At 39.0% G+C, this 72,089-nt stretch overlaps 3 non-coding genes across 3 annotated transcripts; all 3 read left to right on the top strand.

Moving 5' to 3' along the window:
* The first annotated feature begins 4,150 nt into the window (after window positions 1–4,150).
* Window positions 4,151–4,258, top strand: LOC148577259 (small nucleolar RNA R71). The gene has a single exon (XR_015904291.1). It is a non-coding gene; the product is annotated as a small nucleolar RNA R71 (small nucleolar RNA).
* An 18,371-nt stretch (window positions 4,259–22,629) lies between these two features.
* On the top strand, window positions 22,630–22,737 carry LOC148577258 (small nucleolar RNA R71). Its single transcript, XR_015903052.1, has one exon. It is a non-coding gene; the product is annotated as a small nucleolar RNA R71 (small nucleolar RNA).
* Window positions 22,738–57,520: 34,783 nt separating this feature from the next.
* LOC148577257 (small nucleolar RNA R71) lies at window positions 57,521–57,627 on the top strand. Its single transcript, XR_015902865.1, has one exon. It is a non-coding gene; the product is annotated as a small nucleolar RNA R71 (small nucleolar RNA).
* The last annotated feature ends 14,462 nt before the right edge of the window (window positions 57,628–72,089 follow it).

Raw genomic sequence — 72,089 nt, 5'->3', positions numbered from 1 at the left:
GAGCCAACATTTTTAACATTCTTAAACAACAACTTCAAAAGACATATGCACTGTTCAAGCATTCATTCAGAAAACAAAAAGTATTGTCTCCACATCAATATAATTAAACTAAGTTCAAGGATAAATTCGAAACTCATGTACTTCTTGTTCTTTTGAATTAAAAACATTTTTCATTTAAGAGAGGTGATGGATTCATATTCACTACTTTAAAGCATAGACACTTAGACACTAATGATCATGTAATAAAGACACAAACATAGATAAGCACTTAACATAAAGAAAACGAAAAACAAAGAATGTAAGAACAAGGAATGAATCCACCTTAGTAATGGTGGCGTTTCCTCCTTGAGGAACCAATGATGTCCTTGAGCTCTTCTATGTCTCTTACTTGTCTTTATTGCTCCTCCCTCATTGCTTTTTGATCTTCTCTAATTTCATTAAGGATGATGGAGTGCTCTTGATGTTCCACCCTTAATTGTCCCATGTTGGAACTTAATTCTCCTAGGGAGGTGTTGATTTGCTCCCAATAGCTTTGTGGAGGAAAATGCATTTGAGGCATCTCCGAGATCTCATGGTGATGAGCTTCATGCGTCTCTTGAGCTCCATGAATGGGCTCTCTTGTTTGCTCCATCCTTTTCTTAGTGATGGGCTTCTCTTCCTCAATGGGAATGTCTCCTTCTATGTCAATCCCAGCCGAATTGCATAGATGGCAAATGAGGTGAGGAAAGGCTAACCTTGCCATAGTGGAGGACTTGTCAGCCACCTTGTAGAGTTCTTGAGGTATAATCTCATGAACCTCCACCTCTTCTCCAATCATGATGCTATGGATCATGATGGCCCGGTCTATAGTAACTTCAGACCGGTTGCTAGTGGGAATGATTGAGCATTGAATGAACTCTAACCATCCTCTAGCTACAGGCATAAGGTCCAGTCTTCTCAGTTGAACCGGTTTGCCTTTTGAGTCAATCTTCCATTGAGCTCCTTCCACACATATGTCCATGAGGACTTGGTCCAACCTTTGATCAAAGTTGACTCTCTTTGTGTAGGGGCGTGCGTTCTCTTCCATCATTGGCAAGTTGAATGCCAACATTACATTTTCCGAACTAAAATCTAAGTAATTCCCCCGAACCATGGTGAGATAATTCTTTGGGTTCGGGTTCTTACTTTGATCATGGTTCCTTGTGATCCATGCATTAGCATAGAACTCTTGAACCATTAGAATTCCAACTTGTTGGATGGGGTTTGTTAGAACTTCCCAACCTCTTCTATGGATCTCATGTCGGATCTCCGGATACTCATTTCTCTTGAGTTTGAAAGGGACCTCGGGGATCACCTTCTTCTTGGCCACAACATCATAGAAGTGGTCTTGATGAGCTTTAGAGATGAATCTTTCCATCTTCCATGACTCGGAGGTGGAATCTTTTGTCTTACCTTTCCTTTTTCTAGAGGATTCTCCGGTCTTAGGTGCCATCAATGGTAATGGAAAAACAAAAAGCTTATGCTTTTACCACACCAAACTTAGAATTTTGCTCGCCCTCTAGCAAGAGAAGAAAGAATAGATGAAGAAGAAGAAGAAAATATGGAGGAGAGGAGGGAGAGGTGTATTCGGCCAAGAAGAGAAGAGAGGGTTGTGTGGTGTGAAAATGAGGAAGAATGGAGGGCTATATATAGGGAAGGGAGGGGGTAAGGTTCGGCCATAAGGGTGGGTTTTGGGTGGGAAATTGATTTTGAATTTTGAAGGTAGGTGGAGTTTATGAGGTAGGTTTATGGGGAAGAGTGGATGATGTGAGTGGTGAAGTGGTGATAGGGAAGAGAGATTGAGGTGATTGGTGAAGAGTTTTGGGGAAGAGTGTTTATTGGGAAGAGAGGATGAACATTGAGAAGAGGGAAGAGAGTGAGTGGAGGTAGGTGGGGATCCTGTGGGGTCCACAGATGCTGAGATGATCCTGTGGGGTCCACAGATGCTGAGGTGTCAAGGAATTGCATCCCTGCACCAATTAGGCATGTAAAATGCCTTTGTATGCAGTTCTGGCGTTTAAACACCGAATTGATGCTTGTTCTGGGCGTTCAACGCCCAGATGCAGCATATTTCTGGCGTTGAACGCCAGCCAGATGCTTGTTTCTGCCGTTCAGCGCCAGCTCTTCTTCACTGTGCATTTCTGGCGTCTGAACGCCAGGATGCTGCTTATTTCTGGCGTTCAACGCAAGAAACATGCTCTGTTCTAGCGTTGAACGCCAGACAGATGCTCCTTACGCTAGTAAGATCCTCCTCTAGGGTGTGATTTTTCTTCTGCTGTTTTTGATTCCGTTTTCAATATTTATTTTGAGACTCCACATGATCATGAACCTAATAAAACATGAAATAACAATAAAAATAAATTAAAATTAGATAAATAAAAATTGGGTTGCCTCCCAACAAGCGTTTCTTTAATGTCAATAGCTTGACAGTGGGCTCTCATGGAGCATCACAGATGTTCAGAGCATTGTTGAAACTCCCCAAGACCAAACTTAGAGTTTAGATATGGGAGTTCAAACTTAGAGTTTGGTTGTGGCCTCCCAACACCAAACTTAGAGTTTGACTGTGGGGGCTCTGGTTGACTTTGTTTTGAGAGAAGCTTATTGTGCCTCTTTTCCATGTTTACAGAAGGATGTCCTTGAGTTTTAAACTCAAGGGAGTCCTCATTCAATTGAAGGACTAATTCGCCTCTGTCAACATCAATCACAACTCTTGCTGTAGCTAGGAAGGGTCTTCCAAGGATGATGGATTCATCCTCATCCTTCCCAGTATCTAGGACTATGAAGTCAGTAGGGATGTAAAGGCTTTCAACCTTTACTAACACGTCCTCTACTTGTCCATAAGCCTGTTTTCTTGAATTGTCTGCCATCTCTAATTAGATTTTAGCAGCTTGCACCCCAAAGATTCCTAGTTTCTCTATTACAAAGAGGGGCATGAGGTTTATCCCTGACCAAGGTCACACAAAGCCTTTTCAAAGATCATGGTGCCTATGGTACAAGGTATTAGGAACTTTCCAGGATCCTGTTTCTTCTGAGGCAATGTCAGTTGATCCAGATCACTTAGTTCATTGGTGAACATGGGAGGTTCATCTTCCCAAGTCTCAATACCAAATAATTTGGCATTCAGCTTCATGATTGCACCAAGGTACTTGGTAACTTGCTCCTTAGTAACATCCTCATTCTCTTCAGAAGAGGAATAATCATCAGAGCTCATGAATGGCATAAGGAGGTTCAATGGAATCTCTATGGTCTCTAGATGAGTCTCAGATTCCTTTGGTTCCTCAGAGGGAAGCTCCTTATTGATCACTGGACGTCCCAGGAGGTCTTCCTCCTTGGGATTCACGTCCTCCCCTTCCTCTCTAGGTTCGGCCGTGTTGACTATGTCAATGGCCTTGCACTCTCCTTTTGGATTTTCTTCTGTATTGCTTGGGAGAGTACTAGGAGGGATTTCAGTGATCATTTTACTCAGCTGGCCCACTTGTGCCTCTAAATTTCTAATTGAGGACCTTGTTTCATTCATGAAACTTATAGTGGCCTTAGATAGATCAGAGACTAAGTTTGCTAAATTAGATGTATTTTGTTCAGAGTTCTCTGTCTGTTGCTGAGTGGATGATAGAAAAGGTTTACTATTGTTAAACCTATTTCTTCCACCATTATTAAAGCCTTGTTGAGGCTTTTGTTGATCCTTCCATGAGAGATTTGGGTGATTTCTCCATGAGGGATTATAGGTGTTTTCATATGGTTCACCCATGTAATTCACCTCTGCTATTGCAGGGTTTTCAGGATCATAGGCCTCTTCTTCAGAAGGCGCCTCTTGAGTACTATTGGATGCAGCTTGCATTCCATTCAGACTCTGAGAAATCATATTGACTTGCTGAGTCAATATTTTGTTCTGAGCCAATATGGCATTCAGAGTATCAATTTCAAGAACTCCCTTCTTCTGAGGCGTCCCATTACTCACAGGATTCCTCTCAGAAGTGTACATGAACTGGTTATTAGCAACCATGTCAATGAGTTCTGGAGCTTCTGCAGGCGTTTTCTTTAGGTGAATGGATCCACCTGTAGAAGTATCCAATAACATCTTTGATAGCTCAGATAAACCATTATAGAATATATCCTGGATGGTCCATTCTAAAAGCATGTCAGAAGGACACTTTTTGGTCAGTTGCTTGTATCTCTCCCAAGCTTCATAGAGGGATTTACCTTCTTTCTGTCTGAAGGTTTGAACATCCACTCTAAGCTTACTAAGCTTTTGAGGAGGAAAGAACTTGGCTAAGAAAGCTGTGACCAGCTTATCCCAAGAGTTCAGGCTATCTTTGGGTTGAGAGTCCAACCACACTCTAGCTCTGTCTCTTACAGCAAAAGGAAAAAGCATGAGCCTGTAGACTTCAGGATCCACTCCATTAGTCTTAACAGTATCATAGATCTACAAAAATTCAGTTAAGAACTGAAAAGGATCTTCAGATGGAAGTCCATGAAACTTGCAGTTCTGCTGCATCAGAGAAACTAATTGAGATTTCAGCTCAAAGTTGTTTGCTCCAATGGTGGGGATGGAGATGCTTCTTCCATGTAAATTGGAATTAGGTGCAGTAAAGTCACCAAGCATCCTCCTTGCATTATTATTATTTTCGACTGCCATCTCCTCTTCTTGTTCGAAAATTTCTGAAAGGTGCTTGCTGGATTGTTATCATTTAGCTTCTCTTAGTTTCTTCTTCAGAGTCCTTTCAGGTTCTGGATCTGCTTCAACAAGAATGTTCTTGTCCTTGCTCCTGCTCATATGAAAAAAAGGGAACAGAAAAATAATAATAATAGGGATCCTTTTTACCACAGTATAGAGGTCCCTGTGTGAGTAGAAGAAAATAAGAAGAGAAAATCTGAACTCAGAGAGAGAGAGGGGGTTCGGATTTTTGGTGAGTGAGGAAGAGATGTTAGTAAATAAATAAATAAATAGAAGAGGATGAGAGAGGGGAGGTTTTCGAAAATAATTTTTGAAAAAGAGTTAGTGATTTTCGAAAATTAAAAGAAGAAATTAATTAAAATTGAATTTTGAAACAATTAGTTAATTAAAAATAATTTTTGAAAAATAGGGAGATATTTTCGAAAATTAGAGAGAGAGGGTTAGTTAGGTAGTTTTGAAAAAGATAAGAAACAAACAAAAAGTTAGTTGAAACAAATTTGAAAATCAATTTTGAAAAGATAAGAAGATAAGAAGTTAGAAAAGATATTTTAAAATCAAATTTTTGAAAAAGATATGTTTAAAAAGATATGATTTTGAAAAAGATAAGATAAAAAGATATTTTTGAAAAGATATGATTGAAATTAGTTTTGAAAAAGATTTGATTTTTAAAATCACAATTAATGACTTGATTCATAAGAAATCACAAGATATGATTCTAGAACTTAAAGTTTGAATCTTTCTTAACAAGCAAGTAACAAACTTGAAATTTTTGAATCAAAACATTAATTATTGATTTTATTTTCGAAAATTGTGATAGAAAATTAAGAAAAAATTTTTTTTTGAAAAATATTTTAAGATTTTCGAAAATAAATAAGAAAAATGAAAAAGATTTGATTTTTGAAAAAGATTTTGAAAAAGATAAGATTTTTAAATTGAAAATTTGATTTGACTCATAAAAACAACTAGATTTTAAAATTTTTTGAAAAAGTCAATCCAAATTTTCGAAATTTATGAGAGAAAAAAGGAAAGATATTTTTTTTATTTTTGAATTTTTTTATGATGAGAGAGAAAAACATGAAAAATGATGCAATGCATGAAAATTTTGGATCAAAGCATGTGATGAATGCAAGAACACTATGAATGTCAAGATGAACACCAAGAACACTTTGAAGATCATGATGAACATCAAGAACTTATTTTTGAAAATTTTATATGCAAAGAAAACATGCAAGACACCAAACTTAGAAATCTTTAATGCTTAGACACTAAGAATTCAAGAATGCATATGAAAAACACCATACAACACAAAACAATATAATATGAAGATCAATCAAGAAGGTACATCAAGAACAACTTGAATATCATGAAGAACACTATGAATGCATGATTTTTTTCGAAAAATGCAAGATGAACATGTAATTGACACCAAACTTAAAATCTGACTCAAGACTCAAATAAGAAACACAAAATATTTTTGATATTTTTATGATTTTCTAAATTTTTTTTTTGGATTTTTCGAAAATTATATGAAAAAGAAAAATAAGGATTCCAAAATTTTTAATATGAATTCCAGGAATCTTGCACTCTTATTCTAAAGCTCCAATCTGAGGGTTAGACATGGCTTAATAGCCAGTCAAGCTTTAGCATGTAAATCTTTTGGATCTGGAACAGCAGTAGGTGGATTAGCAACAACTAGCTTGCTCTTGATATTGTTGGGTTGGAAGCCCCCGTCCAAATGAATTTAGACATGGCTTTACAGCCAGTCAGGCTTCACATGCTTCATGAAACACTAGAATTCATTCTTAAAAATTCTGAAGAAAAATATTTTTTATTTTTTTGAAAAATTTTTGAAAACTTTTTGAAAATAAAATAAGAAGAAAATTACCTAATCTGAGCAACAGGATGAACCGTCAGTTGTCCAAACTCGAACAATCCCCGGCAACAGCGCCAAAAACTTGGTGCATAAAATTGTGATCTCAGGCAATGGCGCCAAAAACTCTGTACGCATGTCTTAATAAATCGTTTTTTCATTCACAACTTCGATACAACTAACCATCAAGTGCACTGGGTCATCCAAGTAATAAAACCTTACGTGAGTAAGGGTCGATCCCACGGAGATTGTTGGTATGAAGCAAGCTTTGGTCATCTTGTAAATCTCAGTCAGGCGGACAATAATTAATTATGGAGTTTTCGAAAATAAATAATAAATAGAAAATAAAGATAGAAATACTTATGTATATCATTGGTGATAATTTCAGATAAATGTATAGAGATGCTTTCGTCCCTCTGAACTTCTGCTTTCCTGCTGTCTTCATCCAATCAGTCCTACTCTTTTCTATGGCTGGCTTTATGTAAGGACATCACCATTGTCAATGGCTACTTTTCATCCTCTCTGGAAAATGGTCCGATGCGCTGTCACTGCATGGCTAATCGTCTGGAGGCATCACCGTGGTCAATGGCTGCATCCTATCCTCTTGTGAAAATGGTCTAAATGCTCTGTCACAGCACGGCTAATCATCTGAGGTTCTCGATCATACTGGAATAGGATTCACCCTCCTTTTGCGTCTGTCACTACGCCCAGCACTCGCGAGTTTGAAGTTCGTCACAGTCATTCAATCCCAGAATCCTACTCGGAATACCACAGACAAGGTTTAGACTTTCTGGATTCTCATGAATGCCGCCATCAATCTAGCTTATACCACGAAGATTCTGATTAAGAGATCCAAGAGATAATCATCCAATCTAAGGTGGAACGGAAGTGGTTGTCAGGCACGCGTTCGTGGGGGAATGATGATGATTGTCACATTCATCACATTCATGTTGGAGTACGAATGAATATCTTAGAAGCGGAATAAGTTGAATTGAATAGAAAAACAGTAGTACTTTGCATTAATTCATGAGGAACAGCAGAGCTCCACACCTTAATCTATGGAGTGTAGAAACTCTACCGTTTGAAAATACATAAGTGAGAGGTCCAGGCATGGCCGAATGGCCAGCCCCCATGATCTAAGAACCAGACGTCCCAAGATGTCTAATACAATAGTAAAAGGTCCTATTTATACTAGACTAGCTACTAGGATTTACAGAAGTAAGTAATTGATGCATAAATCCACTTCCGGGGCCCACTTGGTGTGTGCTTGGGCTGAGCTTGAATGTTACACGTGCAGAGGCTCTTTCTGGAGTTGAACACCAGGTTGTAACGTATTTCTGGCATTCAACTCTGGTTCGTGACGTGTTTCTGGCGTTTAACTCCAGACTACAGCGTATAACTGGCGTTCAACGCCCTTTTACGTCATCTAAACTCAGCCAAAGTATAAACTATTATATATTGCTGGAAAGCCCTGGATGTCTACTTTCCAACGCAATTAGAAGCGCGCCATTTTGAGTTCTGTAGTTCCAGAAAATCCACTTTGAGTGCAGGGAGGTCAGAATCCAACAGCATCAGCAGTCCTTCTTCTACCTCTGAATCTGATTTTTGCTCAAGTCCCACAATTTCAGCCAGAAAATACCTGAAATCACAGAAAAACACACAAACTCATAGTAAAGTCCAGAAATGTGAATTTAACATAAAAACTAATGAAAACATCCCTAAAAGTAACTAGATCCTACTAAAAACATACTAAAAACAATGCCAAAAAGCGTATAAATTATCCGCTCATCACATACACATATGGACTTCAAGTTGTGTACACATGCAAAGTGTATGCGTACGCATCTCCCATGCATATGCATGACTCCAATTCAACGTGGGACGTTGACGAAGGATAAATGTCGGTCTAGAAAAATTCAAAAGGATTTTCAACTCAAGTGTCGCAAATATAGCCTAAACCGACAAGTGATCCCCAATCAAAGTTTAGAAGAGTGTCACAACAATCAAATCAATTATTGGAAGTAAAATTTCGGGTCATTTTTCCTAGGACTTGCAATTGAAAGCACGTCATTGGTTAGGAAATTTGGGGGTTTTGAATTGCTTGCGAAAAAGTAAAGTGACAAGAATCTAAGAGTAATGAACAATTAACAGTTAAATTGAAACAACTAAAATTACCAATCAAGTAATTGACTAATTAACAAGCATGCAATAAAATTATAGTAATAAAAAGGGCATATAACTATTGCATGTGACATTAAGCTGGTGCAGAATTTATAACCACAAACTAACCGGCAAGTGCACCGGGTCGTACCAAGTAGTACCTCAGTTGAATGAGGGTCGATCCCACGAGGATTGATGGACTAAGCAACAATGGTTAAGTGATTTACTTAGTCAGACAAACAAAAAATGGTGTTGAGAGTTCAAAAACATTAAACAGCAAATTCAGTAAATCAGAAGGCAAGCAGTAAACAAGTTGTGAATAATATATGGAGAAACAGTTAAGGCTTCAGAGTTATCAATTTTCCGGATTGACTTTTCTTACTAACTATTTTAATCATGCAAGATTCAATTCATGGCAAACTATATGTGACTAAACTCTAATTCCTTAAACCTTTTTAGTCTCCTTTAATTATCATCAACCGCCAATTCCTTGGACACTTAATTCCAATTAGAGGGTGAAGTTCAATTTTAGTTTATTTGCCATAAAAACCCTCATTACCCAAATATAAGAGGATTATATGTCACATTAATGACATGTCAATTTGTGCAAGTTTTACTATCAATTTTTATCTATTTTTACTTGGTTTTCATGCATTTTTAGGCAATAAGTCAGTGCTTGGATGAGAAATTCATGCTTGTCCTGATTCAAACAAACATTGTTGATTTTATGCATTTTCATGAGATTTTTGCAAGATTTAGTTGATAATATGAATGATGCAAGATTTGATGATTATGCCAAGGCTTTGATGTATCTGTTTGGTTGATGACAGGCAAGAAAGAAGCAAAAAAGCATAAAATAAGCTCAAAAGAAGGATTCTGGACACACTTTGAAGTTTGAGCATGCTTTGCAACCTTAGGCCATTCTTTTAAAAGCGTGGCCCATGATTTAAAAACAATGAGCATTCTTGGCGCGAGAGCGCTACACACGTTTTCAAAGAGCGCTTGCGATAATGGAGCAAGCGAAATTCGCAAGTGATGCGTACGAGAAGGTGACGCGTACGCGTCGAAACTGCAATTCTGAAAGACCACACGTATGCGTAGAGCACGCATACGCATCGGTGGGACATTTTTGAAAAAGCACGCGAATGCGTGAGTGAAGCACAGCGTGGAAGTGAAGTTTTTGAAGACCACGCATACACGTAGGGGACGCGTACGCGTGGGGAGCGCTCTTATTTCGAGCGCTATGCTCTTTTGGAGAGCCCACAAAGGACGTGCAAGCGTGTATCACGCGTACGCATCATAAGGGCAAATGTTGAAGGCCACGCGTACGCGTGCGTGACGCGTACACGTAGATGTGCCAAAACGCAAAAAGACGCGTAAGCGTATGGGATGTGTACGCGTGGGTATAAAAGCGCTCCGTTCTCCAAATGAACGCTATGCTCTCCTGGAAGTGCATTTCTGATAAATTAGCTTTATTCCAAGCCCATTTGAACTACAAGCAAGTAGAGCCCATTGACATCACTCAAAGGCACAAGAAAAAGTTAGAATAGGAATTTTGCATTTAGTTGTAATTTGTTTTCAATTTTATTTCAATTTGTAATTTAGGAATGCCTATAAAAAGGGTTTAGTTTCACAGATAGAAGGGGGAGTTCTGGCACTGGAGTACAGTAGGAGGAGTAGTAGTAGTAGGAGTAAGAGTAGGAGTAGAATAGAAGGCTCTTGTAAACACTTTTATCTTTCTGCACTTTTACATTTCAATATTGAATTCAATTTATCTTATGCAATTTCAATTTCTGTAATTTTCTTCTACAACTTTCGTTTCTGCCAATCTTATATTTCTGTTTTTATTGAGCTTGATTTACTTTCCTGCAATTTACATTTCCTGCAAGTGTGTTTTTTTAGAGCTATGATCCACTGAACCCCAAATCATTAGGGGGAGGAGCTCTATTATGATTCACATGATTTAGTGAACGTCTTCTTCTTCTCAATTCATTTGTGTAGCTATAGGATATCCTCTATTTTGATTGAGATTCATTCACTCTGGAAGGGGGTTTGAATCTGTTGAATGCTTGTGTGAGCCTCGGAAGGGGAATCATGAGCATTAAAACTGAGGCTCTATCCTTTACAACTCTCTTGATCAACAGCATTCGGGAGGAATTGAGATCTTGAGAGATTGTGTGGCTTATGGATGAGAGACATGAACTTAACGTCTTCTCATGACAATTAGATCAAGGAATTAGCAAGATTGATTGTGATTAGAGAGGTTGGATTGTCAAGGAATTGGGATCCAATCAATTTTAATCGGCTATAGATCTACTCACATGATTGAGAAAGGAGTTGAGACCCATTGATTCATTGTGGATTATGATATCTCCAATCCCTAGTGAATTTCTCTTTCTGTTAACTGTCTTTAATTTCACCTTGATGTAATTTACTTTTCTTTCCATTTAAGTTTCTGCCATTTACTTTCAGCACTTTAAATTCCTTACAATTTACATTCTGTGATCCAATTTCACTCAATTCACCACTGTCAGCTTAGCTAGACTAATCATCACACTAAAGTTGCTTGATCCATCAATCCCTGTGGGATCGACCTCACTTTTGTGAGTTTTACTACTTGCTGCGACCCGGTACATTTGCCAGTTAGTTTGTGTCAAAATCAATTTTTCCTCATCAAGTTTTTGGCGCCGTTGCCGGGGATTGATTTAGATCAATATTGATTAAGTGGGTGATAAATCTAGATTAAGAATTTTCTTTGTTTTTGTCCTTTAAGTTCTTTCAATTTTCTGTTTTCTTTTGATACTTAGGTGTTTGTGTTTTTGCCTCACTAAGAAATTCTCATCTGAGACATGAATTTCAATTTTCTTTGGTGATTGTGTTTTACAAAAATTCAAATGGAGTTCACTTCATCTTTTGATCAAACAAATTTCATGGGATATTGCCCACTATCACCAAATAACTACTCTAATGGTGGTTGGGAATATCACCAAGAAATAACAGATTATGAGCAATCTAACCAGTGGGGATATGCTCCAGACCTACAAAATAATCAAACAGATTATATGGGATACTGCCCACCACCAAATGATTCAAGTCATTATCCTCATGGTGGCTGGGAGTATCAACAAGAAATGATGGAATATGAACACCTCCCAGTGCCACAAAATGACCCACATTTTGATGAATCTAACAACTACTCATATTATGGCTGGGAAAGTTAAAACCAAAGAGATTTTAATGCTTCATATTCTAATCATCCAAAGACATCATCACTTGATTATGCTGTCAATACATTCATGCAAGATTGCTCCCCAATGCCACAAAATGATCTATACCCTGATGAATCCAAAATTTACTCAAGTTGTAGGTGGGAGGATCAAAATCAAAGAGCATTTACTAGTTCGTACTCCACTTATCAAGAGCTTTCATCACTTGAGCACACCTTTAATTTATTTATGCAAAATTGTCCAATCTCACCTCCCAGTTTCTCACTTGAAAATTCTTCATCACTTGACTATGTCTCAACACAAAGCTCAGTCCAAGATCCATACAACTCATTTTACTAACCATAAAATTTATTACACTACACAGAAAACTCATTTCAGTATTCACAAAACTCATTTCACTATTTATAAAACTCATTCCATACCCCTCAAAACAATTTCACCACAACACATACATATCCACAAAGTCATTCCCAGCCTTCATCTCTTGAGCTATCATTCTCAAATTATGAATCCATGTTTGAAAAACATTGTGAGGAGATGAAGAGGCTTAGAGAAGAGGAAAAGAAATCCTGGAAAGAACAAGAGATCCTCTTCAAGAAGATGGAAGGACACTTAGAGCAAATAAGGAGAAACTTAGGATTGCCAACCATTGAGGATGAAGACTAATTTGTGGGTGAGGAAGTGGAAGAACAAGAAAAAGAGGTCCCAGTGTCAAGTGAAATTTCTATGAAGAATAAGGTTGTGGAGGTATATAATTCACCCAAAAACTGTCTCTCAACAATTTCCTACCGGCAAGTGCACCGGATTGTCGTCAACTAAAAACTCACTGTAGAGTGAGGTCAAATTCTACAGGGATTAGTTGGATGATCAATGTTAATTGGAGAATTGTTCTAGTTGAGAAAAATCATAATTGAATTGGGAATGCAGAATGTAAATTTGGCGGGAAACTTAAATTGCAAGAATTAAATGACAGAAATTAAAGTGCGAGAAATTAAACGACAAAAGCTTAAATTACAGAAATTAAATGGGAATGGGGATTCTAAATATTTTGTGACAAGGATGCTCTTGATAGTGGACTTTCAGTTGAAAATCTCGGGTTAGTTAACCCAAGTTATCAAGTGATAAAGCACTCCTAAGAACTTACTCATCCAAGTAGATCCTTGCACAGAAACACCACAGACACATTCCTTAAGGTTCAAACTATTGGTGCCTAGCTTTATTTGCTCTTTTCTTTTTTTTTTCATTCTCTTTTTTTTCCTTTTTTTGTTTTTAGATCTTATTAAGTCATTTAAGTCTCATAGAATGCACTTCAAGCTCATAATTCAAGAGATATCTTAGCCCTGTACCTTATTGATGAATCAACTTAGCTAGCAATTACCACCACAACGCTAGGACTTAATTCTGCACATTAGATTTCACTCTTGTCTTTCACAGCAAATTCTCATAGTTTCTTTTATTAAGCTAAAGGACACAGCATACAATTCAAGCAAGGAAGCAGTAGCCTAGGCACTTAGACTAGCACACTTATGACAAAATTAAAGAAAACAAACACAATAAATTCTAATGACTTAAACTAAAGAATAACTATCAACAGGGGCACATTCAGACTTCCAATTTAAACATTGCAAAGTATAAATAGTTAAGCAACAATACAACCTCTTGAAGTCCAGTTGCTTCCTTTCTATCATCACCATCTTTGGCTTTTGTGTCCTTCATTTTCTTCTTAGCTGATGGTGTGTATTCCTTCCAAGAGATTGATTGAATTCCTGCAGAGTTATTAAAAGTTGCTTGTTTCCTAAGCACTTGAAAGATTGTTAGCATGCATGTATGCTTGTGATTTTCTGAACTTGAGTTGGTGTGTGAACACCAAACTTAGTTCCTTGCCTAATGCAGCAAATTGAATACATGCAGAGAACCTCATGTGCATTTATTAAGAAAACAACTATGAACTAGAAAAATAAACTATGAACTAGAAATTAAACTATTGTTAAGTAGTTTCCCTGTTTGGTTAGAGCTAGTGACTAGTCATGCTGAGGGTTACAATGTGTTCTTTAATGAAATCTTTGGTGAAACACCAAAATTAGAATTACACATTCACCCTTGAATTGCTTTGGTGTGGAACACCAAACTTACCTCCTTGCAATACAGAGAATCTACTTAACTTTTTTATTGAATTTAACTAGGGAAAGAGAACTACCTTTGGTTAGGTTGCCTCCCAACAAGCACTCTTTTACTGTCATTAGCTTGACACTTTGTTCATGACTTTCTTCCTCTTCTTCCAATTTGTTAAGAGGAATGACCTTAAGTGGAGGAAGGGACCAGTTAATGCCCCTTGCTTTGAGTGCTTCTTCCCAGCAAGCTTTCTTTTGTGATTGGCTTGAGTGAACTTGCTTGTTGGATCAACAGTTGGATTGTTCTTTGACCTTCTCTTTTTCATGGATATGATCCTTTGTTTCTCGGTCTCAATTCTCCTTTTGGTGCTTGTATTTACTGCTTTCACATCTTTATCTCAAGACTTGGGCATTGTTGGATAGTTGGAGCATTATTTTAATCAAGAACTTCTTAGATTGATGGTTCAATAAACTCACCCTCTGTGCAACTCTCTGTTTCATTGGAGTGTGGACTCCCTTGATTGGCTTCCTCCCTTTCTTCTACATGATGTTGCATTGAGTCTTTTGGGAGTGAGTTTGCATGTTCTTTTGTCACCCCTAGTAGCCTCTGTGGCTATGGAGCCTTAGGCTTATATATTCTCACAACCTCTTCCTTCATAGGAATCTCACTTGGTATGAATGCCTCTTTTTCTTGTTCTTCTGGTTCCTCCCTTGTACTCATCCTTTGGTCCTCATCCTCCTTGCTAGGTATCTCTTCAAAGTATTTTGCTCTATGGTTTAAATTTGCTTCTATGTTTTTGAAGGCGATGTCTTGTTCTAGCCTCCATGCTCTGGACCATTGAATGAACTCCCCTGTTGCTATTTTCTCCTCTTCCTTTATCTTTATCATTTTTTCAAGGAGGAGTTCTATCCTAGCAAGTTGATCTAAAGGGGGTTGTGTAGGTTGTGATGGTTGGTTGGGGTGGGCTTGTGAATAGAATTGGTTGTTTTGTGCTTGTGTATTCTAAGAGTGGTATGACTCTTGTGGGTAATGGAATGGGTTTTGTGGACTGTGAAAAGAATTTTGTGTGTAGTGGAATGAATTTTGTGAATGCTAAAATGAATTGTATGGATCTAGGAAGGAATTTTGTGCTGAAGCATACTCAAGTGATGAAGAACTTGGACATGTAAATCTCGGAGGTGAGGTTGGGTAATTAAGAGGTGATGGCTTTTGATGAATGGGGTATGAATGAGTGAAATTCCTTTGATTTTGATCTTCCTAACCACAACTTGAGTAATGATCAATTTCACCAAAATATGGACCATTTTGTGGCTCTGGGAAGTACCCCATTTCATCTTCTTGATGCTCCCATCCACCATGAGCATAATAACATGAATCATCATCCTGTGGTGGTGGGAAGCTTCCCAGGAAATTCGATTGACCAGAATATGATGAATGCTCCCTTCTTTCTTGCAAAATGTTCTGTCTCAAACAATAATCACCAAAAGATATTAGAATCTCCATTGTCATTAATGAGAAAATCTTAGTTAGGCAGTATTACAAACAGCTAGTGATTAGTGTGCTAAAAAGTAAATGAACAAAGAAAAACAACTCAAAGTGCAGAAAATAGCAGTAACAAACTGAAATAAAAACTATTAACAAAAGAAAAGAAAAATGTTCAATCTAGTTATCCTCCAATTTAATCACTGTCAATACAAAACCAATCCCCGGCAACAGCGCCATAAACTTAATTCACCCGAAAATTGTCTCTCAACAACTTCCTACCGGCAAGTGCACCGGATTGTCGTTAAGTAAAAACTCACTGTAGAGTGAGCTCAAATCCCACAGGGATTGGTTGGTTGATCAATGTTAATTGGAGAATTGTTCTAGTTGAGCGAAATTAGAATTGAATTGGGAATGCAGAATGTAAATTTGGTGGGAAACTTAAATTGCCAGAATTAAATGACAGAAATTAAAGTGCGAGAAATTAAACGACAGAAGCTTAAATTGCAGAAATTAAATGAGAATGGGGATTAAGCATTGGTGTACGAAATTGTGATCGTTTATTCCTTAGTAACGGCGCTAAAAACTTAATACGCACGTTCATAATCTTAGTTCTTTGTCACAACTTCACACAACTAACCAGCAAGTGCACTGGGTCGTCCAAGTAATAAACCTTACGTGAGTAAGGGTCGATCCCACAGAGATTGTCGGCTTGAAGCAAACTATGGTCACCTTGTAAATCTCAATCAGGCGAATTCAAATGGTTATGGTGAATTGATAATTAAAATATAATTAAAATATAAATAGGATAGAGATACTTATTTAATTCATTGGTGAGAATTTCAGATAAGCGTATAGAGATGCTTTTGTTCCTTCTGAATCTCTGCATTCCTGCTGTCTTCATCCAATCATTCCTATTCCTTTCCATGGCAAGCTTTATGTTGGGCATCACCATTGTTAATGGCTATATCCCGTCCTCTCAGTGAAAATGGTCCAAAATGCACTGTCACCACACGGCTAATCATGTGTCGGTTCTCGATCCTGCTGGAATAGGATTCAGTAATCCTTTTGCGTCTGTCACTACGCCCAGCACTCGCGAGTTTGAAACTCGTCATTGCCATCCCTTCCCAGATCTTACACAGAATACCACAGACAAGGTTTAGACTTTCTGGATCTCAAGAATGGCCGCCAATAATTCTAGCCTATACCGCGAAGACTCTGATCTCACGATCAGGAGGCTAAGAGATACACATTCAAGCTTGTTTGCATGTAGAACGGAAGTGGTTGTCAGGCACGCGTTCATAAGTGAGAATGGTGATGAGCGTCACATAATCATCACATTCATCATGTTCTTAAGTGCGAATGAATATCTTAGAGAAGAAATAGGCTTGAGTTGTATAGAAAAACAATAGTAATTTGCATTAATTCATGAGGAATAGCAGAGCTCCACACCTTAATCTATGGTGTGTAGAAACTCTACCGTTGAAAATACATAAGTGATGAAGGTCCAGGTATGGCCGAATGGCCAGCCCCCTTAAAGGTCTAAGATAGCATAAGACTAATCAAATATTGTAAATACAATAGTAAAAAGTTCTATTTATACTAAACTAGTTACTAGGGTTTACAGAAATGAGTAAATGATGCAGAAATCCACTTCTGGGCCCACTTGGTGTGTGCTTGGGCTGAGCATTGAAGCTTTCACGTGTAGAGGTCTTCCTTGGAGTTAAACGCCAGTTTGTAACCTATTTTTGGCGTTTAACTCTGCTTTGCAACCTGTTTCTGGCGTTTAACTCCAGAATAGGGCAGAAAGCTGGAGTTGAACACCAGTTTGCGTCGTCTAAACTCGGGCAAAGTATAGACTATTATATATTTCTGGAAAGACCTGGATGTCTACTTTCCAACGCAATTGAGAGCATGCCATTTGGACTTCATTACCTCCATAAAATCCACTTTGAGTGCAGGGAGGTCAGAATCCAACAGCATCTGTAGTCCTTCTTCAGCCTCTGAATCTGATTTTTGCTCAAGTCCCTCAATTTCAGCCAGAAATTACCTAAAATCCTAGAAAAACACACAAACTCATAGTAAAGTCCAGAAATGTGATTTTTATTTAAAAAATAATAAAAATATATTAAAAACTAACTAAATCATACTAAAAATTATGTAAAAACAATGCCAAAAAGCGTATAAATTATCCGCTCATCACAACACCAAACTTAAATTGTTGCTTGTCCCCAAGCAACAAAAAATCAAATAGGATAAAAAGAAGAGAATATACTATAAATTCCAAAATATCAATGAAACTTAGCTCCAATTAGATGAGCGGGACTAGTAGCTTTTTGCCTCTGAATAGTTTTAGCATCTCACTTTATCCATTGAAGTTCAGAATGATTGGCATCTATAGGAACTCAGAATTTAGATAGTGTTATTGACTCTCCTAGTTCAGTATGTTGATTCTTGAACATAGCTACTTTATGAGTCTTGGTCGTGGCCCTAAGCACTTTGTTTTTCAGTATTACCACCGGATACATAAATGCCACAGACACATAATTGGGTGAAGCTTTTCAGATTATGACTCAGCTTTGCTAGAGTCCCGAATTAGAGGTGTCCAGGGTTCTTAAGCACACTCTTCTTTTTGCTTTGGACCTCGACTTTAACCGCTCAGTCTCAAGTTTTCACTTGACACCTTCACGCCACAAGCACATGGTTAGGGACAGCTTGGTTTAGCCGCTTAGGCCAAGATTTTATTCCTTTAGGCCCTCCTATCCACTGATGCTCAAAGCCTTGGATCCTTTTTACCCTTGCCTTTTGGTTTTAAGGGCTATTGGCTTTTTGCTCTTGGCCTTTGGTTTAAAGAGCTTTTGGCTTTTTTTGCTTGCTTTTTCTTTCTCTTTCTCTTTTTTTTTTCTTTTTTTTTTGCCATTTTTCTTTACTTTTTTTTCGCAAGCTTTTGTATTCACTGCTTTTTCTTACTTCAAGAATCAATTTTATGATTTTTCAGATTATCAATAACATTTCTCCTTTTCATCATTATTTCAAAAGCCAACATATTTAACATTCATAAACAACAATATCAAAAGACATATGCACTGTTCAAGCATTCATTCAGAAAATAAAAAGTATTGTCACCACATCAAAATAATTAAACTAATTTCAAGGATGAATTCAAAATTCATGTACTTCTTGTTCTTTTGTAATTAAAGCATTTTTCATTTGAGAAAGGAGATGGATTCATAGGACATTCATAGCTTTAAGACATAGACACTTAAATACTAATGATCATATAGTAAAGACACAAATATAAATAAAACATAAGGCTCAAAAACCGAAAAACCTGAAAATAAGAACAAGGAGATTAAGGAATGGGTCCACCTTAGTGAGGGTGGCGTCTTCCTCTTCTTGAAGAACCAATGGTGCTCTTGAGTTCCTCTATGTCTCTTCCTTGCCTTTGTTGCTCCTCCCTCATAGCTCTTTGATCTTCTCTAATCTCATGGAGAATGATGGAGTGCTCTTGGTGCTCCATCCTTAGTTGTTCCATGTTGGAGCTTAATTCTCCTAGGGAGGTGTTGATTTGCTCCCAATAGTTTTGTGGGGGAAGTGCATCCCTTGAGGTATCTCCGAGATTTCATGGTAAGGAATTTTCTCATGCTCTTGTTAAGGTCCATGATCTCTTGTTTGCTCCATCCTTTTCTTAGTGATAGGCTTGTCCTCTTCAATGAGGATGTCTCCCTCTATGTCAATTCCAGCCGAATTGCAGAGGTGGCAAATGAGGTGAGGAAAGGCTAACCTTGCCAAAGTGGAGGACTTGTCAGCCACCTTGTAGAGTTCTTGAGGTATAATTTCATGAACTTCTACTTCCTCCCCATTCATGATACTATGGATCATGATGGCCCGGTCTACAGTAACTTCAGACCGGTTGCTAGTAGGAATAATTGAGCGTTGAATAAACTCCAACCATCCTCTAGCTACAGGCTTAAGGTCCGGTCTTCTCAATTAAACCGGTTTGCCTCTTGAGTCAACTTTCTATTGAGCTCCTTCTACACATATGTCCATGAGGACTTGGTCCAACCTTTGATCAAAGTTGACCCTTCTAGTGTAGGGGCGTGCGTTTTCTTGCATCATTGGCAAGTTGAACGCCAACCTTACATTTTCCGGACAGAAATCTAAGTATTTCCCTCGAACCATGGTAAGCCAATTCTTTGAATTCGGGTTCACACTTTGATCATGGTTCCTAGTGATCCATGCGTTTGCATAGAACTCTTGAACCATTAAGATCCCGACTTGTTGAATAGGGTTGGTGAGAACTTCCCAACCTCTTCTTCGGATCTCATGTCGGATCTCCGGATATTCGCTCTTTTTGAGCTTAAAAGGGACCTCAGGGATCACCCTTTTCTTGGCCACAACTTCATAGAAGTGGTCTTGATGGACCTTTGAGAATAATCTCTCCATCTCCCATGACTCAGAGGTGGAAGCAATTGCCTTCCCTTTCCTCTTTCTTGAAGTTTCTCTAGCTTTAGGTTCCATTAATGGTTATGGAAAAACAAAAGCAATGCTTTTACCACACCAAACTTAAAATGTTTTCTCGTCCCCGAGCTAAAGAAGAAAGAAAGAAGGAGAAGAAGAAGAAAAATGGAGGAGAGGAAGAGAGGTGTGTATTCGGCCAAGGAGAAGAAGAAAGGGTTGTGTTGTGTGAAAATGAAGAAGGAATGAGGGGTTTATATAGGAGTGGGGGGAGGTTTAGGGTTCGGCCATTAGGGTTGGGTTTGGGAGGGAAAAGTATTTGAATTTTGGAGGTAGGTGGGTTTTATGGGGAAGAGTGGAGGGATGTGAGTGGTTAAGAGGTGATGGGGAAGAGTGATTGAGTTGATTGGTGAATGGTATTTGGGAAGATTGTTATGAAAAGCTGTGAAGAGGAGAGAAGAAGAGGTGGGGATCCTGTGGGGTCCACAGATCCAGTGGGATCAATGACTTAACATCCCTGCTCCAATTAGGCATGCAAAACGCCCTTTGTATGTAATACTGGCGTTTAACGCCAAACTGCTGTCTGTTTTTGGTGTTAAACGCCCAAATGTAGCCTGTTTCTGGCATTTAACGCCAGGTTGATGTTTGTTTCTGGCATTAAATGCCAGCTTGGTGCTTGTTTCTGGCGTTAAACGCCAGACAGATGCTTGTTTCTGGCGTTTAAACGCCAGAGTGCTCTTCCTCCAGGGTGAGCTGTTTTTAGTGCTGTTTTTCATTCTGTTTTTGATTTTTCAGTAGTTCTTGTGACTTCACATGATCATCAACCTAATAAAACATGAAATAACAATAGAAATAAAATAGATATAATTAAATAACATTGGGTTGCAACAAGCGCTTCTTTAATGTCAATAGCTTGACAGTGAGCTTTCATGGAGCCTCACAGATAATCAGAGCAAGGTTGGGACCTCCCAACACCAAACTTAGAGTTTGACTGTGGGGGTTCAACACCAAACTTAGAGTTTGATTGTGGCCTCCCAACACCAAATTTAGAATTTGACTGTGGGGGCTTTGGTTGACTCTGCAGTGAGAGAAGCTTTTCATGCTTCCTCTCCATGGTTACAGAAGGAGAACCTTGAGTTTTAAACACAAGGTAGTCCTCATTCAGTTGAAGGATTAACTCTCCTCTGTCCATATCAATCACAGCTTTTGCTGTGGCTAGGAAGGGTCTTCCAAGGATGATGGATTCATCCTCATCCTTCCCGGTGTCTAGGATTATGAAATCAGCAGGGATGTAAAGGCCTTCAACCTTTACTAACACGTCCTCTACTTGTCCATAAGCCTATTTTCTCGAGTTGTCTGCCATCTCTAATGAGATTCTAGCAGCTTGCACCTCAAAGATTCCTAGTTTCTCCATTACAGAGAGTGGCATAAGGTTAATGCCTGACCCCAGGTCACACAGAGCCTTCTCAAAGGTCATGGTGCCTATGTTACAGGGAATTAGGAATTTACCAGGATCCTGTTTCTTTTGAGGTAATTTTTGCCTATCCAATGCATTTAGTTCATTGGTGAGCAAGGGAGGTTCATCTTCCCAAGTCTCATTACCAAATAATTTGGCATTCAGCTTCATGATTGCACCAAGGTACTTAGCAACTTGCTCTTCAGTAATGTCTTCATCCTCTTCAGAGGAAGAATACTCATCAGATCATGAAGGGCAGAAGCAAGTTGAATGGAATCTCTATGGTCTCTGTATGAGCCTCAGATTCCTTCAGGTCCTCATTGAGGAACCCCTTAGTGTTCAGAGGACGTCCCATGAGGTCTTCCTCATTGGGATTCACGTCCTCCTCCTCCTCTCTGGGTTCGGCCACACCAAGTAAGGTTATGGCCTTGCACTCTCTTTTTGGATTCTCTTCTGTATTGCTTGGGAGAGTACTAGGAGGAGTTTCAGTGATTCTTTTACTCAGCTGGCCCACTTCTGCCTCCAAATTTTTGATGGAGGACCTTGTCTCATTCATGAAATTTAGAGTGGCCTTAAATAGATTAGAGACTATATTTGCAAAGCTAGATGGATTCTGCTCAGAATTCTCTGTCTGTTGCTGAGTGGATGATGGAAAAGGCTTGCTATTGCTAAACCTATTTCTTCTACCGTTATTAAAGTCTTGTTGAGGCTTTTGTTGATCCTTCCATGAGAAATTTGGATGATTTCTCCATGAGGGATTATAGGTGTTTCTATAGGGTTCACCCATGTAATTCACCTCTGCTATTGCAGGGTTCTCAGGATCATAAGCTTCTTCTTCAGAAGATGCCTCTTTAGTACTGTTGGATGCAGCTTACAATCCATTCAGACTCTGAGAAATCATATTGACTTGCTGAGTTAATATTTTGTTCTGAGCCAATATGGCATTCAGAGCATCAATTTCAAGAACTCTCTTCCTTTAAGGCGTCCCATTACTCACAGGATTCCTTTCAGAAGTGTACATGAACTGGTTATTTGCAACCATGTCAATGAGTTCCTGAGCTTCTGTAGGCGTTTTCTTTAGGTGAATGGATCCACCTGCAGAATGGTCCAGTGACATCTTTGATAATTCAGACAGACCATCACAGAATATATCCAAGATGGTCCATTCTGAAAGCATGTCAGAAGGACACTTTTTGGTCAATTGCTTGTATCTCTCCCAAGCTTCATAGAGGGATTCACCTTCTTTCTGTTTGAAGGTTTGAACATCCACTGTAAGCTTGCTAAGCTTTTGAGGAGGAAAGAACTTGGCTAAGAAAGCCGTGACCAGCTTATCCCAAGAGTTCAGGCTATCTTTAGGTTGAGAGTCCAACCATATTCTAGCTCTGTCTCTTACAGCAAATGAGAAAAGCATAAGCCTGTAGACCTCGGGATCAACCCCATTGGTCTTAATAGTATCACAGATCTGCAAGAATTTAGTTAAGAACTGAAAAGGATCTTCTTATGGAAGTCCATGAAACTTGCAGTTCTGTTGCATCAGAGGAACTAAATGAGGCTTTAGCTCAAAATTGTTTGCTCCAATTTCAGGGATTGAGATGCTTCTTCCATGTAAGTTGGAATTTGGTGCAGTAAAGTCACCAAGCATCTTCCTTGCACCTCCACCATTGTTATTGGTTTCGGCCATCTCAACTTCTTTTTCGAAAATTTCAGGAAAGTCCTCTTCAGGGGATTATGTTTTAGCTTATCTTAGCTTCCTCTTCAGAGTCCTTTCAGGTTCCAGATCAGCTTCAACAAGAATGTTCTTGTCCTTGCTCCTGCTCATATGAAAAAGAAGAGAACAGAAAAGAAAATATGGAATCCTCTATGTCACAGTATAGAGATTCCTTATATAAGTATAAGAAGAGAAGAATGGAAGAAGGAAAATATAAGAATTCGAACACAGAAAGAGGGAGAGGGTTCAAATTTTTAAGAAGAAGAGAAGTGTTAGTAGATAAATAATTAGAAGGAGATGAGAGATGGAAGAATTCGAAAATAAAAAAATAAAATAAAAATATTTTTGTTTTTTTTAATTTAAAATTAGTTAGAATTCGAAAATTTTAAAAAGAAAAATGAAATTAAATTAAATTAAAATTTAAAACAATTAGTTAATTAAAAAGAAATTTTGAAAAAGAGGAAGGTGATTTTCGAAAATTAGAGAGAGAAAATTAGTTAGGTGGTTTTGAAAAAGATAATAATTTTAAAACAAACAAAAAGTCAATTAGTTAGTTGAAAAAGATTTGAACATCAATTTTGAAAGGATAGGAAGTTAGAAAAGAAGTTAGAAAAGATTTTGAAATTGATTTTGAGAAAGATGTGATTGAAATTTATTTTGAAAAAGATTTGAAAAAGAAATTTAAGAAGATTTGATTTTGAAAATTAAAGTTGATTACTTGACTAACAAGAAACAAAAAGATATGATTTTAAAATTTAATGATTGAACCTTTCTTACTAGGCAAGTAACAAACTTAAAATTTTTGAATCAATCACATTAATTGTTAGCATTAATTTCGAAAATATGAAATAGAAATAGAAAAAAGATTTTGAAATTAAAGTTTGAAAATTTCGAAATTATGAAAGAAAAAAATGAAAAAGATTTGATTTTTTGAAAAAGGTTTGAAAAAGATAGAATTTTTAAATTGAAAATTTGATTTGACTCATAAGAAACAATTAAATTTAAAAACTTTTTGATTAAATCAAACCAAATTTTCGAAAATTTATGAGAGAATAAGGGAAAGATATTTTTTTTATTTTTGAATTTTTAATGAAGAAAGAGAAAAACATAAAAAAGACACAAGACATAAAGATTATGGATCAAAACAAGAAAAATATGCAAGAACACTTTGAATGTCAAGATGAACACCAAGAACATGTTTTTGAAAACTTTTAAGAAAAGAAACACATGCAAGACACCAAACATAGAAATTTTTAATTTTTAGACACTATGAATACAGGAATGCATATGAAAAACAAGATGCAACACACAACAAGAAAATATGAAGACCAAACAAGAGGATTCATCAAGAACAACTTGAAGATCATGAAGAATGCAATGCATGAATTTTTGAAAAATGCAAGAAAGAGATAAACATGCAATTGACACCAAACTTATAAATTGACAATAGACTCAAACAAGAAACACAAAATTATTTTTGGTTTTATGATTTTATTAAAAATTTTTTTGTACTTTTCGAAAATTATTTGGAAAGAGAAAAATAAGGATTTCAAGATTTTTAATAAGAATTCCAAGAATCATGCAATGTTAGTCTAAAACACTAGACATGGCCTATGGCCAGCCAAGCTTTAGCATACATAGTTCAAGCATGTGAAGAGGAAGCCTCAGTCCAAAAGAATTTAGACATGGCTTTACAGCCAGCCAGGCTTCAACCTATCTCATGAGATTCTAGAATTCCTTCTTATAAATTCTGAAGAATATAGAATAATTTATTTTTTGAATAATTTTTATTTTTTTTTTTTGAACATTTTTTTCGAAAATAAATATAATAAAAACAAAAAGCTTAAAATTAAAATAAAATTACCTAATCTGAGCAACAAGATGAACCGTCAGTTGTCCAAACTCGAACAATCCCCGGCAACGGCGCCAAAAACTTGGTGCACGAAATCGTGATCGTTCATTCCTTGGTAACGGCGCTAAAAACTTAATACACACGTTCATAATCTTAGTTCTTTGTCACAACTTCGCACAACTAACCAGCAAGTGCACAGGGTCGTCCAAGTAATAAACCTTACGTGAGTAAGGGTCGATCCCACGGAGATTGTCGGCTTGAAGCAAGCTATGGCCACCTTGTAAATCTCAGTCAGGCGGATTCAAATGGTTATGGTGAATTGATAATTAAAATATAATTAAAATATAAATAGGATAGAGATACTTATGTAATTCATTGGTGAGAATTTCAGATAAGCGTATAGAGATGCTTTTGTTCCTTCTGAATCTCTGCTTTCCTGCTGTCTTCATCTAATCATTCCTACTCCTTTCCATGGCAAGCTTTATGTTGGGCATCACCTTTGTCAATGGCTACATCCCGTCCTCTCAGTGAAAATGGTCCAAAATGCGCTGTCACCGCACGGCTAATCATCTGTCGGTTCTCGATCCTACTGGAATAGGATTCAGTAATCATTTTGCATCTGTCACTATGCCCAGCACTCACGAGTTTGAAGCTTGTCACAGCCATCCCTTCCCAGATCCTACTCGGAATACCACAGACAAGGTTTAGACTTTCCGGATCTCAAGAATGGCCACCAATAATTCTAGCCTATACTACGAAGACTCTGATCTCATGATCAGGAGGCTAAGAGATACACATTCAAGCTTGTTTGCATGTAGAACGGAAGTGGTTGCCAGGCACGCGTTCATAAGTGAGAATGGTGATGAGCGTCACATAATCATCACTTTCATCATGTTCTTATGTGCGAATGAATATCTTAGAGAAGAAATAGGCTTGAGTTGAATAGAAAAGCAATAGTACTTTGCATTAATTCATGAGGAACAGCAGAGCTGCACACCTTAATCTATGGTGTGTAGAAACTCTACCGTTGAAAATACATAAGTTATGAAGGTCCAGGCATGGCTGAATGGCCAGCCCCCTTAAAGGTCTAAGATAGCATAAGACTAATCAAAGATTGTAAATACAATAGTAAAAAGTTCTATTTATACTAAACTAGTTACTAGGGTTTACAGAAATGAGTAAATGATGTAGAAATCCACTTCCGGGCCCACTTGGTGTGTGCTTGGGCTAAGCATTGAAGCTTTCACATGTAGAGGTCTTTCTTGGAGTTAAACGCCAGTTTGTAACCTATTTCTGGCGGTTAACTCTGCTTTGCAACCTGTTTCTGGCGTTTAACTCCAGAATAGGGCAGAAATCTGGCGTTGAACGCCAGTTTGCATCATCTAAACTCGGGCAAAGTATAGACTATTATATATTTCTGGAAATTCCTGGATGTCTACTTTCCAACGCAATTGAGAGCGCGCCATTTGCACTTCTGTAGCTCTAGAAAATCCACTTTGAGTGCAGGGAGGTCAGAATCCAACAGCATCTGCAGTCCTTCTTCAGCCTCTGAATCTGATTTTTGCTCAAGTCCCTCAATTTCAGCCAGAAATTACCTGAAATTACAGAAAAACACACAAACTCATAGTAAAGTCTAGAAATGTAATTTTTATTTAAAAACTAATAAAAATATATTAAAAACTAACTAAATCATATTAAAAACTATGTAAAAACAATGCCAAAAAGCGTATAAATTATCCGCTCATCAAGCATGAAATTAAAGAGCATAATATAAAAGAATGCGAAGATCAGAGATGGGGAATTCAATGGGTTTTAGGAGATATTGAACTCTCTGGATCAAATCATTTTCATCTCTTCCTCAATCAATGCATTCATTGACATTGCTTGGCAATCTTAGATGATTGGATTCCAATGTCTTGGCTCACCAATCTCTCTAAGCATGAAAAATTACCCAATGTCTTGATTTAATTGCTCATGGGAAGAGTTGAAGTTCGGTCACTGATTATACCACACAAATTCATAGATCAAAGTATTGGTAGGATTACATGTCACTATATCCATCCAAACCCCAATCTAATCCAATGTGAGAAAGCATTTCTAGCATGAATTCTTCATCCCTCTCTGAAGGATCCGAAGAATTCCAATTATGGATAGCTTCTCTGTCAAGACAACTATCCAATGGAATTGAGATCGAAAGCTTTCTAACAAAAATCAAGAGAAAAGAAAGAAGAAGATGATGAAAACTACCATTGATCCATTGAATTACAATAGAGCTCCCTAACCGAATGAAAGGGGTTAGTTGTTCATAGCTCAATTCAATTTACAGAGAAGAAGAGTGTAGGAAAATAAAGCCTAGCTATTAAGTAAAAGGAAAAAAAGTACATAAAACTAAAAAGGGAAAAAGTGCAGAAGAGAAACAACAGAATTCTGAACTCCCAGAGCCCCTCAGGGCCTCCTAGAGAGCTTCTTTCAATCTTCAATAATCCTTCTATTTTTACTCTTATTTCTCATCTTCAATTGGATCTAGTACTTGGAAGTGGGCCTTGGTCTTGATTGAAGCAATGACGAATGATTCTTAGTGATGGGCATTGGCAACTAACTTTCATATTCTGTATAGGTGCAATTTGGAATTGAATTGGCCTTAATGTTGGTGATCACGTTTGAGGGCAAACGTTGAATCAAATGCCGCTTTGAAAATTCAGTACTGCTTGCTGTCATTGGCATTTGACTCAACGTTGGAGTGCCAATATTCTCGGGTCCACGCGTGTGCATATACCACGCGTATGCATGAAGGCTGTGTTTTTTCCCTTCCACGCGTGCATGCACACCACGCTTACGCGTTCATTACCATTTTTCCATTCCACGCTATGCTTCATAGATGCATGCGCGTCGATTCAAGTTTCTCAACTCCACATTCAGGGCTTCTCATCGTGGACGTTTGGAGGTAGCATTTGAGACAACGTTGGACCTCCAACGTTGGACCTCCAATGTTGGCACATCCACGCTTGCGCGTCACCTATGCGTGCGTGTGGATGCTAAATTCTCAAATTCCAAAACTAAATGTTGCACATCAAGCCCTGGGACGTTACTTTGTCCTCTTGTCAATGTTGGCAATTTTATATCCATGATGACAAGTCATCTTAGCCTAGTTTCACTAGTCTCTTTCTTTTGTTTTCATTAGAATTTTGCACTTTCTTGAGCTACAAGCAAGCTAATTGAGTAGATTTTCATGTTTCCCTTGATTGAATCAACCATGTATGAATTCATGCCATTTCATGAGATTTTATGCTATAATTGTTGCATATTATGATAGAATGAATATCTCATGATTATGAGCATAGCTTTGATGTGTTTGGTTGATTAAGGATAGGTGAAGAAAGCTTGGAGAAAGGTTGAAGCAAGAAGGAATGGCTAGGAGTGAAGAGAGGACAATGGAATAAGTGAAATTGAACCAGGAAGCAAAAAGCTGGACCTAAAGTTAGCATCAAACTTTTGCACAAACTTTTGGTTGAAAAGTTAGCCCCAACGTTAGCCCCCTAACTTGGAGGCTAACGTTGGAACTTGAAAATCACTCTCTGGGTATCAAAAGTTTGCGCCAACGTTAGCCCCCTAACTTTGAGGCTAACGTTGGCACATGAAATTCTCCCCTGGGCACCAAAAGTTTGCGCCAACGTTAGCCCCCTAACTTTGAGGCTAACGTTGGCTCATGAACATCACAAGGAGGAGCAAAAGTTTGCGCCAACGTTAGCCCCCTAACTTGGTGGCTAACGTTGGCGCCACAAGCACACAAGGCAAGGCCAACGTTAGGGTCAAAGTTAGACCCCTAACGTTGGCACCAACGTTCATATCAGCAAGTTTTGTGGGCTGCTATGAAAAGTTGGAGCCAAAGTTAGACCCTTAACTTTAGCTCCAACTTTTGGTCCAACTTTTGCAAAACTCCAACCCGGTTCAATTGGTTCACTTTGGTTCTTCTCCAAACTTCAAGAGCAATCAACCAAGGCCTCTTTCAACCCAATTCCACCAAGAGCAAAGGCCCAACTCAAGGCTTGAAGATCATTTGAAGAAAGTGTATAAATAGGATAGAATTCAAGTTCTTCGGGGAGCTTTCTTTTAGAATTTTCATAATAGTTTTCGGAGAGCTTTGGATATTGAGTGATCTTTAATTTCTTTGTCTTGGAGAAAGAGAATTCACTTCTCTTCCTCTTCATTTTATTGCTTTCTATTTCAATTGCAATTGTCTTGGATCTTGGGTTGGAGAATTGAAGGAATTCTGTTTCAATCTCATCCTTGGATCTCTCTGCTTTGTTTACTGCAAATTAAATTTCCGTTTCTGTTACTTGCTTCTCATCTACTTTCCTTACAATTTACAATTCCCTTGCAATTGTTCTTGTTGGATCTAGGAAGGCATTGAGATCTAGACTTGGTTTTCTAGTCTCTGGGTCCTGAGATCTGAATTTCCCATTTCACCTCTCTGTTTACTGCTTTCTATGTTTATTTACTTTTCTGCTTCATATCCGGTTCAATCCCAAACACCTTTTACTCTTCTGTTTGATGCAAATTTACTTTTCCTTGTTTAAATTCTGCAAATCCAATCCCCAATTCCCTTTACAATTCCAGCCGTTTACATTTCTTGCACTTTAAGATTCCGCAATTTACATTTCTTGCATTCTAAGTTTCTGCTATTTAATTTCTTGTTCTTTAAGATTCAGCACTTTAATTCCCTGTTCTCTTTACTTCCATGCAATTTAATTTCTGCAAATCACAAAACACTCAACCAAATCTTCATTCGCTTGACTAAATTAACCACTAAGCTAAAATTGCTCAATCCTTAAATCCCTGTGGGATCGACCTCACTCCCGTGAGTTTTTATTACTTGATACGACCCGGTACACTTGCCGGTTGGATTTGTGTGTTTTGGAGGAAATTTATTTTTCACCAAAATACTCATCAAGTTTTTGGCGCCGTTGCCGGGGATTGATTAGATTGACAATGATTAAGTGAGGTGGTGATTTAGATCAAGCACTTTTTCTTTATATTTTTTTTTTATTTTTTGACTAACCCGCTAACTGTTTGACGTTTTGTCTCAACTAACTACACTTAATTTTCAAGAGAATCACTGTGTGCTCCGTAGTTGATTTATATGTCACAGGGAAGAAGGAGTTTCTGAGAAAGAAGAACATCACAACATGAAGCCACAACTCATTACACTAATAGAGAACAATTGTTCCTATGGTGGGAATCCCTTGGAAGACTCTAAACAGCACCTATCCATTTTTCTGAAAACTTGTGGGGCTGTCAATCTCAATGGTGTAGACCATGATACCATTAAGCTCCTGTTATTCCCCTTCTCACTGAAGGATGAAGCGGCACAATGGCTTGAAACTTTTCCCCAAGGAAGTATAACTAGTTGGGATGAATTGGTTGCCAAGTTTCTAGCCAAATTTTCCTCACCCCAACAACACATCAAGACGAAAGAAGGAGTACATCCATTGATACAAGGAGAGGAAGAACCACTGTTCAAAGCATGGGAGAGATACAAGAAAGCAAATGACAAGGTGGATTTTCGAGCGTTCTATGAAGGATTAACCTCCGAAACAAGAAAAGCAGTAGATTACTTCTCAGATGGCCTACTCAAGACAACAGCAACCATCCAAGGAACTGCAGAGTTCAGTGACGAAAAAACCAATAACCAAAACTCATTTGAGACGCCACGGAATGCAATTTCAGAAAAGGAAGTAATGAATCTTGAAGGAGTGAGAGCAATCATGAATCAAAACAAGCAGCTACACCAGCAAACTCAGCAGCAATTGGAATCAATAGCTAGACAAATTGATTCTCTACATTCTGCCACAGTGAATGCACAATTTCCACCATGGAAACCACATTCTTATTTAAGAATGAGGGAATCTCAGCATCAGGAACAAAGGGACTTCAACTATAATAACCCCAACTTCCCAAACCTGCAAAAACACCACCATACCAACAAAAATCACTACACACCACCCCAATATACACACCTCCAACCCTATCCTACCTCACCACCTGCCCAAAATGACTTACATCAATCACCACAATTAACACAGTCACAACCAATCCTAAACTTCCAAAAACTCTATGTTCTAGAAATGATGATGGAAAGGTTTATGAAAATTCAAGAAATGACATTAATAGAGCAGGAGGACATAAGGAAAAACCAAGAGGCATATCTCAAAAGAATTGAAAGGTACATGGAACAACTGGTTCAAAACCCTGCTAAATTGGGCGAGAGAGAGAGAGAGATGTCCCTAAGAGCCACTGAAGATGACTCGAAGAACAATGAAAAAGCTGCTGGATTGAAAGGGAAAGCAGTTATGGAAAACAAGGAGAAGCCTACGGTGAGAGGAGGAAACCAAAGGCAACAGAAACCTCAACTTCCATGATCAGAGGATGAAGGATGTCAAGCTAGTGACAATAAAAGAGCGCTTGTTGGGAGGCAACCCAACCTGAGGTAGTTCTCTTTTCATATCTATTTTAATAAAAAGGTTAATTAGTTCTATCTATAATGCAAGAAGCTAAGTTTGGTGTTGCACACCAAAACAATCTAAAGGAGAATGCAGGATTCTAAGTTTGGTGTTTCACCAAAATCCCATTATAAAACACATTCTCACTCTCTGCATAATGCTGGCTTCAAGCATGATGGATGAACCAGTTAACTATTCTGCTGTTTCCTAGTTTTCAGTTTTATTGCTTTTGAAAAAGAAGAAGAAAAGAAAAAAAGTTATTACACATGGTTAATTTGATGCATGAAACCTATTGGCAAGGTACTAAGTTTGGTGTTCCCACACTAAAGTAAGTTCAAAAAGCCCATAAATAAATCATGAAGACTAACCAGTGTTCTAAGTGCTTGGGGAACAAGCAACTTTCAATATCATTGCAGAATATCATACAAGCCTTTGGAGAAATTAAGAATCATCAACCAAAGAAACAAAAGATGAACATAAAGGCCAGCAATGGTGATGAGAAGGAAAGCAAGTGAACTCCAACAGGTTGTATTGATAAGTGATTGTTTACATCAAATATTGCTGCTATTGCAAGTTGGATTGTATCCTTATTTACCCTGCCTGTCTGCATAGTATAGTTTTTTTATATACCCCTGCCTGCATGCATAGCATAGTTTTTCTTTATAATTCAATAAGCAAGATGTTTGATCATTCACAACATTCTTATCTTCAAAACTTGTTTGCACTCAATTTTCAAGAATGCATCACATGAAAGTTCTTTGAAAAGAAGGATTGAGGAATTAAACAATTTTGAGGCAAGCAAAAGATTAGGAGAAGTGGTGGTTCTAGTTGTATGATTATGTATTGAGGTTGCATGCTTGTGAAAACTTGCATGGGAGCTCATAGGCGGGACATGAAGTTCAAAGAAGTATTGTGGAGATTCTCAAAAATCTATTGATCCAAGAAGCAGCAAACAAAACAAAAGAAAGAAAAGAAAATACAAAAACAAAAAGAATATGGCCCAAGGCTCTGAGCATCAATTACTAGGCAGAAAAAGAAAAAAAAGAAACAAAACTCAAGGAGTTGTTAGCCTAGTAAATGCTTGTGGTTGAAGTGTGTCAAGGAAAGAGGCTTGAGCAAGTAAATCCTTAGGGGTGCTTTAACACCTAATACCTGAAAACCAATTGGTTTAGGAGTATTGATTGAAAGCTTATCTAAAGAGCCGCTTTGAGACATGATACTTAGAGTCGAGGCCAAAGCACAGAAATTATAAGCTGCTTCAAGGTGATTACATATAAAGAGATCTCCATGATACCATTTGGATGAAAATCCTAAGACCTACGACTCCCAATATGTAAGGACTAGTGAGCACTGAAGCCCTTGCATAAGCATATGATTTAGAATTCACCCCACTGTTACTTGATCACTTCACTCACTGTATTTTACAAGTGCTCCTCAATCCATCTTAATTAAAAGAATCTCTGAGCATAATTCATTTCTTGCTTGGGGACAAGCAAGTTTTAAGTTTGGTGTTGTGATGACAAGTCATCTTAGCCTAGTTTCACTAGTCTTTTTCTTTTGTTTTCATTAGAATTTTGCACTTTCTTGAGCTACAAGCAAGCTAATTGAGTATATTTTCATGTTTCCCTTGATTGAATCAACCATGTATGAATTCATGCCATTTCATGAGATTTTATGCTATAATTGTTGCATATTATGATAGAATGAATATCTCATGATTATGAGCATAGCTTTGATGTGTTTGGTTGATTAATGATAGGTGAAGAAAGCTTGGAGAAAGGTTGAAGCAAGAAGGAATGGCTAGGAGTGAAGAGAGGACAATGGAATAAGTGAAATTGAACCAGGAAGCAAAAATCTGGACCTAAAGTTAGCATCAAACTTTTGCACAAACTTTTGGTTGAAAAGTTAGCCCCAACGTTAGCCCCCTAACTTGGAGGCTAACGTTGGAACTTGAAAATCACTCCCTGGGTATCAAAAGTTTGCGCCAACGTTAGCCCCCTAACTTTGAGGCTAACGTTGGCACATGAAATTCTCCCCTGGGCACCAAAAGTTTGCGCCAACGTTAGCCCCCTAACTTTGAGGCTAACGTTGGCTCATGAACATCACAAGGAGGAGCAAAAGTTTGCGCCAACGTTAGCCCCCTAACTTGGTGGCTAACGTTGGCGCCACAAGCACACAAGGCAAGGCCAATGTTAGGGTCAAAGTTAGACCCCTAACGTTGGCACCAACGTTCATATCAGCAAGTTTTGTGGGCTGCTATGAAAAGTTGGAGCCAAAGTTAGACCCCTAACTTTAGCTCCAACTTTTGGTCCAACTTTTGCAAAACTCCAACCCGGTTCAATTGGTTCACTTTGGTTCTTCTCTAAACTTCAAGAGCAATCAACCAAGGCCTCTTTCAACCCAATTCCACCAAGAGCAAAGGCCCAACTCAAGGCTTGAAGATCATTTGAAGAAAGTGTATAAATAGGATAGAATTCAAGTTCTTCGGGGAGCTTTCTTTTAGAATTTTCATAATAGTTTTCAGAGAGCTTTGGATATTGAGTGATCTTTAATTTCTTTGTCTTGGAGAAAGAGAATTCACTTCTCTTCCTCTTCATTTTATTGCTTTCTATTTCAATTGCAATTGTCTTGGATCTTGGGTTGGAGAATTGAAGGAATTTTGTTTCAATCTCATCCTTGGATCTCTCTGCTTTGTTTACTGCAAATTAAATTTCCGTTTCTGTTACTTGCTTCTCATCTACTTTCCTTACAATTTACAATTCCCTTGCAATTGTTCTTGTTGGATCTAGGAAGGCATTGAGATCTAGACTTGGTTTTCTAGTCTCTGGGTCCTGAGATCTGAATTTCCCATTTCACCTCTCTGTTTACTGCTTTCTATGTTTATTTACTTTTCTGCTTCATATCCGGTTCAATCCCAAACACCTTTTACTCTTCTGTTTGATGCAAATTTACTTTTCCTTGTTTAAATTCTGCAAATCCAATCCCCAATTCCCTTTACAATTCCAGCCGTTTACATTTCTTGCACTTTAAGATTCCGCAATTTACATTTCTTGCATTCTAAGTTTCTGCTATTTAATTTCTTGTTCTTTAAGATTCAGCACTTTAATTCCCTGTTCTCTTTACTTCCATGCAATTTAATTTCTGCAAATCACAAAACACTCAACCAAATCTTCATTCGCTTGACTAAATTAACCACTAAGCTAAAATTGCTCAATCCTTCAATCCCTGTGGGATCGACCTCACTCCCGTGAGTTTTTATTACTTGATACGACCCGGTACACTTGCCGGTTGGATTTGTGTGTTTTGGAGGAAATTTATTTTTCACCAAAATACTCATCAATCCACTATAGACTATTATATATGGTTGGAAATCTCTGAATGTTAGATTTCTAACCCAACTGAAATCACTTCAATTAGACATCTGCAATTCAAGTTATGCTCCTTTGAAGGGGACAGGGTCGCTGACGTCGGTGTGCAACATTGGAGGCAACGTTGGCACACTAACGTTTACACCAACGTTGGTAAAAATGCTAGATTTAGAAGCTCAAACATATAGTCCACTACATAATATTATATATTTTTGGAAAGCCCTGAATGTCTACTTTCGAATGCCGTTGAAGGTGCATCATTTGGAGCTCCACAGCTCGGGTTATACTACATTGAAAGTGCAGAGGTCAGCTGGCCTTACTACAGGTTGGTACTATGTTTGTCTATGCACTTTTCGGGGCAGTTTTCTCCCTCAATTTTAGTGTCCACCATGTAGTTCTATATATGCTTGGAAAGCTCTGGATTCCTACATTCCAATGCTATTTGAATCACCTCATTTGAAGCTCTTTAGCTCAAGTTATTCTTGTTTTAAGTAGACCCCTTCAGGCTGTGAGGAGCAATGTTTCCAGCAACGTTGGAGCATCAACTTTGGCTCCAACGTTGCTTCCCTTTGCTTCCTTCCATGACCTTCTTGTTGCTTCTTTGCCTTCCCTTTTCTTAGCTTCATTTCCACCTATCATCAACCAAACAAAATGCATCAAAGTATTTCCTTAATCATAAGATAATGCATCATTCATAGCATCAAACAATTCTTTGCATAAATCTTATGAAAATGCACAAAATTAACAATGTTTGATTGAATTAAGACAAGCATGAATTTCTCATCCAAATACTTACTTATTGCCTAAGAAATGCATGAAACTACTCTAAAATAAATTAAAAATGGCTTGTGAAGCTAGCCAAGATGCCCTGGCATCAGTATATGAGCCTAGGATTCTATATCCACAGAGGCTACTTGAGGTGATAGAAGAACATGAAAATTCTCTCCCAAAGGACTCAATGGAAAATCATGAAGAAGAAAGGGAGGAAGACAATCAAGGAAATCTACATTCAATTGAAGTAGAGAGCTACATAGAAGAAGGGTTCATTGAACCATAAATACAAGAAGCTTTTGATGAAGAAGACACTCCAACCATCACACAACACTCAAGTCTTGATATACAAGAAGTGAAGGCAACCAACAACAACACCGAAAAGAGGATTGTGACCAGGATACCAAGGACAACATTCATGAAGAAGAAAAGGTCAACTGCAAACAATCCAACCCCTACTCCAGCAAGCAAAGCAAATCAAGCAAATAACAAAAGAAAGCTTGCTGGGAAGAGGCCAAGACAGGGGATGCTGTCTGACTCTTCTCTCTCCTTGAGGTCATTGATGAGTCCAATTCACACCCCATTCAAAAAATGGTGAATTAGTTCTTTTGGCAAGCGCACCAAAATTATCGTCAAGTAATAACCCACAGTGGAGTGGGATCGTATCCATAGAGATTGGCAAATTTGAGCAGTTTTAATCAATTGATGAATTAGTCAAGCGGAACAGATAGATTGTGATTTGCAGAATTATAAATGACAGAAATGTAAATGGCTAAAATGTAAAGGGGAGCAATAAAGTGCAGAAATGGAAATGACAGAATGTAAAGTGCAGAATCATAAATGACTTAATTGTAAATGGGAATGGGGAGTTGCAGAATGTAAAAGCAAGCTATAAAGAAAGTGGTAGATAAGAATAGGAAAATTCATTGAGATCAGGAGATATTGTCTCTTTGGATCAATTTCAGCTTATATCCTCTTCAATCATGCAACTCATTGACCTCTTGGCAATCATGATTGATTGAGCCCCAATCCCTTGGTGACTTAATCTCTCAGATCTTGATTAATAGCCAATTTCTTGGTCTAATTATTCATGAAGAGAGATATGCTTGGTCCCTGATTATACCACACATCATCATAGGTCCAAGTAGAGGGAGGATTATATGTCACCATATCCAAACACCAAAAGCCAGATCCAACTCAAGTGTGAGAAGGGATTTCAAGCCTGGTTTCATGTTTCCTTTCCCAAGGTTCCCATGAAACCCATTTTGCATTCAATCTCTTTTCCAAGATAATTGAACACTAAGCATTAGAAACGAAATTCCTTCTATCAAATCAAAGAGAATATGAAGAGAAGAAGAATTTCACTATCATCAATCCATTAAGTACAACAGAGCTCCCTCTCCCAATGAGAGGGAATTTAGCTACTCATAGTTCAAAGAAAAGTACTCCAAAGTAAAGAAGATGATGAAGTGTAAAAGTGAATCCAAAACGAGTCGCTTTAACTGCTTAACCCCCTCTTCAGTACTTCTTGGGGGTATTTATACAACTCCTAGCTCTTAAAATAAAAGAATTACAAAGATGAAAAAGGAACATTACAATTTGGAGGGAAAAGAAACTCAATAAGCGTGACTTCCCAGCTGGCGTGTGGCTGGCGCTTTAGTGGTGTGTCACGTGCTCCTTCAATTCTCACTTGGCGTGCCATGCGCAGTCCCTCAAGTGGCACGCTCTTCTTCAGTAACACCCCTGGCGTGCCACGCCTTCGAGCTCAAGTGGCACGCCCAGGGTCTTTTAATGCCCATGTAGCATGGCGTGCCACGCCTTCGAGCTTAAGTGGCACGCCTTGGCCTTTTTTCTTTTTCTTCTTGCCTCTGGAGACTTGAACTAGCGTGGCACGCCCAGGGTATGGCGTGCCATGCCCTTGTTGCACGCTTGATCAAGCTCTCTGGAAAGTTGAACTAGCATGGCACGCCAAAGGTCTGGCGTGCCACGCCCTTTGTAGGAAAGTGATTCTTCCGTTTGGTGTGCCACACTACGAACTCAAGTGGCACGCCCCAATGGCTCTTGCTTTCTAAATGACAATGGCGTGCCACGCCTGGGGTTCAAGTGGCATGCCTAACTGAGGAATAATGGGTGGCGTGCCACGCCCACGACACCAAGTGGCATGCCCATGTGTTTTGACCTCCTTTATCCTTTCTGGAAACTTGTACCAGCGTGCCACGCCTAGAGGCTGGCGTGCCACGCCCATGATCTTGCCTTGGTTCCAGCAGCTGGCGTGCCACGCCCAGCACTCAAGTGGCACGCCATAGTGAGATTCTTGGTCTGGCATGCCACGCCTTCGATACCAAGTGGCATGCCCAGCCCTTGCTTTGGCCTCTTTGTGCATTGGCGTGCCACGCCTGGTCGCTCAAGTGGAACGCCTAAGTGAGATTGAGAGCCTGGCGTGCCATGCCTTCGACCACAAGTGGCACGCCCAGACTTCATTGGCGTTCAGCCCCTTCTCTGGAATTTAGTACCAGCGTGCCATGCCATGCTTCTCAAGTGGCACGCCCATACATTTGTGGACTTCTCAAGCTTGGCGTGCCACGCCTGGTTCCTCAAGTGGCACGCCCAAGTGACTTTTTGGAGCTGGCGTGCCATGCCTTCGATACCAAGTGGCACGCAATAGTAATGGTTCCTCCTGGAGTGATGAGCTGGCGTGCCACGCCCCTTGGCTCAAGTGGCACGCCCATAGTAGGTAATGGGTTAGGCGTGCCACGCCTAGCCTGGCGTGCCACGCCCCTTTTGTGTCCTCCATTGTTGCTTTTCTGGAACTTTGTACTAGCGTGGCACGCCCAGGGTCTGGCGTGCCACGCCTATGTGAATGCTTGAGAATTCTCCTCTGGAATTTAGTACTGGCATGCCACGCCCAGCTCCTGGCGTGGCACGCTAGTTTATTTTTATGGCGCTTGCTCTAAGTGACACGCCTGTTTCACACGTCCAGCTTCTTTGTTGCTTTTCTTCCTATTTTTGATGTCTTTTTCACCTGAAATTCAGCATAACTCATCTCAAAGCAATGTACCATAATATTCATCAAATAGTACATGAATTGCAATGATCAAATGATATTTATGCTCTTTTATGCTCCTCTTTATGCAAGAAAGAAGGGTAGATGATGCAAGTCATCACAACACCAAACTTAAGCTTTGCTTGTCCCAAGCAAATCAATGTGAGTATGCTTTTTATAAATTGAGACATTGGCCTTTGAATGAATGCAACATAGCTAAGGGTAGGATTAAGTGTTCAACACATGCATGAATGTTTGAATGTCATAAAGAACTATTAAATATTTGAGGGTTCTTTCAAGTATAAGCTTCAGTGGTCCTTTCTATTGATTGTCACCTTGAAGTAGTAAGAGTTGTTTCACTTTCTTTTTGGTTTTGCTTTTTGGTGCACGAAATTGTAATGTTACTGTTCACATTACTCTCTTACAACTTCGCACAACTAACCAGCAAGTGCACTGGGTCGTCCAAGTAATACCTTACGTGAGTAAGGGTCGAATCCCACAGAGATTGTTGGTTTGAAGCAATCTATGGTTATCTTGTAAATCTTAGTCAGGAAGTCAATTATGTTTATCAGTTGAATTATGAATAACCAGTAGAGCATAAATTAAAAGTTACTTGTTGTGTAGTAATAGAGAATATGTTGGAGTTTTGGAGATGCTTTGTCTTCTGAATCTCTGCTTTCCTCTGTCTTCTGATTCACGCACGCACATCCTCCTATGGCAAGCTGTGTGTTGGTGGATCACCGTTGTCAATGGCTACCTTCCATCCTTCCAATGAAAACTACGCTCACGCGCTCTGTCACAGCACGGCTAATCACCGGTTGGTTCTCGATCCGGTTGGAATAGGATTTACTATCCTTTTGCATCTGTCACTAACGCCCAGCCTTCAGGAGTTTGAAGCTCGTCACAGTCATTCAATCCTTGAATCCTACTCGGAATACCACAGACAAGGTTTAGACTTTCCGGATTCTCATGAATGCTGCCATCAGTTCTAGCTTATACCACGGAGATTCTGATTAAAGAATCTAAGAGATACTCATTCAATCGGATATAGAACGGAGGTGGTTGTCAGGCACACGTTCATGGTTTGAGGAAGGTGATGAATGTCACGGATCATCACCTTCATCACAGTTAAGCGCGAATGAACATCTTAGATAGGAACAAGCGTGTTTGAATGGAAAACAGGAATACTTGCATTAATTCATTGAGACACAGCAGAGCTCCTCACCCCCAACAATGGGGTTTAGAGACTCATGCCGTCAGAGAATACAAAGTTTAGATCTGAAATGTCATGAGATACAAAATAAGTCTCTAAAAGTTGTTTAAATACTAAACTAGTAGCCTAGGGTTACAAAATATGAGTGGACTATGATGGATGATGCAGAGATCCACTTCTGGGGCCCACTTGGTGTGCTGGGGCCCACTTGGTGTGTGCTGGGGCTGAGATTTCGTGCAGAGGCCATTTGTGGAGTTGAACGCCAGTTTTTATGCCAGTTTGGGCGTTCAACTCCAGTTTTTTATCCTTTTCTGGCGCTGGATGCCAGAATTGGGCAGAAGGCTGGCCTTGAACGCCAGTTTACGTCGTCAATTATTGTGCAAAGTATGGACTATTATATATTGCTGGAAAGCCCTGGATGTCTACTTTCCAACGCAATTGGAAGCACGCCATTTCGAGTTCTGTAGCTCCAGAAAATCCACTTTGAGTGCAGGGAGGTCAGAATCCAACAGCATCAGCAGTCCTTTTTCAGCCTGAATCAGATTTTTGCTTAGCTCCTTCAATTTCAGCCAGAAAAATACCTGAAATTACAGAAAAACACACAACTCATAGTAAAATCCAGAAATATGAATTTTTCCTAAAAACTACTAGAAATAGACTAAAAACTAACTAAAACACACTCTAAACTATATGAAATTATCCCCAAAAAGCGTATAAAATATCCGCTCATCACTTTTCTTGACAACGACTCTAAGTGTTCTGTCTCAAGACAACCCTTTAATTAGGCTTTCAATTAGCACTCCCAAACCAGTTGGTTTTAGGGTACTAGGTGTTGAAGCACCCCTAAGAATTTACTTGCCCAGGTCTCTTCTTGACACATCTTCACCACAAGCATCTACTAGGATCTTTAACTCTTTTTGAGCTTTTTAATGTTTCTATCTCATCCTAATAGTTGATGCTCAGAGACTTGGGTCTTTGTTGCTTACTACTTCTTGGTTCTATGGATATTTAAGGAGCACCCCTTAACCTTTTCTTGTTAATCCTTCTAAGACTAGTTGCTTTCCATGACTCATTTTCTTTTTAGTTCATTCAAGGTTCTACACTTAGTCCTTGTTTCTTAGTTTGTTGAATGATCTCTCTTGGCCTTGGTTTCTCTTACTCTTGTTTTTTTGTACATCTCACAGCAATTCTTATGGAGACAAGCTCTACTTTATTCATGTTGAAAAGGAATACTTGAAATACATTGCATTTTCTTTCTTGTAGTTTAAAGGACTCATAAAGGACTTCAAGCATGAAATAAAACTAAGCAGAAAACATAAACTACCCTAGCATGACTATTTATTTTTGATAGAAAGTAAATCAAACGAAAGCTTAAACATGATTCAGAAATTAGAGGGTGTCAACCATGGGACTTAACAACCTTGGGCAGCTTAAATCTTCAGTTCATTGGCCCCTTTCCTTTGTCCTTCTTCTTGGAAGAAGAGGGTTCATCTTCTTCCTTCTTGGAGGATCCTTCTTGCGCCTTTTTGTCCTTAGGCTTCCAAAATCCCAGCCTTCTCATATAAGATTTCATATTTTCCTTGTGCTGGTATGCGATTTCTTCCTGTCGTGCACTAAGTTCCTCCATTTTCTGCATATAGGTGGGGTACTTGGGGTTTATGTTGGCTATTGCGTTGCACAAGTAGCTCAACTTTGTTTGTGTATAACAGTCATAGTCCTCTCTTGCTAAAGTTCTGGCATCATAAAGATCTCTGAACTCAGCTAGGCTCCCCATTTGATGTTGTTGGTGCTCCAGAATTATTCCTAGGCTGCCTTGCATCTCTTCCCAGTTGATTTGGTCTTGCTGCTCCTTGAGATTCTCAAAACTACCTTAGAGTTGTTGAATGTTCTGGTTGACTTGGTTCCATTATTGTTGCTGAGTCTCCTTGAATTGGTTAACATCCTCCCTCAGGTGGTGTAGGTCTCCCTTCATTTGGTGTACATCTCCTTACAATTTTTCCCAGTTGAATCCTTCAGGAAATTGTTGGTGTTGGTAGTGTGGTGGTGGTTGAAGTGCTAGAAAGTGTGGTTGCTCTTCTGCCTCTTCCTCTTGTTGTTGTTATTGTGGCTCATGAGCATGAGCTCTTTGTTTTCTGTGGAGTGGGTGAACAGCCACTACTTTGTTCATCTTCTTGGCAGTTATGAATTTGTCTTGCTTTACTAGCACCTCATCAATGATCTTTTCAACTCCATCTTTATCACATAACCTTTGTATGATACTGGGGAATGCCAACCTTGTTTTGTCACTAGTGCTTTTCAGCACTTTGTTAATGTTGTTGGCAATCATCTCCCCCACATTGACGTTCTCACCTTTCATGATGCTGTATATAAGCACAGCTCTCTCCTTGGTCACCTCTGAAGTGTTGGATGTGGGGATTAGGAACCTCCTCACAAATTCTAGCCACCCTCTAGCTTGGGGGCTCAGATCCCTTCTTCTCAATTGGTTGGGTATCCCATCCTTGTCATTGATCCATTGCATATGTAGCACGCAAATCTCGTTCAGAATTTCATCAAACCCAGGGTCTTGCTGCTTCATTCTTTCTTCATAGCTCCGGGTGGAGCTTGTCTTCTTCACCATTAGCATCCTTTCTATGCTGGAGGGACTATAGTCAATGGACTTCCCCCTCACATAGCTAATGTAGCCATAGGGTTGTCCTGGCTAAGGCACAGCGTTGGCATAAAAATCCCTCACCAAGCTCTCTACTACCTTCCTTGGTGGGTTGCATAGGAGTGCCCAGCCCCTATTGTTGATCTCAATGTTGATCTCAAGATGCTCGTTCCTCCCTATTTGGACCCAACCTCTGGAATGATTTCCCTCTCACTCACCAAACCATAGAATTGATTTTGGTTGAATGCGGAGAGGAACTTGTATTCGTTGAAAGATGAGCTTGAAGATCCAGAGGTTGGTTCCTTGGTTTTTCTTTTCTTTGAGGCTGAGCTTTTTGGTGGTGCCATCAGGTTGAGAGGGTGTATTTGAGGTTAAAAAAAATTTGGGGGAGGTTGCAAGAGTGGCAAGCAAAACAAGGTTTTACTCCAACACCAAACTTAGGACTTGATTGTCCCAATCAAGAGAAAGCGAAAAGAAGTAGGGGAAGAGAGGTAGTGGAAGGCGAAAAGAGGAAGGAAGAAGAAAGGTGTTTGGATTCTTTTTCGTGTGTGATCAGGGGTTTGAGGTGGGAGAAGAGTTGGAAGGTGAGGCTTTTATAAGGGGTGAAGGGTGTGATTTGAATGGTGGGAAATAAAAAGGATTCAATATTTTCCCACTTGGGGAGTGGCGCCTAGTGTGGGAAGAGGTGCCAACCCTTTTCTCACTGTGCCTTCTGCATGTGTTGAGTTCCAAAGTGTAAGTACACTTTGACTTCTTTGCTTTAAAATTGATTCTCCATGTGGGTTCCATCTTTTCTCCTGAAAGTGAAACTAAAACCTGTTAATAATGACAAAAGAATCCTTCACATTCCTTCTTATTACGGGTAAGTGGGATTGCAACTGATGGGTTTATCATTGTGACACCAAACTTAATCCTATTGCATCTTAATAAATTGGTTTTATCATTGTGTTTTTAATGTGTTCATAAGGATGAAGTAACTCCACTCTTTTCATTTTCTTTTGTTTTTAACCTCCTTTGAACTCATTAAACCACATTCATGCTTTTGCCAAAATATTAAGTGCATTCAGATTGAGTAAAATTGGGCTTGCTAGGTGATCCTTGTATGGTGGTGGCCACACCAAACTTAATCTCTGGGCTTACTATTAAAATTCAAATTATCTAAATGATTGTAAGCCTAGATTAAGTGGGTGATTGGTCACACCAAACTTAGCCTTTTAGCTAGTTCTCAGCCCAATTACTCCTCATTAGCAATGTATTCATCAAGTTGCAATTCCGGAATAAAAGAGACAGAATGTAAGGGTGTCCTAATTACCAAAGCTGATATTTAAACTTCCTATCCTACCACTTGCAATCTAATTTTTAAAGTACAATGCAACACAAGTGTGAAACTAAAACTTAAACTATCTAAAGCAATGGAACTTAAACTACTTCTAAGAAAAACAATAAATCAGAAGGATAAAGTGTTGGGGTGCCTTCCAACTAGCGCTTCTTTATTGTCACTAGCTTGACACTCCTCCATCTTTAGTTGAGCTTGTAGCTCACTCTCTGCTCCTCTAAAGAGCCTCCCAAGTAGTGTTTGAGTCTATGGCCATTGATAGTGAACGTTCTCTGAGTCTTGTCCTCCATGAGCTCTACATGACCATAAGGAAACACCTTGAGTATGGTGAAGGGTCCTGACCATCGAGACTTAAGTTTCCCAGGGAAGAACTTGAGTCTTGAGTTGTACAGTAGTACTTTTTGTCCTTCCGTGAACTCCCTTCTTGCTATCTTTTGATCATGCCACCTTTTTGTGTCTTCTTTGTAGATTTTTGCATTCTCATATGCTTGATTTCTAAATTCCTCCAGCTCATTGAGTTGCATTAATCTTCTTTCTCCAGCAACTTGTTCATCATAGTTTAACATTTTTAGAGCCCAAAACGCTCTATGCTCAAGTTCAACTGGTAAGTGACAAGCTTTGCCATATACCAGTTGGTATGGGCACATCCCAATGGGTGTCTTGTAAGCTGTTCTGTAGGCCCACAATGCATCATCCAGCTTCTTAGACCAATTTTTTCTTGAGCTTCAAACAGTTTTTTCAAGAATTCTCTTTAGTTCTCTTTTTGAGATTTTAGCTTGCCCGTTGGTCTGTGGATAATATGGAGTTGCCACCTTGTGCTTGACTCCATACCTGAGAAGGAGTGTTTCAAGTTGTTTGCTGCAGAAGTGTGTCCCTCCATCACTAATGAGGGCTCTAGGGACTCCAAATCTGCTGAAGATATTTCTTCTCAAGAAGCTTATCACAACTTTGTTGTCATTTGTTGCAGTGGCTATGGCTTCTACTCATCTTGAGACATAATCAACAGCCACCAATATGTAACTATTTGAGTAGGAGGTTGGGAAGGGTCCCATAAAATCAAATCCCCATACATCAAATAGTTCTAGCTCTAGTTTGAATTGTTGTGGCATCTTATTTCTCTTGGTTAGATTACCAGCTCTTTGGAACTCATCACATCTTGACACCGATTCCTTGGCATCCTTGAACATTGTTGGCCAGTAAAATCTGGATTAAAGCACTTTTGCTGCTGTTCTTTCTCCACTGAAGTGGCCTCCATATGCGGATCCATGGCACTACCACAGCACTTCCTGCCCTTCTTCATGGGATACACACCTTCTCAAGATTCCATCAGCACACTTCTTGAACAAGTAGGGGTCATCTCAGATGTAGTGTTTGGCATCTTTGATTAGCTTTCTTCTCATGTGTTTGTTGATGTTGGTTGGCAGTTCCCTAATAGCCTTGAAGTTAGCTATGTCTGCAAACCAAGAGGCTACTCGGATCATCATCAACTGCTCATCAGGGAAGCTTTCATTTACTATAACTTGGTGTGTCTCTTCTTCTTCTTATGGAATCCTTGAGAGATGGTCAGCTACTTTGTTCACTGCTCCGCTCCTATATTTAATTTCAATGTCAAATTCTTGAGGTAGCAGAATCCATCTTACTAATCTGGGCTTAGATTCTTGTTTGGTAAGTAAATATTTGAGTGCTGCATGATCAGCGAATACAATTACTTTAGAGCCAATAAGATATGATCTAAATTTATCAAAAGCAAAGACTATGGCTAAAAGTTCTTTCTCCGTGGTGGTATAGTTCCTTTTATTCTCTTTAAGGACTTTGCTAGCATAGTAAATAACATGTACTAGCTTGTCTTTCCTCTGTCCTAGAACAGCACCAACAGCAAAATCAGATGCATCACACATTAATTCAAAGGGAAGATCCCAGCTCGTTGGTGCTATAATAGGTGCAGAGGAGAGTCTCTTCTTAAGCTCATCAAAGGCTACCATGCACTCTCTATCAAAAATAAAAGGGGTATTTGAGACAAGTAGGTTGCTAAGAGGTTTTGCAATCTTTGAAAAGTCTTTGATAAACCTCCTATAGAACCCAGCGTGTCCCAAAAAATGTCTGATTGCCTTGACATTACACGGTGGAGGTAATTTCTCAATTACTTCCACCTTTGCCTTGTCTACTTCTATACCATTTTTTGAAATCTTGTGACCAAGAACCAACCCCTCAGTTACCATAAATGGAACTTCTCCTAGTTCAAAACCAGGTTGGTTTCTTGGCACCTTTTTAGCACAAGAGCAAGATGGCATAGGCAATCAGAATATGAGTTTCCAAACATAGAAAATTCATCCATGAATACTTCTATGAACTTCTCAACCATGTCCAAAAAGATGGAGAGCATGCACCTTTGGAATGTTGCAGGTGCATTGCACAATCCAAAGGGCATTCTCCTGTAAGCAAAAACACCATATGGACAAGTAAATGAAGTTTTTTCCTGATCCTTGGGGTCTACAACAATTTAATTGTAGCCCAAATACCCATCCAGGAAGCAATAATACTCATGTCCTGCCAATCTTTTAAGCATCTGGTCCATGAAGAGCAGGGGAAAGTGGACTTTCCGGGTGGCTTCGTTGAGTTTCTGATAGTAAATGCACATACGCCATCCGGTCACTGTCCTTGTGGGTATCAGTTCATTCTTCTCATTTGACACAACAGTGATCCCTCCCTTCTTTGGGACTACTTGCACCGGGCTTACCCAAGGGCTGTCTGAGATGGAGTAGATCACCCTGCTTGCCACAATTTCAACACTTTTTTTGAACCACTTCATTCATAGTTGGGTTCAGCCTCCTTTGTTGTTGCCTTGAAGGTTTGGCATATTCTTCAAGTAGGATTTTGTGCATGCACATTGAAGGACTGATCCCTTTTAAATCTACAAGTGTCCAACCTATGGCATCCTTGTGTTGTCTCAGCACTTGGATAAGCTCCTCTTCTTGCTCCTCACTCAGACTTGAATTTATGATTACTGGGTGAGTGTTGTTGGCACCCAAATATGAATATTTCAAGCTGGGTGGTAAGGTTTTCAATTCTAGTTTTGGTGTCTTTGCTTCTTTGTTGTCTGTGGTGGTTGGTATGATTGGATTCTTCATGGTTCCTTGTGGTAGTTCTCCGTTTGATGCTTGTTCCAGCCCAATAGTTTCTTCACATTGTTCTTCTTCTAAAACCCCTTGAACTATCTGTTCCATGGTGTCTACCATCATGCATTCTCCTATGGACTCTTTGGGATAACTCATTGCTTTAAAGACGTTGAAGACCATCTTCTCTTCATGCAATCTCAAGACTAGTTCCCCTTTTGGCACATCAATGATGGCTCCAGTAGTAGCTAGGAATGGCCTTCCTAGGATGATTGATGTGTTGGCCTCTTCTTCCATGTCCAGCACAACAAAATCAGCTGGGAAAATGAATTCTCCCACTTTTACCAACAAGTCTTCCACCACCCCATGTGGAAACTTAAATATTCTGTCAGCCAATTAGAGTGCCATTCTTGTTGGCTTGGCTTCCTCAATCTTCATCCTTCTCATCATGGTTAAGGACATGAGATTTATACTAGCTCTCAAGTCACACAAGGCTTTCTCAATAGTGATATACCCTATGATGCAGGGGATTTGGAAACTCCCTGGGTCCTTCATCTTCTGAGGTAGCTTCTTTTGTATGATGGCGCTACATTCCTAAGTTAATAATATAGTCTCCTTTGCCTCCCAGTTCCTTTTTCTTGTTATAAGCTCTTTCAAGAATTTGGCATAGAGTGACATTTGCCCCAATGTCTCAGCAAATGGTATGTTGATTTGGAGCTTCTTGAAGATCTCTAGGAACTTAGAGAATTGGCCATCCTTCCCACCTTTTTCCAGCCTTTGTGGGTATGGTGCCTTTGGCACATAAGGCTTCAAGATTGGTTTTGTTGAAGAAGGACCAGGGGTCTCTTCTTCATTCTTATCCCCATGCTTTTCTGTAACTTCTTCTTCATGGTTGTCTTTGCTTGGGGGTCCTTCCTCCACAACTTTCCCACTTCTAAGTGTAACAGCCTTACATTCTCCTCTTGGGTTGGCCATGGTATCATTGGGAAATGTGTGTATGGGTAGTGGGATTTGCTTGGATAAGATCCCCACTTGTGCTTCCAACTTTGAGATTGCTGTGCCTTGATTTTTCAGATTTGACCTGTATTCTTCTTGATTGGCATCTATCCTTCTATTAGTCTGTGCTTGTCTCTCCATAAGGGTGGAGACTGCTCCTGTAAGCTGTGATGATAGTTGTGCTATTGCAGCCTCCATCCTCTCAAAGTTGCTCTTGATTTCACATGGTTGCATAGTTGAGGGTGGTGTGTCTTGATAGAGGTTGTTGTTTATTGGTTGGTTGCTATGGTATGATGTGTTTTGTGAGTTGTGGTAAGGTCTATGGTTGCCTGTTTGATGGTTGGGGTTGTGAGTGTTGTGTTGATTTGATGGATAAGGTTTGTTGTGGTCCTAGTTACGGTTTTGTTGGTTTCCCCACCCAAAATTTGGGTGGTTCTTCCAACCTGGGTTATATGTCTTAGAGTTTGGATCATATGGTGGTCTGGATGAGTTGTTCACATAATTAGCTTGTTCCCAGTCACCTTCAGATTCTAATGCACTTCCTTCTTGTTGAGGAGTTTGATTTGGTATGGCTGAGACTTGATTAGCCTCCATCTTCTTGGTTAAGGCTGCTATTTGTGCTACAATTGCCTTGTTTTGAGCTAACAAAGCATTTACAGAGTTGAGTTCTAGCACTCCTTTCTTCTGAGTTCTTTCTGAAGCATAGAAATACTCATTTTCAGCTACAGTCTCGATGAAATCTATAGCTTCTTCAATGGTTTTCTTCTTGTTGAGTGAGCCTCCTGATACGCACAAAACTTGTCTCTCAACAAATTTTCTTCGGCAACTGTACCGAATTTGTCGTCAAGTAAAAACTCACAACAGAGTGAGGTCGAATCCCACAGAGATTGATTGATCAAACAACTTTAATTAGAGGAATGTTCTAGTTGAGCGAACCAGAATTTGATTTGAGATTTGCAGAAAATTAAATAGCGGGAAAGTAAATAGCAGAAACAGTAAATGCTAGAAATAAAGAGCTGAATGTAAATGGCGGAAAGTAAATCGCAGAATCTTAAATGGGAATGGAGCAATTGCTCATAAAAGTAAATAGCAGAAATTAAAGAGAATGGGTAAGATCAGAAATGGGGAGTTCATTGGGCTTAGGGGATGTTGCATTCTCCGGATCAAGTTCATTTTCATCTCTTCCTCAATCAATGCATTCATTGATCTCCTTGGCAATCTTAAGTGATCGAATTCCAATTTCTTGGTAATTCAATCTCTCAAATCTTGATCAATAGCCAATTCCTTGGTCAATTGCTCATTAGAAGAGATGAAGTATGGTCACTGATTATACCACATGCATTTCCCAAATCAAGTGTTGGTAGGATTATAGTCACATATCCATCCAAACCCAATTTGGTCCAGCATGAGAAAGCATTTCTAGCATGATCTCTTCATTCCTCTTTCAAGATTCAGAAGAGATCCAAGTATGAATAGCTTCTTTTCCAAGATAACTACCCAATTGGATGAAGATCGAAAGCTTTCTAGTAAAATCAAGAGAAAAGATAGAAGAAGGAGAATGAAAACTAATATTGATCCATCAAATTACAACAGAGCTCCCTAACCCAATGAAAGGGGTTTAGTTATTCATAGCTCTGGAAAATAAAAACCAAGATGGAGAATACATGATGAAAGTAAAACTAGAAGTGCAGAAAAAGTAAAATACAGAGAGTAGTTCTATGCCAAAGGCTCCCTAAAGTTTTCAACTCTCTAACTAATTCAAAGCTACTCCTATATATACTACTCTTCTCATCTTCTAGTTGACTCTTCAAGTCTTGGGTATGGGCCTCTGAATCTTGAGTTTGAAGCGGTTATCCTTTTCATTGGGCTTAGCTTTGCTTGTAGAGAGAAAAGGTGAAGTATGCAGGGACTTTGACTCAGGACGTTAGTGGTGTCAACGTTAAGTGAAAGTGTGGGTTCGAGAACGTTAGTGACAATCACCTTTTTCACTAACGTTTCTAACGCAAATATGATCACGTTGACTTCAACGTTAGTGGCACTAACATGACCACTAACGTTGCCTCTTAGTCCTTCGCACACGTTATTGGGACTTACCTTTCCCAATAACGTGGAGAGTCCTCCCTTGTCCCTACGTTAGCGTCCACGTTAACTAGGTTAACGTGGCTTCTAACGTAGTAATGCCAATCCTTCGAGAATGTTAGTGACACTTACCTTTGTCACTAACGTTCCAATGTGCCCCTATTTCCCACGTTAGAGTCCACGTTAACTAAGTTAACGTGGCTTCTAACGTAGTCATGCTAGCCATCTCCAACGTTAGTGACAAAGGTGAGTGTCACTAACGTTGGCTCATCATCTCTTTATCCATGTTAGCTTTCACGTTAACTAAGTTAACGTGGGAGATAACGTTGCTCATGGTGGCTCTTGGTGGTTCACCCCAACGTTAGTGACAAAGGTAAGTGTCACTAACGTTGGTTATCAATTGCTCTCTCCACGTTAGCTTCCATATTAACTAAGTTAACGTTGGAGTTAACGTGACTTATGGAGGCTTGGCCAACGTTAGTGACAAAGGTGAATGTCACTAACGTTGGCTTCTCTTTTGCTTCTTAACGTTAGAGTCCACTTTAACTAAGTTAGCGTGGCTCTTAACGTGGCCACTTATGAGCTTGGTCCAACGTTAGTGACAAAGGTAAGTGTCACTAACGTTGGCTCCATTTTCTTTCTTCCACGTTAGAGTTCACGTTAACTTAGTTAACATGACTCTTAACGTGGGTTATGATGGCTTCGAGAGCGTTATTGGCGATTACTTTTCTCATTAACGTTGCGAGCTAGCTCCCATTCCATGTTAATGGTCACATTAGTTAGACTAACGTGGCTGCTAACGTGGTTCTTCCTTGCTTCCTTTGTCCTGAAATCAAGCAATAAAGTGTATCAAAGTTCTAATCCAAATCATGAGACATGCATCCTCTAATTTGTCATATAATTCATGCAAAATTTTCATGAAATCATGTAAAGTGCACAATGTATGCTTGAATCAAGATGTAAGTGAATATCTACCCAAAACTAGCTTATTTTCTAAGAAAATGCTTGAAACTACCTTAAAAACAGTAAAGAAAAGGTCAGTGAAACTGGCCAAAATGCCTTGGCATCACAACACTAAACTTAAAGCTTGCTTGTCCCTAAGCAAGTGCTGGAACAAGAGAATGATGAATGGAATGCCAAGAGAAATGAGTCATTCTTGTGGAAGTCATGTTCCTGGTTTTATGGTGGTTTCATGCATAGCAACTTAGGTTCATTCCTTCACTGGCTTTCAGACCTTTATCATGTTCTAGAATACTCACTTGATTGCATCCCATGAGACTTTTATTCATTGATCCTTTTGTTGTCATTTCAGGGCTTATTTGTGTTCTTAGGCTAAGTGCTCTGTAAGGGGGCAACTCTTTAGAATAAGCTTTCAGCCAACACTCCCGAACCAGTTGGTTCAAGGTGCTAGGTGTTGAAGCACCACTAAGGACTTACTTCCTCAAGTCTCTCCCCCATACATACACACCACAGGCACATGGTTTGTTTATTTTCTTTCCTTGAGGTCTTGGTGTCCAACACCTCTTTGGGTTACTAAATGTTCTGTAGCAAAGATTGCTCTTGATAATGGACTTTCAGCTGATAATCCCGGGTTAGTTAACCCAAGTTACCAGGTGATAAAGCACCCCTGAGAGCTTAGTAATCCAAGCAGATCCTTGGTACAGGAACACCACAGACACATCCCTCAAGACTCAAACCCTTGGTGCCTAGCCTCTTTTCTTGCTATTTTTCTTTTATTCTTCAACTTTGATTGTTCTTTCCCTTTTTCTTATTAGGATCTTGTTATTTAGCTAGTCTCATGGGGTGTGTTCAAGCATATGATTCATGACAGATAGTTGTCTTCCCACCTTGTGGTTGAACCAACTTAGCTAACTTATGACCACACCACAAACTCAGGAACTTACTCCATAGTATGAACTCCACTCTGGTCTTTTATAAAACACTCATTCTCTTTTCATTTGATTCAAAAGGACAAGCATACAAGTAAGTAAGGAAATGATGCAGTAATCACATTCAGACTAGCAATCTTAGACCTAAGCAATGAAAAACTTAAAAGACAGAATTTAAAAGGGTTCCAACTAATGAGTAACTATTAATCAAAAGTGCATTCGGACTTCCAACTTTCAACATTCTAAGTACATGGAATTAAGTAACAATACAACCTTCGGGTGATGGTTTCTAGTTGCCCTCTTTTTGTCATCATCCTAGTCTTTGCTACCTCACTTCCTTGGGTGAAGGTGCACCATTTCCTCATAAGATTCCTGCAAAGTTATTGGAAGTTGCTTGTTCCCAAAGCACTTGAGAAATAGTTAGCTTGCATGTATGCTTGTGACTTCTGAACTTAATTTGGTGTGTGAACACCAAACTTAGTTCTTTGCCCAGTACAAAACCTTGCATATATGCAGAGAATCTCATATCTTGTTATTAACAAAATAATTATTAACTAAAGTCTAACTACATTTAAGTGGTTTCCCTTGATTGGTTGGAGCTAGCAATGTGCTTTGAGAGTGGAGTGTGATTCTAACTAAGATCCTTTGGTGGAACACCAAACTTAGAATTACACTTCCACTCTTGGATTGTTTTGGTGTGGAACACCAAACTTAGCTCCTCGCAATACATGGGAAACAACTTGTGACCTTTATTGAAATAAAGATGAAAAGGAAACTACCTGAGGTTGGGTTGCCTCCCAACAGAGCGCTCTTTTATCGTCGCTAGCTCGACGATTCCTCAATTACTTGAGATGATACTTTACTCTGGGGTTTTTCCCCATGTTGCCCATATAATGTTTGAGTCTTTGTCCGTTCACAGTGAACGTCCACTCTGAACCTTCATCCATGATTTCTATGTGCCCATATGGCGAGACCTTTGTGACAAGGAAGGGTCCTGACCACCTTGACTTGAGTTTGCCAGGGAACAGTCTCAATTTGGAGTTGTAAAGGAGTACTTGTTGCCCCTTTTCAAAACTCCTTGGTGCCAGATATAGGTCATGTCTTTTCTTCACCTTTCCTTTATAAATCTTGGCATTTTCATAGGCTTGAGATCTAAATTCCTCCATCTCTTGCAGTTGCAGGATCCTCTTTGCACCAGCAGCAATGCTGTCAAAATTTAGTATCTTGAGAGCCCAGAGAGCTTTGTGTTCCAGCTCTAGTGGTAAATGACAAGCTTTCCCATACACCAGTTGATATAGGGACATTCCAAGTGGAGTTTTGAATGATGTTCTGTATGCCCAAAGAGCATCATCCAGCTTCTTTGACCAATCCTTTCTTGATGCACCCACAGTCTTTTCCAGAATCCTCTTTAGCTCTCTGTTGGATATCTCCGTTTGCCCACTTGTTTGGGGATGGTAAGGGGTGACCACCTTGTGTTTTACCCCATATCATAGGAGAAGAGCTTCTAGTGGTCTGTTACAAAAATGGCTCCCTCCATCACTGATGAGTGCTCGTGGGACTCCAAACCGGCTAAAGATATTCTTCCTGAGGAAGTTCATGACCACCTTGTTATCATTCGTTGGGGTTGCAATAGCCTCTACCCACTTGAAAACGTAATCCACTGCTACCAAGATGTACTTGTTTGAATATGAGGTTGGGAATGGTCCCATGAAATCGATTCCCCACACATCAAACAGTTCTAGTTCCAAGATAAAATTTTGTGGCATCTCATTTTTTTTGGGCAAGTTTCCAGATCTTTGGCATTCATTGCAGCTCTTTACTAGTTCTTTGGCATCCTTGAAAAGGGTGGGCCAAAAGAATCCGCTTTGTAACACCTTTGCTGCAGTTCTGTTCCCTCCAAAGTGGCCTCCATAGCATGAGCCGTGGCAATTCCATAGGACCTCTCGTCCTTCTTCTTCCGAAACACATCTTCTAAGGATTCCATCTGAACACTTCTTGAAGAGATATGGCTCATCCCAGACAAAGTATTTTGCATCATTCATGAGCTTCCTTTTTTGATGTTTATTGATCTCTGGAGGTAAGGCCCTAGTTGCCTTGAAGTTGGCAATGTCTGTGAACCATGGTGCTTTGTGAACTGTCATCAGTTGCTCATCAGGGAAGAGCTTGTTCACACTTGTATCATGTGTTCTACTTTCCTCATGAGGAATTCTGGATAGGTGATCTGCTACCTTGTTCTCTACTCCTTTCTTGTCTCTGATTTCAATATTGAATTCCTGCAACAATAAGATCCATCTTATTAGTCTTGGTTTTGATTCTTGCTTGGCAAACAAGTATTTAAGTGCTGTGTGATCTGTGAAAACAATCACTTTAGCACCGATGAGGTACGATCTAAACTTGTCAAATGCAAAAACTATTGCTAGCAACTCCTTTTCAGTATTGGTATAATTTCTTTGAGTATCATTGAGGACTTTGCTAGCATAGTATATCACATGGACTAAGTTATCTTTCCTCTGTCCTAACACTGCCCCAACTACAAAAACAGATGCATCACACATTAATTCAAATGGTAAGTTCCAATCAGGTGGGGAAATGATAGGAGCAGAGGACAACCTTATTTTCAAATTTTCAAATGCTAGCATGCATGATTCATCGAAGATAAATGGTGTATCAGATACAAGGAGATTGCTTAAGGGCTTGGCTATCTTTGAAAAATCTTTAATAAATCTTCTGTAAAAGCCAGCATGCCCTAAAAAGCTCCTAATTGCCTTGACATCACTGGGTTGAGGCAGTTTTTCAATAAGTTCCACTTTAGCCCTGTCCACTTCAATGCCTTGGTTAGAAACCTTATGACCAAGGACTATTCCTCCTGTCACCATAAAGTGACATTTTTCCCAGTTCAAGACCAGATTGGTCTCTTGGCACCTTTTCAATACTAAGGCAAGGTGACTCAGGCAGCTAGTAAAGGAATCTCCAAATATTGAGAAATCATCCATAAAAACTTCAATAAATTTCTCTATCATATCTGAGAAGATAGAAAGCATGCAGCGTTGGAAAGTCGCAGGTGCATTACATAGCACAAATGGCATGCGCCTGTAGGCAAACACTCCATATGGACAAGTAAATGAAGTTTTCTCTTGGTCTCTGGGATCAACCACTATTTGGTTATATCCTGAATAACCATCAAGAAAACAGTAATATGCATGTCCTGCGAGTCTTTCCAACATCTGATCCATAAATGGGAGGGGGAAATGGTCCTTTCGTGTAGCCTCATTGAGTTTCCGATAGTCTATGCACATCCGCCATCCTGTGACGGTCCTTGTAGGAATTAGTTCGTTCTTCTCATTGGGAACTACAGTGATTCCTCCCTTTTTGGGCACGACATGCACGGGGCTGACCCATGGGCTGTCTGAGATCGGGTAGATTACCCCTCCCTGCCATAACTTCATAACTTCTTTCTGTACTACTTCCTTCATGATTGAGTTCAGCCTCCTTTGGGATTGAATGGATGGTTTGGCATCATTTTCCAGTAGTATCTTATGCATGCATATGGCTGAACTTATTCCTTTCAGGTCAGCAAGAGTCCATCCAATGGCATCCTTGTGCTTTCGCAATATTTTGAGTAGTTCATCCTCTTGATCTTGGCTGAGGCACGAGCTTATGATCACTGGGTAACTTTCATTTTCTCCTAAGTATGCATATTTGAGAGTGGGTGGCAGTGCTTTGAGTTTAAGTTTGGGTGCTTCTGACTTTTTGTTCTCTTCTTTTGATGCCCCTTGTATATGAATCTCTGCTGTTGTAATCTCTTCACTAAACGTTGACTCCTCCTCTGTTAACCCTTCAGGTTCTTCTTCTTCAAAACTCTCCTGCACTGCATCTTCAAGTGAGTCCAACCTCATACATTCTCCCAATTGTTCTGGTGGGTAACTCATGGCTTTGAACACATTGAATGTCATCTTTTTATTGTGTAATCTCAGGGTGAGGTCCCCCTTTTGTACATCAATGACAGCTCCAGCAGTGGCCAAGAACGGCCTTCCCAGGATGATGGAAGCCTTGGTTTCCTCCTGCATGTCCAGCACTACAAAGTCTGCTGGGAAGATGAAATCTCCCACTTTCACCAGCAAATCTTCTACTACGCCATGAGGGAACTTGAACGATCTGTCTGCCAGTTGTAGGGCCATCTTTGTTGGTTTAGCCTCTTCAATCTTCATTTTTCTCATCATGGCTAACGACATCAAATTTATGCTGGCTCCTAAGTCACATAGAGCCTTTTCCACTGTGATTTTCCCTATGATACAAGGGATCTGAAAGCTCCCCGGATCCTTCAATTTCTGGGGTAGTTTATGCTGAATGATAGCACTACATTCTTCGGTTAGTATCACAGTCTCGCTGTTCTTCCAACTTCTCTTCTTAGTCATTAGCTCCTTTAAAAACTTGGCGTAGAGGGGCATTTGCTCTATTGCTTTAGCAAAAGGTATGTTGATTTGTAGTTTCTTGAAGATTTCCAAAAATCTCAAGAACTGGCTGTCATCCCCCTTCTTCTTTAATTGCTGAGGGTATGAGACTCTTGGGACGTCTGGCTTCAGCACTCCTTCCCCTTTTTGTGAACTCAAAGTGGGAACTCGAGCTCCATCCTGCTCTTCTTCCTTTTCATTTGAGTCCTTTTCTTGTGGTTTCTGGGGGGTTTCCTTCAGTTCCTTCCCACTCCGAAGGATGATAGCCTGACACTCTTCCCTTTGGGTTGAGTTAGTATTGCTGCGAAGGTTGTGGCTGGGAATTTGCTTGAATAGGTAGCCAATTTATGTCTCAAGTTTCTTGATGGCAGCATCCTGATTCTGCATATTGGACATCACTTCTTCTCGGAACGCTTTACTGTCTTGAATCTCTTTGCCTATACCTTCAAGTAGGTTTTCAATCTTCGAGAGTCTGTCATCGGATGATGGTGGTTTGCGATTGAATGGATGAGAAAGGTTAGTTTGGCCTTGGTAGAAGTGTTGAGAGAGGTGGTTATGTGGGTGCTGATATGGTCTAGGTGTGGCATGTTGGTGAGCTAAGTTGTTGGGATTTGGACGTCTTTGATCTAGGCCTTGGTCTTGTTGATTTCCCCATCCAAAGTTTGGGTGGTTCCTCCATCCAGGGTTGTAGGTTTTAGAGTATGGATCATGGTTTTGCCTAGGTGAATTCCCTATGTAGTTGGCTTGCTCCTGCTCACTCTCTGCCTCTGCATTCACTCTCTCTTGGATTGTTGATGAGGTGGTGATTGCTGCTACTTGGTTTCTCTCCATCTTCTTGGTGAGGTCAGCTAATTGCTTGGTAATGAGCTTGTTTTGGGCCAGCAGAGCATCTACATTGTTTAGCCCCATCACTCCTCTAGTGTTCCCTCTTTCGGAGGCATAAAAGTAGTCATTCTCTGCTACAGTTTCAATGACATCTATGGCCTCCTCAATGGTCTTCTTCTTGTTCAGAGATCCCCCGGATGAGTGGTCTACTGCTTTCTTTGATTCATAAGAAAGGCCTTCATAGAAAATGTGTAGCTGCACCCATTCATTGAACATATCTGGTGGACACCTCCTTGTTAGGTCCTTAAACCTCTCCCATGCTTCATATAAAGTCTCACCATCCTGCTGCCTGAAAGTTTGAACCTCAGCTCTCAGCCTGTTGATTTTTTGAGGAGGATAGAATCTGGCTAAAAATTTATTCACCACATCTTCCCAGGTTGTCAAACTCTCCTTAGGGAAGGATTCCAGCCATTTAGATGCCTTATCCTTGAGTGAGAAAGGGAACAAAAGTAGTCTATAGGTGTCAGGATGAACACCATTAGACTTCACAGTATCGCATATCCTCAGGAAGGTGGTTAGATGTTGATTGGGGTCTTCTTGGATGCCTCCTCCGAATGAACAGTTGTTCTAAACAAGGGTGATGAGCTGTGGTTTTAGTTCAAAGTTGTTGGCATGTATGGTTGGCTTTTGAATGCTACTCCCACAGTTTCCTGGGTTTGGGTTGATGTAGGAGCCTAGAACTCTTCTCTCTTTCCCAGCATGATTTGCTAGACCTTCTCTGCCATGGTTGTGAGCCTCTTCTTCATGATGGTTCTCCATATTCTCCTCCATGTCTAGTTCAAATTACTCTTCCTCTTCCTCAGCACCCACTACTCTTTTTCCTCTTGTTTCCCTCCTTAATCTAAGGAAGGTCCTCTCAGGTTCAGAATCAAAGGAAGTTGAAGTCCTGCTTCTCCTCCCTGTCATACAACCAACAAGGTACAAGAAAGGAAACATATCCAGAAAGTATTCTGTTAGAATTACTGTTAGTGTGAGTGATGCAATATATCAAACAGTTAGTGGGTTAGTGAACTGACTTGTAAATAACTAAAAAAAAATAAACGAAAAAGTAGGGGGAAGGGAAGAAATTAACTAAAACAGAAAGCGAATCAACTCAGCAGAAATTTAAATCAAACAAAAGAAAAATGCTCAATCTAGTTATCCTCCAAATTAATCATTGTTGATTCAAAATCAATCCCCGGCAACGGCGCCATAAACTTGATACGCACAAAACTTGTCTCTCAACAAATTTTCTTCGGCAAGTGTACCGAATTTGTCGTCAAGTAAAAACTCACAATAGAGTGAGGTCGAATTCCACAGAGATTGATTAATCAAGCAACTTTAATTGGAGGAATGTTCTAGTTGAGCGAACCAGAATTTGATTTGAGATTTGCAGAAAATTAAATGGCGGAAAAGTAAATAGCAGAAACAGTAAATGCTAGAAATAAAGAGCTGAATGTAAATGGCGGAAAGTAAATTGCAGAATCTTAAACGGGAATGGGGCAATTGCTCATAAAAGTAAATGGCAGAAATTAAAGAGAATGGGTAAGATCAGAAATGGGGAGTTCATTGGGCTTAGGAGATGTTGCATTCTCCGGATCAAGTTCATTTTCATCTCTTCCTCAATCAATGCATTCATTAATCTCCTTGGCAATCTTAAGTGATCGAATTCCAATTTCTTGGTAATTCAATCTCTCAAATCTTGATCAATAGCCAATTCCTTGGTCAATTGCTCATGAGAAGAGATGAAGTATGGTCACTGATTATACCACATGCATTTCCAAAATCAAGTGTTGGTAGGATTATAGTCACATATCCATCCAAACCCAATTTGGTCCAGCATGAGAAAGCATTTCTAGCATGATCTCTTCATTCCTCTTTCAAGATTCAGAAGAGATCCAAGTATGAATAGCTTCTTTTCCAAGATAACTACCCAATTGGATGAAGATCGAAAGCTTTCAAGTAAAATCAAGAGAAAAGATAGAAGAAGGAGAATGAAAACTAATATTAATCCATCAAATTACAACAGATCTCCCTAACCCAATGAAAGGGGTTTAGTTGTTCATAGCTCTGGAAAATGAAAACCAAGATGGAGAATACATGATGAAAGTAAAACTAGAAGTGCAAAGAAAGTAAAATACAGAGAGTAGTTCTATGCCAAAGGCTCCCTAAAGTTTTCAACTCTCTAACTAATTCAAAGCTACTCCTATATATACTACTCTTCTCATCTTCAAGTTGGCTCTTTAAGTCTTGGGTATGGGCCTCTGAATCTTGAGATTGAAGCGGTTATCCTTTTCATTGGGCTTAGCTTTGCTTACAGAGAGAAAAGGTGAAGTATGCAGGGACTTTGACTCAGGACGTTAGTGGTGTCAACCTTAAGTGAAAGTGTGGGTTCGAGAACGTTAGTGACAATCACCTTTTTCACTAACGTTCCTAACCCAAATATGATCACGTTGACTTCAACGTTAGTGGCACTAACGTGACCACTAATGTTGCCTCTTAGTCCTTTGCACACGTTATTGGGACTTACCTTTCCCAATAACGTGGAGAGTCCTCCCTTGTCCCTACGTTAGCGTCCACGTTAACTAGGTTAACGTGGCTTCTAACGTAGTAATGCCAATCCTTCGAGAACGTTAGTGACACTTACCTTTGTCACTAACGTTCCAATGTGCCCCTATTTCCCACGTTAGAGTCCACGTTAACTAAGTTAACGTGGCTTCTAACGTAGTCATGCTAGCCATCTCCAATGTTAGTGACAAAGGTGAGTGTCACTAACGTTGGCTCATCATCTCTTTATCCACGTTAGCTTCCATGTTAACTAAGTTAACGTCGGAGTTAACGTTGCTCATGGTGGCTCTTGGTGGTTCACCCCAACGTTAGTGACAAAGGTAAGTGTCACTAACGTTGGCTATCAATTGCTCTCTCCACGTTAGCTTCCACGTTAACTAAGTTAACGTGGGAGTTAACGTGGCTTATAGAGGCTTGGCCAACGTTAGTGACAAAGGTGAATGTCACTAACGTTGGCTTCACTTTTGCTTCTTAATGTTAGAGTCCACGTTAACTAAGTTAACGTGGCTCTTAACGTGGCCACTTATGAGCTTGGTCCAACGTTAGTGACAAAGGTAAGTGTCACTAACGTTGGCTCCATTTTCTTTCTTTCATGTTAGAGTTCACGTTAACTTAGTTAACGTGACTCTTAACGTGGGTTATGATGGCTTCGAGAGCGTTATTGGCGATTACTTTTCTCATTAACGTTGCAAGCTAGCTCCCATTCCACGTTAGTGGTCATGTTAGTTAGACTAACGTGGCTGTTAACGTGGTTCTTCCTTGCTTCCTTTGTCCTGAAATCAAGCAATAAAGTGCATCAAAGTTCTAATCCAAATCATGAGACATGCATCCTCTAATTTGTCATATAATTCATGCAAAATTCTCATAAAATCATGTAAAGTGCACAATGTATGCTTGAATCAAGATGTAAGTGAATATCTAACCAAAAGTAGCTTATTTTCTAATAAAATGCATGAAACTACCTTAAAAGCAGTAAAGAAAAGGTCAGTGAAACTGGCCAAAATGCCCTGGCATCACCTCCTGAAGAATGATCCACGACCTTCTTTGATTCATAGGATAGCCTGACGTTAGGATTTTTGCCAGTAAAGAATTTCATAAAAACAGTCGCGTTGTAGATATAGTCTCTAAACCGACAGAAATCCCTTCGTACAAACGTTTTGGTTGTCACAAGTAACAAACCCCTTTGAAATTGATAACCGAGTATTTAAAGCTCGGGTCGTCTTCTCAAGGAATTGCAGGGAGGTATGTTCTTATTATTGGTTATGAGTTGTAAATTGGGGTTTATTAGGAGGTAAGGTGGGAATATGTTGAATGACAAGTAAAATAAAATAATAAGAATAAAATCTCTTGGCAAGGTATAAGAACTTGAAATCCTGTCCTCGTTATCCTTATCAGATGTGATGAGAATTGGATTTTAATCCCACTTAGTTAAGTCAAGTGGACTAATTAGCTTGATTCTCAAGTCCTAGTCAACTCCTGTGGAGAGACTAGTGTTAGAGCAATCCTAGCTAAAGCAAAATCTGCCAATTTCAATCACTTGCTGAGTTTGATAACTCAAGTACTACCAATCACTTGACCAAAGCCAAAAGGGAGAAAAATATCTAAATAAAATTAAAAGCATCAATATAAATAAAGCAAAGTAATCTTAAATCTGAAATACCTCAAATAATATTAAATAAAATATGCAGATCTTAACATGAAAAGTTCATAAGCTAATTGGGCAACATATCTAATACAAGCATTGAAGCATCTGAAAGTAAAAAGAGGAATATAAAGTAAAAGGAATATTAAACCTGGGATTTGAGAGTCACTCCTAAAACTAAGAGAAATCCTAAATCCTAATCCTAAGAGAGAGGAGAGAACCTCTCTCTCTAAAAACTACATCTACTCCTAAAATTGTGAATTATGAGAGCCTCCCATGAATGGATTCATTCTCCCACTTTATAGCTTCTAATATGTGTTTTCTGGGCCGCAAACTGGGTCAAAAACAGTCCAGAATTTGCTGGTTTCGAATTTTGCCACGCTGGTTTTTCGTCACTGCAACGCGGCCGCATGGATCACGCGGTCGCGTCGCCTAGCGTCCGGGAAGCTATATCATATTATATATCAAATCGAAGCCCCGGACGTTAGCTCTCCAACGCAACTGAAACCGCATCATTTGGACCTCTGTAGCTAAAGTTATAATTGTTTGAGTGCGAAGAGGTCAGGCTGGACAGCTTAGCAATTTCTCCAACTTATTGTATTCCTTCCACTTTTGCATGCTTCCTTTCCATCCTCTGAGTCATTCCTGCCCTATAATCTCTGAAAATACTTAACACACATATCAAGGCATCTAATGGTAATAAGAGAGGATTAATATTAGCAAATATAAGTCCAAAGAAACATGTTTTCAATCAAAGCACATAATTAGGAAGGCAAATGTAAAACCATGCAAATAGTATGAATAAGTGGGTAAAGAGTAGATAAAAACCACTCAATTGAGCACAAGATAAACCATAAAATAGTAGTTTATCAACCTCCCCACACTTAAATATTAACATGTCCTCATGCTAAGCTCAAGAGAAGCTATAAAGATGAAGAGGAATGGTAAAATATATGAAATGCAACCTATCTATATGAATGCAACTAAATGTGAAATGCTTCTACCTACTTGGTTAAAAGTAAATAAATTCTCCAAGAATAAATATGAACTGGATTTCACTAACTTAAATCATGAAATGAAGTACAAATAGACTTGCAAGAAGAAAATTGCTCATAAAAGCAAGGAACAAGGAATTGAGCATCGAACCCTCACTGGTAGTGTATACACTCTAATCACTCAAGTGTCTTAGGTTCGATTCTCTCAATTCTCTACCAACCTTGCTTTCTAAGGCTTGCTCTTCATTTAACAATCAACATAAATTTAATGCACAAATACACAAATCGAGAGGTCTTTTAAGGGTTGTAATGGGGTTAGGGTCAAGGTAGGATTGTATTTGGTCAAGTGGACTAAAATCTGAATCCTTAATTAACTTAAACTTTTCCCACCTAACTTAAACAATCCATGTAATCATAATACAACATCTAACCATCCATTAACCATATTTTCCACATATTCATGCATTCTAATTTCAAGTACAACTCATATGCATTGCTTTCACCACTTACTTTGGGGCATTTTGTCCCCTTTTATTATTTGCTCTTTTTCTTTTCTTTTTCTCCTTTATTTTTCTTCTTTTTTTATTATTATTTTTTTTTCTCAATGCATATGATTAAAGTATTGAATGCATGAACATATTCTCAACATTCTTTCACATTTTCAGAAAATTCTAACATACTCAATTTTCAAACCAAATGTTTCCAAACCCACTTTTCCCCACACTTAATTCATGAGCACTCTCACTAGTCTAAGCTAACCAAGGATTCAAATTAAGGACATTATTGTTTTTCACTTAGAGTTAATGATGTGCTAAAGTAAAGAACAAAGGGGTAAAATAGGCTCAAAATTGGTTTGCAAGGGATAATGAAAGGTAAGGCCATATGGGTATGTAAGCTCAGTGAAACAAAGGCCTCAATCATGTAAGTGCATGCATACATCAAACCATGGAAATATAGAATTAAGCAAGACAAAGATCACAATTTTAGAGAGAAAAACACACACCAAAAATAAATTATTTGTTGATAAAATGTAACCAATTCAAATAGGCTCAAAATCTCACAGGTTTTGTGTGTTCGAGCTCTAAACCATGTTCCAAAATAATATCTCTTCAAACAAGTGTAACAAAATTTTTATTCAAATTAGTGAAATTCTCTAAAAATTTTCTTGAAAAAGAAAATATTACTTCAACCAAGTGGTAAAATATGCACAAAAATCAAACAAACATGCAAATGCAACAACTAACAAGAAAAATAAAACATTGGTGTTTGAGAAGGAAATACTAACCCATGGAGATCGGTATCGACCTACCTCCCCACACTTAAAGATTGCACCGTCCTCGGTGCATGCTAAGATGTGCAAGTGGACGGGTTGCTTCAACTGATGCTCTTCTCATCAAGGAATGTGCGTAGGAACTTGTTTGTCTTTCCCATTAAGAAGCTTTTCCTCTCCCTTTGTGGTGGACATCCTGAAAGAAGAGGGAAAAGAAGAAAAGTAACCCAAAATAAAGATAGAAAGTAAAGAAAATATGGGTGTTAATGCCAGATAATAAGGGTCTCAATTACATGGTAGCTACAACATGCAAGTGAGAAAATAGTAGAAGTACATGGCAGATCAAGAGTGCAAAAATTTACAACAATGGGAGGAGAGAGTGGGTAATGAAAGACAATGTAAGTTCATGTCAATGCAAATGAAGTGCAAGTATCATAAAAGATTGGCATTGGCAGATAATTAATATCATCCCACAGTGTAAAACAAGTTACTAAGCACCAAAGTAATTCAAGAAAAGATGTAACAGTTGAGTAAATTTTTTTTAACACCAATGAAAAAAAACATGCACAAAATTAAAATGCAATGAATAAATTAAAATAAAATAAAATAAAAGATAATAAGAATGAGAAGGGAAAGAAGGGGAGAAGAAGTAAGTAAGAAAGGAGGTAGGAAATATTAGGATTGGGGAAGAAAAGATAAGATATTTGGCAAATTAGGATAAGCTGTGCGGCGCAAGCGACGCGGTCGCGTAGGGCACGCGATCGCGCGGCTTGCACTTAAACTGATTGATGCGGTCGCGTCGGTCACGCGATCGCGTGACCCGTTTTATGCTACTGGCGCGAGGGCAGCCTCGCTCTCGCACAACTCTCTGTTCAAAACCATTAATTGCCAAATATTGGGTGACGCGATCGCATGGGGCATGCGATCGCGCGAGTGGCCACTTAGCAGGATGTGACGCGGCCTCGTGGGGCATGCGGTCGCGTGAGATGGACTGCGCGTCCAGCGCCAGTCCAACACCACTCTAGCATAACTTTCGGCTGTGCACCATTATTACGTCGAAATCCTGGTCACGCGGCCGCGTGGGCACGCGGTCGCGTGGGCACGCGGTCGCGTGGGAGGCCATTATTCCCATATGACGCGGTCGTGTGGGACAATTTGTGCCATTGGCACGCCTCCAGCCACGCTCCAGCGTGACTCTCTGTTCGTTTTTATTTTTCTCCCCTCTCCTTGCGACGCGGACGCGTCGCTGATGCGATTGCGTCGCGTGGCATTTTTTTTTATCTGAAAAGAAAATGCAAAATGCAGTGTTATTATGAATATGATGCAAAACTCCAGGTTCAATAAAATAGAATAAAACTCAAAAACAAATAAAACTAAATAAAAATGAAAAAGGAACGATCATACCAAGGTGGGTTGTCTCCCACCTAGCACTTTTAGTTATTGTCCTTAAGTTGGACATTTGGGGAATCCTTTGTTATGGTGGCTTGTGCTTGAACTCATCCAGAAATCTCTACCAATGTTTATGATTCCAATGTCCTCCGGGATCCCAAACTAGGCGCAGAAAGCCTTCAAGTAAGTTAAAGCATGTGACAAGGCCCCAAGAGTGCTGATTTCTAGATTGGATTCCGGGGTCCCAAATCTTGCTTTTGCACCCGTCTTCTTGCTGATCATCATGATTCCATCCGGGTGGTAGGCAATCTGAATTCTCACTAAAACGGCCAAACAACTTCCTAGACCCATTCAGTGGGGCTTTACACCAACCTTTACATTTAAACTTTAAGCTTTCAACCATAATGAATCTTGCAGGACAATTCTTACCACTGACCATTTTCCTCTTACTCTTAATGCCACAAAAAGCTCTAAGTTGACCATCCGTCTCCAGTAGCCCATATTCAAGTGGGATTAGAAAGCTAAGGGATATGAATTTTACCCACTTGAATGTTGTGAAGGATGATGGCAACTTAGGGGGAGGGGTCTCCAATAACTTTGGCAAGGTGATTTCAAGCTCCACTCCCTTGTGCTCTTTGACTACTTCCACCTCTTTGCAAGCTTCTTCAATTTCAACCTCTTCCTCTTGGTAGCTTTCTTCCAATTCAATCTCTTCTTCATTGCACACCAAGGGCATGGAAGGTTGTGCTTCTTCTTCTTTAATCTCCATCTCTTGATCAACCTCTACAAAGTCTTCAACCATGATCTGCCTTGGAGGTTGTACGCTCTTCTCAACATCAACATCAAACACCGTGGAAGGAGGCTCTGTGACTGGACTTTCCAATGGAGGTACAGCATCTCTTAAGTCTGCAACCACTTCTTCCTTTTTAATAATTGCTGCTTTGTCCAGTTGTTTAAGTATAAAATCGTACTCATCCTCGATGTTTTTTTTCTATGACAACTCCTTTCAACTATTCTTTCATCTTCAAGGGTCTCTCCTACCCTTACCTGTAGGGCCTCCTCTAGCTCTTTATGAAGTATGAATTCGCGAAGATGATTCCTTCTTTCCTGTTCCATATCAATAGCATAATTGGGATCATCTTGCTCTTGGATTGATGGATGTGGGTGCTCTTCCATGGATGGTGGTGATGGAATAGAGAGATTATTCTGTGGTTGACAAGGAAGTGTACTAGAGCTTGAGGGTTGATTGTTGAAGGTATTTGGTGGTCTGATTTGGGTGAAGAGAGCTTGTATAGTAGAGTTTAGATCGGCAATTACTTTCTCCATGGAGGTTTGGGGTAGATAGGAGGGTTCATTTGGTTCATAAGGTGGTTGGTATGGTGGATAAGGGTTAGGGTCATATAGAGGTGAGTGGTGGAAAAGGGCTTGTGAGTATGGTGGTCCCAAGTTGTGTTGAGGAGGTTCATAGGCATATGATGGTGGTTGTTGATAGTCCATTAGAGGTGGTTGTTGCCATGAGGGTTGATTAAATCCTTGTGGCTCCTCCCATCTTTGATTGTTCCAACCTTGATGCCTGTTCTCATTGTAATTTCTTCTTCCTGCAACATAATTGTAACCAGACTCATAGCCAAAGGGGTGAGAGTTCATAGTAGTAAATAAAAATTAAAAATGAAAATAAAAATAAACTTAAATTAAAAGGTTATTTAAATTTTGAATTTGAAAATTAAATTTTGAAATTTGAAATTTGAAATTTTGAAATTTGAAATTTTGAAATTTGAAATTTGAAATTTGAAATAAGATAAGATAAGATAAAAATTTTAAAAATAAAAATCTGAAATTTTTTTTTTCGAAAAAAATTAATAAAAAAATATTTTTGAATTTAATGTGGAAAGAGAAAAATAATAAAATGACACCAAATTTCAAATTTTTAGATCAAAACGAAGAAAACAACTAAGAACAGCTTGAAGGTCAAGATGAACGTGAAGAACATCTTGAAGATCAAGATGAACACTAAGAACGAAAATTCATAAAATAAAGAACAAAAACAATTCTTGAATCATAAATTAGTATATAAATTAAAATAGAAAAATAATAGTATCAATCCATACAATAGGCAGAGTTCCTAACCTTAACAGTGGAGGTTTAGTTGCTCATGGTTCAGAGAGAAAAACTACGATTCCTAAAAACTGTAAAATGCGGAATGAGGTAGAAGAAAAGAGATTAGGCCGAAGGGCTGATTATTTTTCCTTTTATATCTAATTCTAATTAATGTAAAATATAATTCCTAAACTAAATAATATATTTTCCTAATTATAAATAAAATAAAAGCTTAACCAAAATAAATTAATTGATTCTCATAGCCTTTGGAAAGCATTGGCGACAACTCCTTAATTAAGGTCCATGCTGAACTTGAGAATTCCCAAGTTCAGCGTGGAGGAGGCAGTGGCTAAACTCATGCTTTTTCTTGAGTCCACGCTGAACTTGCATTAACCTAAGTTCAGTGTGGAGTGATGCGTGCAAACTTTCTTTGGAGCTTTTGATCTGGCGCTGAACTTAGAGTTCCTCGAGTTCAGCGTGCGATTGTACGTATGAAATGGAAGTAAACGGTATTCTATTATATATCATTGGAAAGCTCTAGAAGTTAGCTTTCCAATGCCACTAGAATCACGTCAATTGGACCTCTTTAGCTCATGTTATTTATGTTTGAGTGCAAGGAGGTTAGAGTTGACAGCATCATTCGCTTTCTTCCTTTTCTGCTACAAAACTCCATCAAATCCATCCAAATGCTACCAGAAATAAACAGAAATTGTAAACAACTCAAAGTAGCATTCATAGTGGCTAAAGGTAATTAAATCTTGATTAAACTCAACAATTTGAATGCAAATTCACTAGGAAAAGATAGAAAAGATGCTCACGCATCATAAGCTAAAATAGCTAAGAAATTATAGTCAACAAAAAGGAATGACAATCAATCAATCTAAAAGGCCTTGGGTAGGGGTGAGAATTAGAATTTCTATCCTTATTATCATCCTCAATTGTGATGATGATTGTCTATTGCTCTTACCTAGTTATCCTCTAACCATTGAAGAAAAGTCAAGTCCTAATGAAGGATTAGATTTAGTAGAATTCAAGCCAACTAGTAACCTTCAATTAATAATCAACGTTAGCTTTTGACAATTCAAGAGTCTCTAATTACTCAACCCCAAAGCCGAGAATAGAAATCTACTCCATAATCATAAGTTGTATTTTCACAAACATTTAGTGAGCACTAATAAAAGACATCATAAAATTAGCCCAAATTAAATCTACCCACTATCAATTATCAACAATAGTAAATCAAATGACATATATGAAACATAAAAACTCCAATGCATTACCTAGAAATCAAATCCAACAAAATTCAAAATCATAAATCAAGATAACTTGAATTACAAGACTACTAAGCAAAATTAAAGTAGAGGAACTAATATTATGGTAGTAAACTGAATGTAAACAAGATTTAATCCATGGATTCAAACAAAAGTTGATCAAAGAACAATAAAACCTAGAGAGAAGGAAGAGTTTCTCTCTCTAGAAGTAAACACTATGTAATTTTCTCTCTAACTAGGCTAAAAGAGCTTCAGAAATCGCCTCCTACGTGTTCCATTAATGAGGCACTTGTTTATATTCCCGCGTACGCTGCAAGTGGTCTACGTACGCAGACAATGCGACGCTCAGATGATGCATACCGGGCATGCTGAAATCCCAAGCTTCAATTCTTCATGAATTCCCACTCTTGCTTGCGTCTTTCCCGCTTCTTCCAATCCATCCTTGATTTCTAAACCTAAAATCACTCAACAAACACATCAAGATTTTGAATAGAATATAAGGGAATTAAAATTAACATTTTTGGAGCCTAAAAAAGCATGTTTTTATATTTAGGTACAATTTAGAGGGAAACCACAAAAGTATGCTATTCAAGTAAATAAATATGAGTTTATGTGATGTAATCCACTCAATTCAAGCCAAAATTCATCATCAAATGTAGATTCACCAATTCTCCCACATAAAAAAGTAAAAGGGTTAAAAGGAAGACAACTTATTGAATGAAACTACTTATATGCATGCAACTATACTAATGGATGCTATCTACATATATCTATACTATAATATACTATTGATTTGGCAAAAACAAACAAACAAAATTTCAAGTAAGCATATAGACATATAGGGCTAGAACAAGGAGATATTGCAATGCAATCACAATTCAAACATTTGATTCGAGTTTTACAATAAAGCCACTTGCAAGATAACACAAAATAAGAGGTGGATGTATAGAATTGAGCAATCGAACCCCTCACCGGATGTATACACTCCAACCACTCAGTGTTTAGGGTTTAATCACTCAGTTCTCCTCTAATCATGCCTTCTAAGATTTTCTCTTCATCTAAAAATCAACAAGTGTTTGATGCAATAATACAAATATCATAAGGTCTTTAAAGGGTAGTAATGGAGTTAGGGTTAAGGCAGGATAAATATGGTCAAGTGGACTTATAGATTGAATCTTTGATTAGCTCAAGTATTCACCTAACCTATATCAACCTAATTACTAAAATGCAATCAAATTACCTATTACTCCCTTTTCCCAACATTCATGCATTCTTTCTCATTTAATCTTCATATGCATTCCTTATATATATATTATTTTCTCTGGGATAACCTTTGTTCCCATTTTTTTCTTTTTTTTTTCATCATTCATTTTATATATATATATATATATATATATATATATATATATATATATATATAAGAATATACAAAATAAATGCATATGTTTAAAGCAATTGATGGCATGAATGCACCAATTTCCAAAGTTTTCCATGAATACCCGTTTCCTTGACCAAAGTTTCCCTTAATTCCCCCTCCCCCCAGTCCCACACTTAGATAATAAACACACATTAACCCAAGCTAATCAAAGATTCAATTCAAGGACATTAATGGTTTTCCACTTAAGAGTTTGTAATGTGCTAAAAATTAGAACAAAAGGGAATTATAAGGCTCAAAAGTGGTTCACAATAGTAGATATAAGAGTGAGGCTATATGGGTGAGTAAGCTTTAAATTCAAACAATAGCCTCAATTATTCTAAATGCATCTGAACATCAAACATTGGAGATAAAGAATTAAGCAAATCTCATATTACAATCTGATGACATGTCATCATGTCATGTTTTTCTATGCTTTTTCATACATGAAAGTGATGATTAGTGCTTAAATATTAAATGCTTTTGTGCTTATATAGTATATTTTTTTTATCTTTTGATTTTATAAACTTTGTAGGAAATAAGAAGAAAAAGAAGCAAAAACGCACAAAATAAGCTAAAAAGGAGAAAATAGGAATTCTGGGGCACATTTTGGAGCTTGGGCACAATTTGGAGCCTTAGGCCACGCTTTTGAAAGCGTGCCTCATGATTTAAACAAAGAGAGGGCTCTTGGCGTGAAAATGCTACGACGCGCACGCGTGCAGGACGCGCACGCGTCGGAAAGGAATTTTGAAGCCGCACGCATACGCATGGATGTGATTAGCATTCAATTGCAAAGAGAACACTACGTTGCGTGAGAGAGTGTTTTCAGGCAAAAATCAAAATTTGGAATTTGAGTTTTGCAACCGACGCGTATGCGTACATGACGCGCACGCGTCGATGGAGAATATGGAAGGAAGCACGCGAACGCGTGGGTGGTTCTGAAGCATGAATTGACATTTTCCCACCCACGCGCAAGCGCACAGGACGTGCCCCACGTGGCGTAGCGTTCATTAAGCAAACATAACGCTCATTAAGAAAACGCTGCAAGGGACGTGCTTGCGTGCATGACGCGCACGCGTCGATGGGCGAGAACGCAAAAGCACGCGCAAGTGTGCAGGACGCGTACGTGTGGGTGAATGAAGGCTGCGCTCAATTTGAAAACACTCCGTTCTCCTGGAAGTGCAACTCTAGCTCAATTAATCTGATTTAAAGCCCATTGGAAATTCAAAGCAAGTAGAGCCCATTGACATCACTCAAAGTCACAAGACACAGTTAGAATAGGAATTTCATTTGTAATTTGTTTGTAATTTCATTTTCATTTTATAAAGCTTATATAAAGGCATCAGTTTTATTTCATTAGAGATCACGGATAGTAGGAGTAGTGATGAGCGGATAATTTATACGCCTTTTGGCATTGTTTTTACATAGTTTTTAGTATGATTTAGTTAGTTTTTCATATATTTTTATTAGTTTTTAAATAAAAATCACATTTCTGGACTTTACTATGAGTTTGTGTATTTTTCTATGATTTCAGATAATTTTTGGCTGAAATTGAGGAACTTGAGCAAAAATCAGATTCAGAGGCTGAAGAAGGACTGCAGATGCTGTTGGATTCTGACCTCCCTACACTCAAAGTGGATTTTCTGGAGCTATATGAGTCCAAATGGCGCGCTCTCAATTGAGTTGGAAAGTAGACATCCAGAGCTTTCCATCAATATATAATAGTCCATATTTTGCCCGAGTTTAGATGACGCAAACTGGCGTTCAACGCCAGCTTTCTGCCCTATTCTGGAGTTAAACACCAAAAACAGGTTGCAAAGCAGAGTTAAATGCCAGAAACAGGTTACAAACTGGTGTTTAACTCCAAGGAAGACCTCTACATGTGAAAGCTTCAATGCTCAGTCCAAGCACACACCAAGTGGGCCCGGAAGTGAATTTCTGCATCATTTACTCATTTCTGTAAATCTTAGTAACTAGTTTAGTATAAATAGAACTTTTTACTATTGTATTTACAATATTTGATTAGTCTTATGCTATCTTAGACCTTTAAGGGGACTGGCCATTCGGCCATGCCTGGACCTTCATCACTTATGTATTTTCAACGGTAGAGTTTCTACACACCATAGATTAAGGTGTGGAGCTCTGTTGTTCCTCA

Source organism: Arachis ipaensis, chromosome B1 (genome assembly GCF_059453495.1).
Source record: "Arachis ipaensis isolate K30076 ecotype BB chromosome B1, ASM5945349v1, whole genome shotgun sequence".
Taxonomy (NCBI): domain Eukaryota; kingdom Viridiplantae; phylum Streptophyta; class Magnoliopsida; order Fabales; family Fabaceae; genus Arachis; species Arachis ipaensis.
This window is presented reverse-complemented; position numbering and strand designations above follow the sequence as displayed.